The 72,089-nt window shown below is 31.3% G+C and overlaps 4 protein-coding genes across 6 annotated transcripts in view; 3 read left to right on the top strand and 1 right to left on the bottom strand.

The window, feature by feature from the left end:
* The window catches only part of LOC125814542 (uncharacterized), a 15,292-nt gene extending 3,907 nt beyond the window's left edge, over window positions 1–11,385 (top strand). The window contains exons 3-7 of one of the 2 annotated variants that reach the window (XM_049493995.1): window positions 1–296; window positions 1,979–2,092; window positions 3,752–3,906; window positions 8,799–8,908; window positions 11,010–11,385. The exon at window positions 1–296 is cut by the window's left edge and continues 1,059 nt beyond it. In XM_049493995.1, the coding sequence (XP_049349952.1) occupies window positions 1–296; window positions 1,979–2,092; window positions 3,752–3,906; window positions 8,799–8,847 (614 nt within the window). In that variant the 3' untranslated portion in view covers window positions 8,848–8,908; window positions 11,010–11,385. Of the gene's footprint in view, window positions 297–1,978; window positions 2,093–3,751; window positions 3,907–8,798; window positions 8,909–9,045; window positions 9,176–11,009 lie in introns of those variants that run through there. The other variant, XM_049493994.1, reaches the window with a different exon arrangement.
* A 15,848-nt stretch (window positions 11,386–27,233) lies between these two features.
* LOC125814600 (L-aspartate oxidase, chloroplastic) lies at window positions 27,234–32,434 on the top strand. Its single transcript, XM_049494064.1, has 7 exons — window positions 27,234–27,394; window positions 27,788–28,142; window positions 29,063–29,305; window positions 29,689–29,745; window positions 29,853–29,933; window positions 30,719–30,780; window positions 31,404–32,434. Exons 1-7 carry the CDS (start codon window positions 27,264–27,266, stop codon window positions 32,410–32,412), a joined length of 1,938 nt encoding a protein of 645 aa, XP_049350021.1. The 5' UTR covers window positions 27,234–27,263; the 3' UTR covers window positions 32,413–32,434.
* Window positions 32,435–43,157: 10,723 nt separating this feature from the next.
* LOC125814546 (indole-3-acetate O-methyltransferase 1-like) lies at window positions 43,158–51,232 on the top strand. Of its 2 annotated transcripts, XM_049494001.1 has the most exons (5): window positions 43,158–43,180; window positions 46,486–46,592; window positions 47,092–47,511; window positions 49,186–49,461; window positions 50,782–51,232. In XM_049494001.1, the coding sequence occupies exons 2-5, from the start codon at window positions 46,533–46,535 to the stop codon at window positions 51,133–51,135; spliced, it is 1,110 nt and encodes a 369-aa protein (XP_049349958.1). In that variant the 5' UTR covers window positions 43,158–43,180; window positions 46,486–46,532; the 3' UTR covers window positions 51,136–51,232. The 2 variants fall into 2 exon arrangements, with proteins under 2 accessions (XP_049349958.1, XP_049349957.1); XM_049494000.1 differs by lacking the exon at window positions 43,158–43,180 and having other exon boundaries at window positions 46,281–46,592; window positions 50,782–51,231.
* Window positions 51,233–54,257: 3,025 nt separating this feature from the next.
* LOC125814603 (65-kDa microtubule-associated protein 1-like) lies at window positions 54,258–59,024 on the bottom strand. The gene is made up of 10 exons (XM_049494067.1): window positions 58,940–59,024; window positions 58,513–58,596; window positions 58,093–58,296; window positions 57,720–57,968; window positions 57,406–57,621; window positions 56,757–56,912; window positions 56,359–56,670; window positions 55,580–55,667; window positions 54,849–54,997; window positions 54,258–54,712 (listed from the first exon to the last, which is right to left on the bottom strand). The coding sequence occupies exons 2-10, from the start codon at window positions 58,573–58,575 to the stop codon at window positions 54,425–54,427; spliced, it is 1,725 nt and encodes a 574-aa protein (XP_049350024.1). The 5' UTR covers window positions 58,576–58,596; window positions 58,940–59,024; the 3' UTR covers window positions 54,258–54,424.
* Window positions 59,025–72,089: the final 13,065 nt, after the last annotated feature.

The raw sequence follows: 72,089 nt of genomic DNA, 5'->3' as shown, positions 1-72,089 counted from the left end.
CCATGGTCAGTAGATCAAATGTAGGTAACAGTTCAAGTAATGAATCTAAAAACGAAGAGCAAGCTGTTGAAAAAATAAATCCGGCTGAAACTGCTGTAGCGACCAATGAGGATGCTGAGTGTAGTAGCTCATCATCTGATCATTTTCAAAATGTTGACTGGATTGGAAACGTTCTTCAAGTTGCAGATGACAAGTATTATTATCAATCTTGCCGCATTAATGGATTCATATATAGTGTTCAGGACTATGCTCTTATCCGTTTTGAGAATGAGAGATTGATTCCTTCAAAGCTTCTGGTAAGACCTCACTTCATTAGAGTTTGACCTCTTTTTCCAAAAATGAATAGATTTTGATTTCCTTGTTTTTTTGGGGATAAGAATTATTTAATTGTTTTCGTAGCAGTGTTTACAATGTTTTGGCTGATTCAAGTTAAAACTACTGAGCCTACTGCCAATGTCTTGGTGTATGGTCAACGATAAGGTTGTTTTTCCAATGAAATATTGAGCATTAGTTGTACTGACATTAGCATTTATTGGAATTATAATCACTTTGAATTGTTTGTGAACTAAGTTCAATACTGAGATCATTTCCTGTTGCATTCTGATATCACCCATTCAGCTTTGTCATTGACTTTTACAGGTTTGGCATTTGCTTGCCAGTTAACATGTAACATGTTTCACCTCCAAGTCCTTGCATTACACCTGTTGAAATTCAAGATATTTTTTACTAATTCCATTCCAATTATCGCGACTCTTCTTTTTGGGACGTTTCTGACACCATTCCACTAATTTATACTATTTTATAATTTTTTAACAACATTTAAGAATTCAAGTTTATTTAACTATTCAAGTTTTACTTATTGATCTGATATTTGTTGTAAAGAGCTCAAAAAAGTAAGAAAGAAGGCATTCGAGAGGCTGACCGCTATTGTCAAACAATCTTTTTAAACATCATGTTATTATTTTCTTCTATTATTACTAATATTATTGCATATAAGTCATGCAATCTTTTTATTTGGGATAACCAATAATTCCCTGGGAATTCGTGCATACGGTTCGAAATTAGGTGGGGTAATGGCCCCACCTCTCCACTTAAATACCAGACTTTTGTCTGAGACAAGACTCAAGCCCGTGATGTGTGTCTAACCAGCACATCCCAAGTTGCACTGTTACCACTGGACATAGCCCTGGGGGGAAGATCCCTGACATCTTAAAGGCCGTGTCCAGTCATATGTCATATATAATGGAAGGAAGGAGTATAAAGATATAAACATTTTAGTCTGTCATTGGGTATGTGAAAATTTGTGCTTTTCTTTCCTTAAGATTTAGTATTTACTTTTTTTGAAATAGAAAAAAAAAAAAAAAAAAAAAAAAAAAGTAAATACTAAATCTTAAGGAAAGATTTGCGATGTTTCTTCTAATGCTATTTTCCAGTGTTATCAAAGGCGCGCTTTAAGCGCGCTTAAGCCCTAAAGCGAGGCTCAAAACGTGTTGAGCGCTTCGCCTCGCTTTATGTGCGCTTCAGTGCCGTCATCAAAGTTCTAAGACAAACTTTTCCTTGTCAATGAGCCTCTTATGAAGAAGTGACACTAAACAATTGATATTTCACTTTATCATTAAAAAAATTCAATTTCCTTGGTCATATATTTGTCATTCGTGTTTATAGTTATTAGTTTTGGACTAAACATACACATTTTATTTTTTTCTCCCTTTGCGCCTTTTTTTATTAAAGCCCACGCTTTATTTGCACTTTGCGCTTAAAGCCCCCACGGACCTTAGAACTTTTTTGCGCTTTTCGCTTTTAATAACACTGCTATTTTCTGAATAGTTGTGAAAATTTTTTCTAGTAGTGGTTACGAGCATAGCAAATATCACTGGCTATACATAATTATGTCCTTGGTAGTTTTGCTACCACATCTAACTATCTTGATATGTATCCACGTGATTCATCTGGAGAAGCCTCAACTTCTTACCTGCAGGCCATGTGGGAGGACAAAAAAGCGGGAACAAAGTGGGTTACTATCAATCAATGTTACTTTGCACGTGAATTACCACAGTCTGTAGGCCGCCCATGCTTGGAGAACAATAATGAGGTAAACAACTAATTAATTTTGCGTTCTGTCTTTTGGTTTATTTGCTATGACTAGGGATAGAATTCATGATTGTATGGTCTTTTCTTGTCATCATCATGCATTTTGGAATAAATTTAACAACTATGCCTTAGTCCCCAAAAAATTGGGTCGGCTACATGAATCCTTATTGACCATGTTTCTCCATTTAAAATCATCTCAAGCCATCATATCAAACCATGTTTTCTGCTGATTCCTTCCCCACTTATGGCTCTACATTGCCCTTTTTTAATTAATATATATTGTCTTGTTGAATTTGTGTTCTGAAAGTTTGGTGTGTAATTTACCTGGTGAAATTTTGTAAAAATTTTTCCCAGGGGAATTTAGGAGTGAATATTTATCTGCATAATTCACTGTGTAGAAATCCCGATTCGATGCATATTTCTCTTATGCAGTTTAATTTGAAAGGGTATGATATCCTACATAACCTCATCGGTTCATCCTGCCCGGAAAACACCTTGGAGAAAAGGGTTGTTTAATCTTGGCTTAAACTGATGGAACTTGGGATAAGTGATGAATTAGGGAAATAGTTTTGTTCTGAGACTGTTGAAGTCTGAAAAAGTGCAGAACATTAAGAGTTGTTTAGAACTAAGAAGGTGAGAATAGGGAGAGGAGCAGAGAGAGGCAGACTGGAAGCGCATTAAAATATCTGAAATATTCTTCTTCCAAGTAATTTGGAATAACATAAGCCTTTACTAGAGGAAATTACTTAGCAATCAAGTAGGATGGCAGCTCGAAGGATAAGCTGTCCAGCAACTTCCAAAAGATCTCCAACATTTGTCAACCAAACTTGCTGCCCATGTTTCAGTACAATAAAATAAAGCATGGATTGACCAAAACACTGACCAACCAAGTTTATTGGAAAAATCTGGCAGATTGTTCCAGCCTAAGGAATAGCAGATGCTTCAAAGGAAACTCTTCTCAAATCCACCTCCTGAATATAGATACTAACTCACAAACATTTGTTGCTGCCTGCTGGAGTAACCATCTTACTGTAAAACAATTTTGTTTATTTTTCTTTTTGAATTTTATTATATCCCCCTAGGAAGCATTTAGAAGGTCTCACTATTCAAGAACTAGCTCTTTTTTGCTGCAGCTTGTATCTTCCAGCATCTACTGGATGCATTTTTAATGAAATCTCAGTTTAGCTGTTCAATTTTGCTTTTTACTGATTAGCCTAGAGGCAAACACATGCATGAGTAAACTTGGAAGGAAAATATTACGAGCATTTTAGTGGTGTAGAGTCCACCTAAAAGACAATTATGAAATTATTGAGGTCTATCATATAGCCTGTACTCTGATTGAGAGCCCATCAGAGCCCTTTTTAGGTTGTTTGTTCTTGAATGCATCTCTAGTGATGCTTCGAGGCATTTTTGTCCTACAAGAATCCATTCAACTTATTTATATTATACTACTTGAACAAGATATTGAATCGTAACAGGGGGTTGCATGCGACTACAATTAATTCATTAAAGCTACAATATCTTGCAGAAAATGTATGAAATATGGCTTACCAACCTGGTTCTTTGTCTATTCTGCTACCGATATGATATTTAGCATGCAATTAGATGATTGATGTTCCATGCTGTAGAATCTTATGTATCACTGCTGGTCCTTTTACAGGTTTACTTGTCTACTTATAGTAGCATAGTTATGGCTGGCTTGATACAAGGTCCGTGTGAAGTACATCCTCCACGAAAGTTTGCCGAGGAAAGTGAGAGGAGAGCTCGCCTAGCAAAGGGGTCTAATGATGTATCACGACCTCTTTACATATGCAAGTAAGTTGAACATTTCACATTGGCACTAATCCTTCTAGCAATGAAGCAATTTCTAAATAGTGCATGTCTGCTTGATACAATTGCATTTTCTTCTTTTGATAACTTACACTAGTATTAGTACCTGCACGATATAAAAAAGAAGCTAATTGTAGCATATTGGTATTCATATCTTATTTATAATATCACATCAAGTTTGATTTTTTAATATTTAAATTGTCTTTTTTGCTATAACCATTTTATTTTTTCTTTATAAGTCAATTTCTGATATTCTTATACATGAAAAGTAAATTGAAGGTTGTCAAAGTGATTCTTTAACTGACCTAGAAAAGAACAGACGACAAAGTCCTTATGAGGGTTCTGTTAAGATGTTTGGATGCTAGAGGCGTACCTATAGCTTTCATTAGGGCGTTTAAGGACATGTTTGGGAGAGCCAAGACCCGAGTGAGGACATTGGAAGGAGACTTGGAGCACTTCCCATTCATGATGGTGTTGCACCAGGGATCAACTCTTAGCTCATTTATTTTTGTCTTGGTGATAACACACATCCAAGGGGAGGTGCCATGATGCATGCTATTGCATATGATATAATATTGATTGATGAGACACGGAACAAAATCAATGATATGTTGGAGGTTTGGAGACTCTAGAGTCTAAAGGGTTTAGGTTGAGTCGAGCTAGGACTAAGTACTTGGAGGGTGAGTTGGGTTGTATAACTCATGAGGCAGATATGGAAGTGAGAATGGACACACAAGTCAACTCCTAGAGAGGAAGAGATTGGTGATGATGGTACAAATTGTACTGGAGCGGGTTGTAGGGGTAAGGTTGCGTACACACCTCCCTTGGTACATTGTTGTAACTAATGTAACATAAATTATTTCTGATGATTTACTTGCTCCCATCTATATTAATATTCTTTGAAAAAACCACTATATCAATACTCAAGTTTTTCCAAGTTCTCTCTCTTATCAATATTTTCTCTTTACACTAAAAATGAAATTTTCAAATAAATGTGACTACACTCCATTTTAAAAAATTCAAATCAAATTCAATAAATAAGCACACTCAATAATTTTTTAAACTACATTTCATGTTATTCCACTGCTTGTCCAAAGCATGCCATGCTATTTATTTATAATTTATCACTTGTGACTCGATTAAATGCCATTGGGCATACATATATTAAGCAACAATACACCTATTGTAATCCCTCTAAAGGTTGTTAGCAGAAAAAATAGAATTTACATTTTTTCAAACTCTTAAATGTAAAATAACTCTGCCTCGTCACTTTGTGGAACTTACCTTCAAGTGACCTATTGTAATCCCTCTAAAGGTTGTTATTAGAAAAAAAAATAGAATTTACATTTTTTCAAACTCTTAAATGAAAAATAACTCTGCCTCGTACAACAAAGTCGGTCTAACCACCACTTTGTGGAACTTACCTTTAAGTGTAAGTGGTACCTTTTTATCACAAGACTTTGGAGGCAAGTCTCTACTTCATCAACGCTGCACTAATATGATGTGTGACATCATTGCTACCTTGGATTAAAGACATGAGATACTTGAAACTCTCTCTCTTGGGATAGCTTGAGTGTTGAGCCTCACTTACACGCCTGCTTTGTGCATTGCATCATTAAATTTGCACTCCAAATATTCCATTTTGGATCTGCTTAATCTGAAACCCTTTAGATTCTAGGGTCTGTCTTTACAATTCCAACCTAGTATTAACTCTATTGCGTGCCATATCAATTAGTATTGTCATCTGTAAATAGCATACAACATAACATCTCATCTTGAATACACTGCGTCAATTCATCCATCACCAAGGCAAATAAGAACTTGCTAAGGGTTGATTCCTGGTGTAACCCCATCTTAACTGAGATGTGCTTCGAGTCTTCTTTCACTGTTCTAACTCGAGTCTTTCTCCATCATAGATGTCCTTCATCACTCTAATGTATGCCATTGATACCCCTCTAGCCTCTAGGCATCTCTAGAGGACTTCCCCCGGGACTATATCGTAGGCCTTTTGAAGGTCAACGAACACCATATGTAAGTTCCTCTTCCTTCCCTGCATTTATCCATTAGTCTCCTCACAAGATGAATGGCTTTTGTAGTTGATTGCCCCAGATGAAATCGAACTTGTTCTTGAAAACGGACACTCTTTTCACCCTCATCTGCACCACCCTCTCCCAAACTTTTCTAATGTGGCTTAACAACTTGATACATCTATAGTTGTTGTGATTTTGGATATCACCCTGTTCTTGTACAATTGAACCGTTGTACTCCACCTCCATTCTTTGGGCATTTTTATCGTCATAAAAATGACATTAAGCAACTTGATTACCACTCTATTCGTGCCCTCTCCATATTTGCCATGTTTGTGCTCTTCTAGAACTCCACCGAAATCTCTTCTGGACCCTTACTCTTTCCCTATTCATCCTACAAATAGCATGCTCAACCTTCTCAACCTTAAACACTTATAATACCCAAGATCCTGATGCCTATTACACAACTCCAAATCACTAACACAATGTCCCTTTCCCTTTTTCGTTTAAGAGTTTATTGAAGCAAGCTTGTTAATAGGTATATCTTCCACCAACAACTTTCCTTTCTTATTCTTAATGCACTTCACTTGATCTAGGTCTCAGGTCCTTCTCTCTCTTACCTTCGCTAGCCTATATAATTTTTTATCTCCTCCTCGTCCCCTGGTTCAACATACAAGCATTCAAATATTGCCGTCTTTGCTGCTGTAACCGCTAACTTAGCCTCCTTTTTCGCCGTCTTATACTTTTCCTTGGTCATCCTCTTTTCCCCCTCGTCCTTGCACTCTATCAACTTTGCATAAGCAACCTTCTTTGCTTCCACTTTGCGTTGGGCTCCTACATTCCACCATGTGGTTCTCCTTCTTCGAAAAGCATGAATTAGCTATCACCAACTCAAAAGCTCTAACAAAGTCCAAGATGAGGCTCCACCTTCGTCACTAGCCCCAAAACCAAAGCCTCCATGCACATCGTCAAAACCACTAGACGTTTCCCTAATGTGGCCATTGAAATCTCCGCTAGTGAGTATCTTCTTGGTGCATGATATACCCCTCACAACCTCGCCCAAATCCTCCCAAAAGTGGTTCTTGACCTCCTCGTCCGAGCCCACTTGCGGCGCATAAGCACTAAAAATGTTTAATGTAAGCCCTCCAACGACTAGCTTAATCGTTATCATCCTGTCATTGCTCCTTCTAACCTCCCCCACTTGCTCTCTGAGGACCCCATCAACTAAAATACGTACTCCATTAATATCTCTCAAGCCTCCAGAGTACCACAACTTAAACCCATTTACATCCCGAGTCTTGGTACCTACCCATCTGATCTCCTAGACACAAGCAATATTAATATTCCTTTTCTTGAGAATCTTCACTAGCTCTATGTATTTCCCCGTCAAAGACGCTATGTTCCAAGATCCTACTCTCAGTGTAGGATAACCCTTAAGTTTTAACCCCTTGCCATTCCTGCTACTCGCCCCTGGCCCCGACCAAAGACATGATCCTAATCGACCATCGTTCACCAAAGCTACTAAAGATGTAAACTAAACATGAATCTACTAAACAACTAAATCAAGCCTAAAGTCTTTAACTAGTAGATAGGCACGATAGCAAGCACTAACTACAACTATAGTATAAATCAGGAGTAAAGCAAAGAAGAATGTAAAGAACAGAGCAGTCAATGACAAACACAGACAAATATGGTCGAATAAAAGAGCACTACGGAAAGTAAAAGGTTCAACAGTAGGGTGTGTCCAATGAAAATATAACAAGAGTCGAGATGGAACCTGTTTTCGCATCAAATCTTGTAGAAAATGAGAAATCTGGTTTCTTTTTTTGTCGCCGGCTTTCAATGAAATTCACAGTGGGTTGCTGTATGGTTCTGTTCCTGTCAGATCTGGCCTTAATCAGAGGGATTTTCTGGTCAGGCCACTCTTTTCGGCGAAGAATGGTAGCAGCGGCCGGGTGGATCTCACCGGAGAAGATGAGAAAGCAGGAGGGGAGAGGCGGGGGGGGGGGGGGAGTGTGTGTATTCACTTACCTGCCACCGATGGGGCTTGGTCGTTGGAGTACTAGTTTGCCGGCGTTGGCTTTCGAGAGTAGACCGTGAGAGTCAAGAAAACAGAGCGTTGGGTATGAGAGGATATATATATAGAGAGAGAGAGCGCGTTGGGTGTAAATGCAAACAATTAATTAATTATTAATTAATAGTCAATTTGTTAATAAGTTGAGGTCTGACTTTTTCTTGTTATGCCACATGACTTAATGTGGAGGCTTTTTCCTCTCCATTTAATTATAGAAGGATCATAATTTTATTGTCGAAAATGGTTATATGAAATATTGTCACAATTTAGGGTTTCAATAACCGATTCAGTGAATTTAGGAGGCTACCGAAGAAATTTAGTGAAATAATTACCTAATTCCTATTTTCTTGGTGGTTAGATATTAATTGTATCTTCGAAGCTGATCAGGGGTGATGCAACAGCAAACTCTTAGATTGCTTGAGTTAACTTTGTAGATATAAGTCTACTTCATAAATGTGGTTGCTCTAGTTGCAACAGCACTCCACTTTCAACCACAAGGTTGGGAGTTCGGGTCACCAAGGGTGCAAAGTGTAAAAAGGGTCACTGTTGACTTCTGGGCAGGAGGTTTACTGGGTGGGATTTAGCATATCGAAAGAAAGGAAGATATGAAAATCTTCGGAGTTTATAATAAATAATTGATTATATGCAGCAGTTATTTTAAATAAATTAATAAGATGCAGACCATGAGATCAATCTATAAGCACGGCACTTTCGAAATCCCCTAGTTTCATATCTCTTGTTTGAAATGTCTGTGACTTTGTCAACTTTTTATGCAGATGGATTTATGATGAGTCAAAAGGGCTATTTCGTGATGTCTCTTGTTGATAGGGGTCAGCCGATAATTATCTTTCTATTGCAACTGCTATTGGCTCGTGTCTTTTGTCAGGTAAGTGAGATGTGGCCCATCTGTTTTGAGTTTTAGCTATCTTTCTTTGTTAATAATGGAAAATATCAGGTCTCTTTATTGCCTGTTTTTGCTTCCCTCACTCCCCATCCTTTATTAGTGCTGGTTGTGTGGGCCAGGGAAAGGTGGGTATGCATGCATTAAATCCAAGGAAGTCTATCAGTGTGGCAAAGATGGGAAACCTCTAATAACCCAAAACTATTACCATGTGATAGACGTTATTGTAGATCACTGTATCTTCTTGACCTAACAGATATATGGTCTCCACCTAATTATATAGGTAGTTTGCTTTTCATAGTTATTTATTCAACTTGCTGTATTAAGTAATGATATTATCATATACATCAAAGGGTCGATCTTTTCAGCTGCATCAATCTCATCATGCATGTGATACTTTTTGTTGCTGCTTATTTGTTGTGGGTAAAATAATTTTTTCTTTCCTCATATATACGTAGGGCTCGTTTGGTAGAGTGTATAAGAATAATGCTAAATAGAGTGTATAATGCTTGTATTAGTTATGGAAAGATTAGTTATAGGACCATAGATTTTGGAAGTACTCTTGTAAATATGGTTTCAATACAACCATGTACTAATTTGTTCCTTCTGATTCATATACACAATTACCAGTTTCCAAAAAAAAAACAAAACTGGAAAGCGACTCTTCCCAAATGCAGGTCATCAAGGGAAATGGGAGAGAGTATACTTATCGAGTTGACATGACTCACATTCTAGAATGGACAAGTGAGACAAACCAAGTACCTCCTCCGTTTCAATTTGTTTGTCCTACTTTCCTTTTTAATCCTTTTAAAAAGAATGCCTCTTTCCTTTTTTGGGAACTCTTTAATTTCAACTTCCCAAGTGACATGTTTAAGACTACAAAATTAAAGGGCATTTTAGTACATCTACATTTTCCCTTGTCATAAAAAAAGTACGTCTACATATCTTTAGTTGATGACCACATGCTACAAAAGTCTCCTTAAATGGAGGGAGTACCATCTTTTTGAAGTTTTGATAATCTGAGATGTCCTAATCATTTATCTAATAAATCGGGAGAATCAATAACATGACAAATGGTTGAAGGAGGACAATATATGAGTGATTTAGTAAGGGATACGTTGGTTGGTGATAGTTTTTTAAGGGTTGGGTTGCTGGAGTTCTACAAGCAAAGTGACAATGTTAGTTGATGCGCAACAACTAGAATTACTGTCGAACAAATAGTCACCGAAAATATGCACGGTGACGTAAACTTTGTTACTGATCACTGGTAAATGCACAACGATTAAATCTTCACACCAGCTCTAATATTATGTCAGAGAAGAGAGTTTGAGAGAGAACTCAACTTGATTATCTCAAGCCACTGGGGTTCTAAATAGCCAAGTGTTCTTAGTCCTCTAAGAAAGGAAAAAGAATAAAAAATTTCATAATTACAAGAGTATACTATATTTACAATATCCTAGAATATTCTAATAATAGAGATGTAATCAATTTGTAAAAGTTAAAATCTTTTTCCCAGTATAAGGTAGCTCTCAAAAATTGAGAAAGTGTTCTTATGAGTTTAATGAAAAATCAACTCTTTGTACAACTTAAAGAAGTCGGATAAAATTGGTAGAGTAGTAGGATATTTACATCTATTGGAGGACATTGGTTCCCAGTAAAAATGGTTTATCATTTGCACCTAATTCTTGTGGTTGAAATTTTCGCTGTGAAGTTGTATCTTGCTCCATTTCACTTGCCATGTTAACAAGCTTTATTTCATGTTTGGTTTTTCAAGTTTACATTTACATTGGTCATCTCGTGAAGTCAATCTTCTGGTCGATGATTTGTATTCTGGACTTTAATTGCCTGAAGGTTTGCTTAGATTAAAAAATGTTCAGGTTGCTAAACTTGTTATATTGGGAGTCGTGGAGTAGGTTTTAGGGGGTTGGAGTAGCGGCAAAGGGATGTGAGGGGGGGAAAGCATGAAAGTTTATAGAGTGACCTAAGATTTTAAACTAGAAGCTAAGTTGTTGAAATCACATGTTTCTTACTTTGCTCTTCTAAGGTTACTCATGGTTTTAACTTGCTTTCAATTCTCTAAATGCAGCTTGTTGCAGCACTGGTTGCCCTTGACATTTGTGGAGGAAGTCTCAGATGGTGTGCAATATTTAGCTTTAGGTCCGATCTGTATCATTCTTCCGGTAGTTATTTGTGTCCTGTCCATCCAATTCTTTTCTATTTTTATTAGATGATAGCAATTTCAAAAGGTGAGAAAAGTAGGTTGATGAATTTCATTCATCCAGCAAAGTATGAAATACAAACGTCTTTGCTTTTAACTTTCTATTTTCAAGTGTCACAGCTCTCAACTCAGCTGTGACCCCCTCCCTCCTTCCCCCTGGATTGGTGCAGACGCTGTCAAAACTCAGAAGGTTGTCGTTAGTGGCGTTGATTGGCTATCTATACTAGACTCAAATGTTATACTGCTTCGTTTCTGTTGGTAATTTATTTTGAAGATTTCTCATCAATTTTTATATTCGCTTCTCTTCTAAGTCCCCAGAAGAATGCTACTATTTATACTTGTGACTTATAATCAAGTAGTGGGAGCCTGTTGAATTGAAGGCCAATGACGCCTTCCTAGATTAGAATTGAGAAGCTGATTATGGCTCGTCAAGATGAGGAAGTTTGTGGTGTTCAATGTTATTGAAGGCACTTGTGTTTACCATACCCCAACAGAATACAAAAAGGTGTGATTGTTGGACAAGGGAGTTGCTTGAATGGTAAACACTTTTCACTTTCAACGTGAGTTCGAGTCATTAAGAGAGTAAAAAGATAGGAGCTCATGGGAGCGGGTAAGTTATTAAAAAGAACGGGTGTGATTGTGGGGCTTCATAAAAAAATTGGACACCCTCACTTTCAACTTTAAGGTTGTGAGTTTGAGTCGTTAAGGGAGTGAAAAGATTGGGAGTTCCTAGAGGGGTAATTTTTTTAAAAAGTGTGATTGTTTTCGCTTCGTAAAATAAAAGTTTTAAACAGAACAAGTACAAGTAAATAAAAAAGCAAATAAATAAATGTGAGTGCTAGTCAAAGATATTCTACATTTGATTCTTCACCGTACATAAATCACTTTTTTCTTTAAAAAATAATATAAAAGGTTTGGGATGTAATATTGTGAGGCGTTTTATGTTTTACTTTAAAAATTTGATAGTTTTCTCTTATAGGCTTGAAGTTTTGAACTTGTAGAAGAGCCCGAAGTTGTACTTTTGGAGTAATGGTTTTTTTTTTCCTTTTGGTTTAAAATTGACTTTTAAGTGTTTTGAACTCAATATAACTTATAAGCACTTTTGTGGCTATTTGGGTAAAATTAAAAGAAGTAATTTTAAGCACTTATTTTTAAATAAAAAATAAAAAAAGTCGAAATTTATTACCTATGATTTTTAATTTATAAGATAAAATTTATTAGTCCATCGATTATCTTAAAAGGCTATCACCCAAGCAAAACAAATGAGCCTCCTAGTCAATTATGCCTCATTTATTTTCGTTACGATTCAGACGTCTGAATCTGAAACGTGCATTAAGATTTGGATGTCCAAATCTGAATATACATTTGAATATTAAGATGTGGTCTCTAGAACTGAACACTGAATGATTAAGACTGTTTTGAACGTGTATATAAAATTAAATATTTTATTAATAAATTATTATAAAATTTTCATTTCAACAAAAAATATTACTTTTTGATAAAAAAAAATATTTTAAACGTTTACATTTGATTAAAAAAATTAAATTATACGATATGCAAATAAAATTTATTGTAACATAAATAATTTTAAGATTTTAACATATACATCTTCTCATAAAAAAAATTATGCAACTAATTAAATCTTGTTCCGATTCAATTGGTTAGATATAAGATAATTTAATAATTGACTAAGAATTAGTAGGATTAAATTTTAACGTTCAAACATTATAGAACGTGTCAAATAATGAAAATATACAATTATCAAGTATTTCCTTTTCTTTGCATTAGTTGAAGTACAAGTTCTTCACACATATTGCTCATTATCTGTGAACTTGCAGCTATCCAACTAGGTTCATTTGTTTCTTCAAAATAGAAATTTTAGGTGCAATAGAAAAAAATGTTGTAACCGGAGTGTGTGAATCCTCATAGATATCAGGTGCCCATATATATAGAGTCAAAAAATATATGGAGTCCAAAGGGTATGTGATTTTCTTCGGGGTTCGAGAGATGGAATAGATAAGGCCCCACAAGTTAAAAATTTGTCGCTGAGAATTCACACAAAAGGGAACGAGAAATTCTCAACAAAAGAATGCTCTATGAAATGAATGTGAAAGTAATTTTCCATGTGACGACTTTTCATGTAACTCCACTCTCGACTTGGATTATACATCCAAAAAGGTCCACTCTCGGTCATTTCATACGTTGCTTAGAAAGACGTGGTTATCTGAAGTGAATTCGCTCTTTTGTAGTAGATGTTGAACCTACTGTGTCTTATTGACTAAGAAAGGGGGAGACACAACAACTATATGGACCCCTTTCTTTCAGTTGTTTCTAACGCTTTCCCAGGCCAAGTCAATTTTTTTTATTATTATTTACAGATACAAATATTCTTTATCATTCTAATCTTGATATAATTCCAAAATGTCTATTCTTTGACTCTCCTATAGTTTATAATATATTCTTTCCATCTTGAATAGATATTCTAACAACAAACTACCTAGCTTATCCAGATGGCAACTCCATATCGTGAAGTGCAATACTTCTTTGTGTTCCTCTTCTTCCTCGTTAAATATTAATTGAGGTGACTCGTATTGCTTAAAAAGATCATCATTTATACGCATCTTCCTAATAAAATTATGAACTACAAAACATGCAACAATATCTATCTGAACATCAACTGGAAAAATAGAGGCATCTTGTCCAATATAGAAAATCTTGTTTTCAGAACTCCATAAGCACGTTCTATAACATTTCTGGGTTGTGCATCACCATGCTCAAATTTTTTCCTTATTAATAGTCCGCCTATGATGATAATCTCCTAACCAATATCGAACGTTACAATATGGTGCTAGAAATCCTTGAGTATTTTGATATGCCACATCACATAGATAATACTTAACTGTCATTAAAATAATGTTCAAATTATCACATTACAAAGTTAAATATTATTTCCTTATAGTTTAAGTTGTATCACAATTACTAAAAGGGGAAATGAAAAGCCATTATGTGGATTGGATTCAATTTCCATTAGAATTCTAGCATAATGTTACCCTTCCCATTCAACATAAACATAAGTGAAGTGCATACCATATTAAAATCACACTTGCTAAGTGTTTCTAAAGGATAAATCGACGAATGATGTGAACTCCTAGAGTTTTAAGTGCAATTATGAACATAAATGAGCGTTCCTAAAGAGTAAATTAACGAATTGCCCTTGAACGATCCACTCAAACTCCATAACTATACATAAATTTAGAGAAAAAAGGGAAAATTTATTGATTGCTGACAGATTCCGTTAATAAAAGGAAAATAGAATTAGATGGAAAGTTAGTTACAATTATTTTAGTAATCACGTGCATAACATGTGCCTAACTAATTGGTCAACTCATCATATGCTTTTAATTAGTCAACTAATCAATCAACTAATTCTACATTACAAAATAAGCAACAAGGAAATTAAGCACATATCAAAACTCCACCCTTAAAATAATTCTTGTCATCAGGTCAATAAGCGTCATTTCTTTAATAATATTGTAAGTGACGTATTCCCGTTCGAAAAAGAATGTAGTGAAACAGATTCGGGACCGTATCAAAGCAATGATATCTGGAAGGATTGAATTAGGAAAACTCCTAAGTAAACTTTAAGAAATTCATTCAAAAACTGATTTTTAGGTTCATTATTCAACTATTGGACCAAAACCTAGGTTGTAGACTTTTCTTTCTTCTTATAAAGTCTCTTGTCAAGAATAAACTCTGGAAGCAAAATGACATGTCTTGAATTCGTCTGAACACAAGGAAGAACCACAAAAGCAACATTGGAGTTGGAACCAATCTTCTTTTTGAATTGAGATATGTGAAATATGAGATGAATCTTAGAATATAAGCCACCGATCCATGATCTGAAAGAGACCAAAACATTTTGCAGATAAATTCTGAAATGAGTGATCCTTTATAGAGAGTTGCCTATTAGACTACAATTTTTACGAAAACCCAATCACCCACTTGTTAGCTTCTCTCAGTTCTATGCTTGTCAGCTTGAACTTTCATCCTGTTCTGAACTTTACTTATCTGAAACTTCAAACATTTGATGGTAGCTTCCCTAGCATGCATACTTTTGTCCACTACATCCGATTGAGAATCAAATGGTAATTTTCTAAAAATATCTTATCTACCTTCAAATTCTTTCTAATCACTCTTAAATTTTTACTAAATTGTTCCATAGATGAAATATAAAATATAATAAATATAACATATGAACAGATACAACAAAATATAACTAAACAAAGACAATATTCAAGATGATAAAAAGATCAAAAATGAAGAAAAAAACTTCATATTTTTTAGACTACAGAAGCAAAAAATAATCTAATTATAGTATGTTATGATATCTCTTATCTTTCTCCGACTCTAATTCACATGTATCTGGAGATTAAAATACAACAACACCAATAATAATATATCTTGTGTAATCTCAAAAGAGGGTTTGATCATATCAACGAGTTTGATGATCAAAGCGTCTCAACAAAATTAGTTGTGTAAAATAAAATTTTAATATAAGAATATACATAGTTCAACAATAAGTATATAACTTGAAAAAAGTTCTTTTAAGTTAAAAAATATTAGTCATTTGTTGCAATATAATACCTTGATTTTGGTTCTCAAAAATATTAATAGTATATTAACTTTAAATAGTTTAATTTAAATTTTAAAATACCAGACAAAGTCCTATAGTTATTTTACTAATAACTTAAAAATTGGAAAGACAAGTTACTACAATACTGATGTCAAAACCATAAACAAAGAAATAATGAATATTTTTAAATATTAATTGTATCCTAAAACAAAATTTTAATTAGAGATCTTAAGTATATAAGTGATTTCAAAGAGTCTCAATAAAATTAGTGGTCTAACATAAATTTCTAATAAAAGATCTGACGAGAGGGAGTTGCTCGGATGGAAAGCATCCCTCACTTTCAATCCGAAGGTTGCAAGTTCGAGTCACAAGGGAGCAAAAGGGGTGGGAGCTTCTAGGGAGGGTAAAAAAAAAATTTAAAAAATAAATAATAAAAGACCTCAAATATATATATAGTTCAATAAAAATAATATAGTTAGTACAATATTACATAGGGTTTTATCATACAAAGTCTCAATAAAATTAGTGGCCTAAAACAAAATTTTAATAAAACACCCCAAGTATATCCGCAGTTCAACAATGATAATATATCTTTGTAATCTCACAAGAAGGTTTGATGATCAAAGTGTCTCACAAAATTAATGGACTAAGATAAAATTCAACATTCTAGTAACAGACCTCAAATATGTGTACATAATTATTATTATTTTTTTCACTCAAAAACATTATAAACATCAATACACCAAATTTTTTACTTCAACAAGAATTCTTGACAAACATCTATACATCCCAAAAGAATTGTTAACATAAAAAAGTACTTGTAAAGATTATGAAACTTATCCATTCAAGAGGATAAAACTTGGTGTTTGATTGAGAAAAGAGAGGAAATTGTAGTAGTGAGAGCAATGTCGTGCAAAAAGCCAGAGAGAACATAAGTAATTATTTTATAGCATATTAAATAAGTCTGAATGTTGTTAAGACTCTCCTAAGAATCCTAATTCATTTAGGTCTTTTTGATCCATTAAGAGGCTTTTAAAAAAAAGAAATAAATGAATATAATGAGTTGAATTTGAATGATTCAGATTTAGATATAAAAATAAAACACACTTAGTGGACTAAATCTAAATGATTAAGATTGAGATCTCCATTAAGTCCATATACATGAGGTTTTAATTAAAATGTGGAAGAGTTGTGGCTCTCATCTGGATGTACTATTCTATTTTGTAATTTGTGTTTTTCTAACAATATGAGATTTAAAGAATCCAAGTTAGATGAGATTAAGAGCCCGTTTGAATTGACTTAAAAAAGTAATTTTTAATTAAGTCAAAAAAGTCAAACTGAAATGACTTTTAAGTCAAAAAATAAAAAGTAGGGGGAGACCTACTTTTGGTTTTTGACTTATTTTAAGTCATGTTTTATCTTGCCAAACAGTTCGTAACTTATTTTAAGTCATTTTTGACTTATTTTAAGTTATTTTTTATATTTGCCAAACACTTTCAGAAGTAAAAAACTGACTTAAAAATAGGTTTGACCAACTTTTAAGCCAATTCAAACGGGCTCTAAGAGTACATTTGGATTGACTTATTTTAGGTCCTTTTAAGTTAAAATAGCTTTTAAACAATTTTATAGTGTTTGAATAAAATAAAAAAAGTACTTTGTTTGGTAACCCATAAAAAAAGTACTTATAAGCACTTGTTTTTAAGTCAAAATAACTAAAATAATTCTAAATAATGACTTTTGACTTTTAAGTCACAAGTCAAAGTTCAATTCAAACATGCTCTTAAGTATTGTCAAGCTAATTCCTGTTCATCTCATCTAGTGCATTCTTTGGGGAGTGTGAAGAATATGGTACTCCGCCCGTTATAAAATAAGAGTTGTTTCACCAACAAAAAAATTATTACAAAATAAGTGTTACTTTAAGAAATTCTAAATTAAGAAATAATAATGATTTTCCACTATACCTTTATACTCCCTCTAGTAAGTGAGTTATTGGGATTTGACACAAAATATTTACGAATAAAAATTCAAAGATACTTTTCACTATACCCGTTTGATTATTCCAAAATTATTTTCACAGGAAATGTAAGATAGTTAAAAACCTCATTAAAAGGAAGGGTAAATATATATATAAAAGTCCTAACTATTTTTTTGAGCTTTGAAAAATTCACTTATTTTGAATTATGAAAAAAATTTATATAATTAACTTAATATGGACTAGAAGGAGTATTAAAGAACTATTTCTTTTTAATAGTGCTCAATTCTCAAAAAAATATCTAATAAATAAGAGTTAGACCTAACTCACACCCCAAAAGCTAGTTCAAAGGGATGAGGATTGCCCAAACCTTATAAGGAGTCCACCCATCTCATTAACCATCGATGTGGGACTTTTGTCATTCTTTAACAAGAGTAAACTTTATTTTGTATTTATTATTTTTCTGGATGAGCGTAAAATGAGCTAAAGCGATATTTTATTTTGAGACTGAAAAAGTATTTAAGCTATGATAAGTGGGTAATTTACATACTTATCTGGTCCTTAAGCTTTCATTATCAATTAAGAAAAGGTGACAATTATGGCCTTGTAGCAAAAAAAGATAAGAGATTTATGATTTAAAGGTGTTTGGAGTAAAAAACGGAGCTAAAAGAAGCTGGAATTAAGCAAACAGTTCGTTGCCAGAAATTGGTTAGTAAACTATAACTTACGCTTGTGAATTCATTGGTGATTGTGAGTATTCTAGTTAATCCTTGATTAGCGTTTTTGAATATTGAAACTCTGCATTCTTTAATTTATAATTTAATTGTTGCACTTTTCATAGGTAGAGTTGTGGAATCCTAAACAAGGAGTAACATTGAGATAGTTGTGTAGATAGATACTCTAGACTATAATTCTTAAGGTACTGCTAGTTCTTTCATTTTGTATGAAGGTCTGCATTAGAATAGCATGTATTCATTAATTATTTGCTTGGAAAAAAGTACTTGAGAATAGGAAAAGAACTTGGAATGTGTTTCATTCAATGAATTTGAGGTCTAACGGTGATAATCTACTTGTGACTAAGTTAATAGTCATTAATGCATCACCTAAGTGCTGTGTTGTGAATACTTGGGATAATATCTCCTACATGGATCGGAAGGACTCTAATTGTACATAAGAAAAGTTAGTTATTGTACCTCAAGATAGTTATTACTTGATTAGAGTTTTATAAAAGCAATTAGATTACTGTTACGATCCGGAACAGAAATCCACAACCTTAGTTTAGAAATAATGATCATTCGTTCAACATTCACATTTCCAGTAATCACGTAAGGTATCAAGGATGAAGTGATTACATGACTGCGATAATTATCGCTTAGCTGACTACTGCATTTTTCGAAAGTTTTTCCCTTTATCTAAAAAAATAGTTGAGGGATGAATTCCAATATTTCATACAGGAAATAGAAGAATACCTTCATGAAGCATGGCCGAGGTTTAAGAAAAAAATTGCTATAATATTTGAATCACAGAATACCAAATGAGTTGTTGGAATATTTATACAAATCTCTTGATGCTCTAAATAAACTTATCACCAACTTTATTCTTTGGACCACATCAATCAACAGCTCTATAAAAGGCACATTTAAAAAACTTGTTGGGTCCATTGAAGTGTTGAATATGGCATGTATAACATAAAACATGTGTTTGTTGTTGATTATGTATTAAACCCTCTCAATTTTTGCCATTTGTTAAAATTACAAAACACCTTTGGACCATCAAACCATTTTATTTATGAAATGCTCATTGGGCTATGTTCATCATATGTATAGAAATTGATCATATAAGACTGGGAGATCTCTGTACTAGGCTTTATTTGTCGGTAGAATCTTTTTACTCATTATTTTGTCAACTAAACCCTTATACATATTAGAACACAATATTTTTAAATTCTTCTGACCATTGACCAAACTTATTTGACACTAATGTGTTGAGTTGGAAAAATACATATTTACACGTGTTTGAAAGAGAGTTAAAACAATAATATTTTACATCTAAAAAACCAATTTAACAAAATTACAAAAAAAAAAAACATCTTCTTTAACTCTCCCCCCCCCCCCCCGCACCACCTCCACGCACCAACAACTCTCTCTCCTTTGCCCCTCACCTACCCCCCCCCCCCCCCCCCCCCCTCCCCAACTTTCTTCTTTCTCTGACCCACTTTTTTCTTCATCGAATTTACCTATCACATCCACTCTCCTCTTCCTCTTCCTCTTCCTCCTCCTCTTCTTCTTTCTCATTAACAGGGGCGGCTCTAATAAATCGGAGGCCTAAAGCCAAATTTGAATGGAGGCCTTAAATTTAAATATATATTTTTATGAAGTTTATTATAGTCAATTATTTAATCTTTCTTGAGACATAGTATTCGTAATTTGTCGAACTTCTATTACTTCTTTGCTCTTTTATGAATTTTTTTTTATTTTCTACAAGTAATACTCGATATTTTAAAAAAAAATTTACTTATAACCTATTATTTTATTTATTTTGGGGCCTAAGGCAATTGCTTTTTTTTCAAAGCTGTAGAGCCGCCCCTGCTCATTAATTTTCTAAACAAACCAGTCACCCCAACTTTCTAAAGTTTTCAGTTTTTAGGTTTTATAAATATTGAGATCATTATTTTGTTAGTTGGTTTCAAAGAGGAGATGTTGATAATGTGAATGGTGAGTATTGAAAAAATTTACAAGTCCATTAATGAGTTTGAAAAAGCTTGAAGAATAACAAATAGGTCATGTGAATTTGTAAAATTAATTAAAAATTGTGATTGAGGTTCATTGGTTTTGTGTTGGTGAATTTGTAGTTGATTTTAGGGATAATTGTACAGAATGATAAATTTATAATCTAAAATAAATGGAGTAACTACTGTTTAATTTAATTGCGCCCCGTAGCAAACGTTTGTCAGTCACCTCTCTCCCTCCAAATTCTCGCTCGCCACTCTCCCTTTCTCGCTCGCTCCCTCTGTGTTCGACTCTCTCGCTTTATACAATAGAATTGTATAAATTGTGTTTCTGTTTGTATAAAGCGAGAGAAAATTGTATATACACATGCAAATACATATATATTCGTCCTATACACTTATAATTATACAGTAAAAATATTCCCCTGCCCAGTTCTCTTTTGCCTTTCTCTCTTTCTCGTTTTATACAAACACAGATTATACAATATAATGTAAAATTTATGTTTGTATAATGTATAATTTATGTTTGTATAAAGCGAAAGAAAATTGTATATACACATGCAAATACATATATTTTTGTCTTATACACTTATAATTATACAATACAAATATTCCCCTGCCCAGTTCTCTTTTGCCTTTCTCTCTTTCTCGTTTTATACAAACACAGATTATACAAATATAATGTATAATTTATGTTTGTATAAAGCGAAAGAGAGAACGATTTTTGATATACAAATATTTTTATTAATGATTTATACAAATGAGAGGCTAACAACAATTTATACAAATTGTCTGCCAGCGAAATTATACAAATCAGAAGAGGAGCCACCGAATTATACAATTGCTTTTTTTTGTATATATGTATAGCGAAATAGACATAGCTTTCAATTGTATATGTATAGCGAATTATACATATATATGTTTGCTATGGAACGCAATTATGCAAACTTTGTTATAACATACAAATATGATTTTTTTGTTTGTTATATGTGAAAGTTGCTCTTGATTTTATAAGTTAAATGGGGGAATTGTTTTTTTAAATCTATTTGGTATGAATTTGGTGCTCAATTTGTGACCAAATTGGAAGAAGATGGCTATTTGAAAATTTTAAAAAATTGCAAAATTGATCTATTTAATTTTTCTTAACACTTAATCACTTTACGTGTCATTAAAAATGACGTAAAATTTCACATGCAAATTGATGGGTGTAACTATTTAGTTGACAAAAGTGATAAATACGAGGGTTCAATAGACAAAAGAAGCCAAGTAAAAACAAATGGCTAAATAAAAGTCAGTTTGTCTATTGAACTCCACAACTAAGTTTATTGTTCACAAGATATTAATAAAACAAGATTTTTAATGTCAAATTATTTTTAAATATAAATAATGAACCATTTAAAAAAAATAATATCATATAAAATAAAATAAAGAAGGTAATAAATCCAGCTTTTCTCAAGGAAGGTTTGAGCCCTTACTCTTGACAACATCTTACCCTACTGTTTATTATAATTTAGATAATTGAGAGTTCAGAATTTAATTAATATATATAAATAAACTAGGTAAATTATCTGTGTTTTGCACGGAATTGAATTATTTTATTAAGCTTACATACGATCATTCAGTAATATTTATATTTTCGATACATACACTACATTGTCAAGACCATTTTATAATCTTAAGGCAAAGCGTTCTTCTGAAATCTTACAGTGCTATATTTTTTTAATTTTCGTTTTTGTTATACAAAAATTATGAGTCATAGAGAGATTTTAAGTATAAGAAAGAAGTCTAAGAAAATCTCCATGGAAATAGTTGGTCAGAAGTAATGAAATTTTCTATATTTCAAGAAGACATTAAAGAAGAGACCAAAAAATCTCGAACAACAACACTCCCAAGTAAAGTGGAACATCACGTCCATACAAGAACATAATTAACTAAATTTAAATGGAGTACCTTCGGCTCCTTTTTTATGAACCTCCATCATTCTTTTTTTTAAAATTATATTATGTCGTATTATATATATGTTAAAAATGACCCTAAAATTATTAGTATCATAAATGTTTTTCCTCATTATCTCTGAATAGTCATTACTATTGCCAAGATTGAGAAGTGAAGAAATAGGGAAAAAACTTTTACTTGGAGAGTCTTGGAAGGAACTGATAATAAACCAAGCTTTTTTTCGAGCCTTTGTATCTGTGTTTTTCTTCATTATCTATTGAAAATAATTCAGTAATTTTCTCCAACAAAGACGATAATATGTATACCTCAATCCATATAAAATGTTTGTATGTAAGAAAAAACAATCAAATTAATATACTAATTGTGGCAAGCAAGAGAGCAATATGTTTGGTTCTTTTTAACAAACATCATCATTGGTTCCATATTAGTTATCACATATTTATTGTTGTATGCTATCAAATATAACACAACCCACAAGCACTTTTCCCAAAAAATATATGAAGAAGCCTGTAGAAAGGGACATATGAGAAGATAAATTTTCAATCATCCTCATTGGAATTTTTAACAGAGTTCGAAAAAAGGCACCAAAATAGCAAAATTTTTTTGCAAGAGATACATGAATCACTATGACTTACGGTAAATGTTAAGCTTCATGAAATAGGAGGAACAAAACTTTGAGAAATGGAACACACTTCATAAGAAGCTTAATTAATATATTTATGAATTCGACTCCCCTATAGCAAAAAAAAAAAAAACTACAAATAATAGTGGCAGAAATAAAAGTTATGTTTACTAAAGAACCAAATGTAATGAATTCAACCATTTCAGCAGCGTTATGAGTTGTGGACTGAGAGGTGCAAGAGCAGTATTGCCGCATTGCAATTAAAATTAATTTTCTTTGTTTATATGAAGAAACATGTAGATAAGAACAAAAAAGAATATCAATTTTCAATTATCATTGCTAAAAAATTTAACAGAGTAAAACAAAGAGGGGAAAATTGTATGAAATAACAAACTATTAATTCAAATTAAATGTTATAGCCATAGTTTATTTTATTTGTAATTCGCAGCAAACATCCCATTTTTTGTCATTTAGTTCGGTATACAATTAGTCATTTTCGGTATACAATTACTCATTTGATATACAAATGTATAAAATGTGTTTGTGTTTGTATAAAGCGAAAGAAAAGTGTGTATACAAATACATATCCTATTATACAAATTACAATGTATAAATGAATTTATACAAAATTGAACAATTTGTATAGAATTGGATGGAGAAAATGACCAAAATGATCCTTGATGTATAGGGTTTGAACTTTCTTGGTCCTTTTTATATATTACCTTATTGAAATAGTCCTTAATGTTTATAAAAATATGATCATTTTGGTTTTTTAACCCTAAAACTAACTAAGCAAGTGAATTTTTTGTTAAACTTAACTGTGGGTTCCACAAATTGCCACATGGCAAACCCATTCTCCATCAATCTTTCTTTCTTTTGCTGCATTTTTCAATTGGTTTATTCTTCTCTCCATTACCTTCTTCTTCAATCTCTTTTAAACCAAATTTACAAAAAAAAAAAATTGACACACAAAAATCTCTTCAAATTTCAAATTATAGTTTAAGATTATATTTTCCACCTTTATCCATCCTATTTTCACCCTTTAATGTTAACATCAGAGCAAAAAATAAATACATAAAAAGATTTAGTCTTAAAAAGGGCAAAAAAAAAAAATCTATATTCTTCGCATAGATTTTTTCGACAAAAAGGAATAGTTAGTTTAAAACTTGAAAAATGGTTGGCTTATGGAGATCTCTTACGAGAAGGAATGGATTGCTTTTTTTAAATCTAATTTACTTATGACATATTTGTTTTAATAGACTTGTTCCTTTTCTTCGTATGTATAAAAATCGGAGTTGCTGGAAACTATTGTTTTAGATAAAAATTAAGAAATAAGTGTAATATGTATTTTTTTTTTATAAGACAGGTGGGTCATGGACGGACTGAAAATGGAGAATCTCCTCTAATGGTGAAAGAAAGAAGATTGAGGGAGAAAGAATCTGTGAGGTGTCAATTTTTATGAGACCCACCGTTATGTTTAACAGAATTTTTCACATGTATAATTAGTTTTAGGGCTAAAGACCAAAATGAGCATATTTTTCTATACATTAAGGACTTTTTCAATAAGGTGATATATATAAAGGACCAAAAATGTTCAACCCCTATACATCAAGGATCATTTTGATCATTTTCTCAAATTGGATGTATCTAGCGAATTATACAAATCAAAAACTCCATAGTAAACATAAAATTTGCTATGAAGCGCAATTATGTTAAACTATAGATATAACATACAAATATGATTTTTATGTTTGCTATACGTGAAAGTTGCTCAAAAAAAAAATCACCAAGATAGCAAAAAGAAATTGTCATAGTAACATGAATCACTATGACTTATAGTAAAGATTAAGCTCCATGAAATAGGAGGAAGAAAACTTTGAGGAATGAACAAACTTCATAAGAAGCTTAATTAATGAATTTGAATTTGACTACCTTGTAGCGGAAAAAAATCTACAAATAATAGTGATAGGAAATCCCTCTATTTATAGACAATAAATTATAGTGTGAACAAATGCTTATTGTGCCTTGTCAAAAAGGTCACAAATCATTGGAAAAGTTACCACCCTTCGAAAATGTCACAACGTTTCATAAAAGTCACATTTTTTCATAAAAGTTGCAACTCTTCATAAAATTCATAACTTTTCAGAAAAGTCACACGAAAGGGGAAGTCTAGTTTTGAAAATAAATAAATTGAAAGGGAATTTTGATTTGTGGTAATGCCACATAGAAGGACATAGAGTTCTTTTATATATATATATATGATTATGCATATATTTATAAAAATAGATTATGCATAGCTTTATTCTAATATTTATTGTATTTAAACTTTTATAATATTAGACTATTTTTTTTTGTAGAAATAAAAGTTAAGCAGATAGTGCGACAATGAAATACGAAACTAGCTTGAAACGCAAGCATGCGGGTGGGCTAGAGGGAAGTCAAAAAAGAAACACTCCACCGTGTTTTATTATTATTATTTTTTGAAAAGAACAAATTTGGATTCTTTTTGGAAAAAAAGAAGAAGTTAAGGCTGAAATTTGGATTCTACCCCAACCGTTCATATTTAATAAAATAATAATTACTATAACGTATTTATCATTTTATTTCTATTAATTGATAGAATTTCAAAATTAATTTACTCATTAAAAATGTTCTATCTTTTAAAAAAAAATATTAATCTTCTAAATAAATTGAGGATATAATTGATAAAAAATATTGTCTTTTCTTAATTTGTAAAAAATGACAAATACTCTCCCGTCCAACAATAACTGTCCACTATACTAAAAATAGTTATCCAACAATATTTGTTGAGTTTTGAAAATCAAGAGATAATGTACCTTTTTTTAATCTATTTTACCTTTGCTATTAAATATTATTTATCATCTAGCACAGTTTGTAAGACATTAAATAATATTATCCTTATTATTTATTACTATTTTATAATAACTATGTCAAATCAATAGTAAACAATCGAACAAAATGAAATAAATTAAAAAAAATTAAATTGAACAAGTAAAAAGGGACGTGTCCGGAGGACTATTTTGGTCCAATTTGTTTGCGGAGGAAACGCAAGTGGGATCGTCTGCCCTTACTTTTCCTCTAACGCCACACATTGGAAAAGTGCATATATTCACTATATTATTGTTCATACAATTCTCTCTCCGCACTCTGCACTTTGCTTTCTTTCCCAACTTATCTTTGTTGAAGCGCCATTTTTGCTGCGTTAAGGTAATTGTTTTCTTCCTCGTTCTTTTTTTGTAAGCAGTGGAGTTGTGTTTGTGAGTTGAATTTAGGGTTCTCTCTTATCCTGTAGCACACATGCAACTCAATTCTGCTTTATCTTCCATTTTTCTGCTATTTTCTTTGCCTGCCTGATAATCCTAGCCCAAAAACAGATTAAAAAAGTTTTCTCTAAGAAAATAGATTTGAAGGTAATGACCCAAAAATGTTTGATCTTATATCTAAATTATATTTTGATTGTCATTTGTTTTTTTTCAATTCGAATAATGTTATTTTATTGATTTTAGTTTTGAAAACTTTTTCAATTGAGTATAACAACTTAGCCAATGGAGGAGGGTAGTGTATAAAGAAACTGTTTTAGAAAGATCACTATTTAAGTTATTCTATAATCAATATAAACATTTAAAAATAGAATTAAGACTTCACAGGGTTGAATATGCTAATTAAAATATTATTTTCTAGTTGTGCTTCTGTTATCACTTTTTTGCTCCAAAAATAGGTTTAAACCACAAATATCATAGTGATTATCATGCTTTAAAAGACATTTAAGTTTAAGAGAATGCCATTTCATTTGTAATAATTTTATTAGCTTGAGCTTGAAAAACTCAAAGAATTGAAGAACATCTTACAAAGCCAAAGTTCGAAGAAGATCGGTTCACATTGAAGTGAATTAGACAAAATTAAGTAGGAAGTAATTTCAAAATTTATTGCCTACCCTCTCAACCATAGTTACATCAATCATATTTTAAAAAAGTGGCATAAACTTTGGAAATATGCGTGTAATGATTGGTAGAAGTTATCTAAATGCCAATGGCCAATATTTTGTTGTTTAGCTCAATTCCTTGCCCGGTTAGGATGTTGTTAGAGGTAATCAAGGTGATCTTTACATGTTTAGTTTCACAAATACTCTAAACCTCGAGTGCTCACCTGATACCAATTCCTTTGACCTGGATTGTCAGTAGTAAGATCATATGGCAACTGGTATAGCTTCAGGAAGCGGACAATTATATTTGAGGGAGCCTGTCTATCGGAGGAATAGATATGGAAAAGCTCAGTGTCATTCCACTGTGATCCTGAGCGGCATGCAAAACCAAATCCATTGGTATGTATTAGGATGATGCTTCTTCACCTATCTCTCTATTTTTCCCTGGTATATTATCTTATTTGTAGTACCCCTTCTCCTCTCTTCTCGGCAAACAATAATTTATTTTGGAGTTCTTAAGATGTTATTAACTTGTAATGGTGATATTCATTCACGTGTTGTCTGTAGGACTATTTATCCTCAAATAAGAACTTACTGAAAAGGAATCTTTGTTTACGTGTTTAGGGGTTAACCAGTAATATATTTTTCATGAGGTGACAGAATCCTAGAAGTTTCGTTTTTCGAGTCATTTCCTGATTCCTCAGAAAAGAGAAAGGTTATTATGTTCATTTTCTGGAAAAGGTTATTATGTCTATTTTCTGGTTGTGACCATGTGCTAATTAAATTTTTCAGGTCTTCTTGGATTTCCAAACTATTACAAGTTAATAGAAGTAACTATTCACAATGTCAAGTGAAAACAAACCGGAAGTCTCACAGAGGAACAATCAAATCATGCCAGAGAGAAGGCTCAACTAGGTATTTTGATTTTGCTGTGATTGGTAGTGGCATTGCTGGCCTTCGATATGCTCTTGAGGTTGCCAAACATGGAACTGTGGCTGTGATAACCAAGGCCGAGCCTCATGAGAGTAACACCAACTATGCTCAAGGTGGTGTAAGTGCCGTGCTCTGCCCTAAGGATTCAGTGGAGAGCCACATGCAAGACACAATTGTGGCAGGTGCTTACCTCTGTGATGAGGAGACTGTTAGAGTAAGTCCACAGAATATTATAGTCTCTTCAGTTCCGTAAAGCAGTTGCCAGTTTTTCAGCTTTTTTTCTCTTTGGAAACTATTTCCCTTTTCTCTTCCAATTTTAGTCCCAGACTACTTGGTTGGATGAATAGGAAAGTTTTCGATCTATCTTTCAGGTTGAAACCAAAGGAACTTTCTGTTTAGGCGGCATTTGCTGCAGGATGTAGAACTGCCAAAAATTGGAAAAGAGTAAGAGCAATGGAGGCAGTTAGGCTTGTTTTCAATTTGAAGCTGAAGTGCCAGAAAGCATATTACAAGAAAGGCTCTATGCCTATTCCTAACGTCTGATGTAAGTGCTTAAAAGTTGAAGCTGAAGAAAGTGTCGGAGAGCTGTGAAACCAATGGTTGGTAATATAGAAGATTTCCATCGGAGAATGTAGTAGACCTATTCTTCATGGTTCAGATTGTTGACTTCTGTATTTGAACATTTGGAGGAGAGAGTGTGAAGGTGACATGCAAGAAGGAAGAAATAAGAATAAAACTGGAAGTGAACTTGTGTTGTCTTTCGGTTTGATAGTGGGATTTCATTTAGTTTGTACCATATTTTTTTTTTTTTAATGAGTACACACAAAGGTATCATTAGCACTTCCCTAAATCAGCATCAATTTTTTAAGGGACACCAATTAGTTTTCTCTATGCTATCTTTGTTTATCTTCTGTTTAAATATATACAAGTTTTATGTTGTGTTTGAATGGTGGGACATCACAACTGATATCTTCTTCTCAGTCGGGAAAAAACTTGGTTCATATAGTTGTGCTTCTTATGCAATCAATGTTCTAAATGAAACTTACAAAATGACTGATTTATTACTCCAACATATCGTTTTTAGTTTATTCTTTTAAATTCTTCATTCTTTTAAAGTGCATCTCCATTCTCCAGGTTGTGTGTACTGAAGGACCTGAGAGAATTAGAGAACTGATTGCTATGGGTGCTTCGTTCGATCATGGGGAGGATGGCAATCTACATCTAGCCAGGGAAGGGGGCCACTCCCATCGCCGAATTGTCCATGCTGCTGATATGACAGGCAGAGAGATAGGAAGGGCCCTATTAGAGGCAGTTGTTAAGGATCCTAATATATATGTGTTTCAACACCATTTTGCTATAGATTTGTTGACCACCCAGGTAAGTTTATTCCTTGATAGCAACTGTTTGCATTGGTTATTATGGAGAAAAAATTTCTGCTTTAGCATCAATTTGATCCAAAATGAAGGGTTGTTGCTTTAATCTAATTTAAAAACTGGGCATTAGTCTTTTGCTTATGTTGTTTGTACAAATATTGCTTATGCAAATTTTTAGCACTTGCTTATATTTGGTCACAACTTAAGGAATGTACCCTAGTAGATATGATTAAACAAGCAGTGCAATGCAAGTGAACGACAATTGAACATGATGATAGTTGTGTAAAGTTGGCAATTGAAATGTTCAATAAGGATTTTTTTGAGAAAGGATGAACTGTTTGATAAGTCATAAATATTTGCTAATGTTAATTTGTATGCCAAATGCAGGATGGTTCTGACATAGTTTGTCACGGCATTGATACTATAAACACGGAAACACAGGAGGTACGTACAGTTGCTTTCACTCATGTTCACCTCCATGATTTGAACGTTTCGTCAAAATGTTATAAATTGATTTCTTAGGCTTCTGTGCTCTTACTTTGAGTTTGTAGGTCATAAGATTCATTTCAAAAGTGACTTTGCTGGCATCAGGTGGAGCTGGACATATCTATCCAAGTACTACTAATCCGCCGGTATGGGATTCAATATCTTCTCCTCTAAAATGTTGTTAGTTATAGTATGTCACTCCTTATAATCAGTAAGATTATTCAGAGTCCTAAACAGTAATATGGAAGGAGAAGGTGTGGAAGGGAATCCCTTCCTTGGTGCAAGGTGGCTAATACTTACTTTTTTACCATATGACTAGCATGCTTTTTCTACCCACAAAGGGTTGGGGTAAGGTCTGCGTATATCTTACCCTCCCCAGACTCCACTCGTGGGATTCACTGGGTAAGTCGTTGTTGACTAGCATGCTTTTGCAGTTCATTGTTGGTGATAGGCTTGATCTCAAAGTATCTTTTGTAATTCATAAGGATCTTATCAATTGACATTGATGCAAATATCATTCCACAGAGTATTAATTTTTCTACCCTATAGCAATTGCATATTAAGCTAATATGCAATCAAAAGTAAGAGCTCGCTGCCCTAAATGCCAAAAAAGAGAGGAAAAGATAAGACGAGAAAACAGATGATCTTTTGCTTGGAAGTGTAGATTCTTATCTTGTATATAATGAAGATAATAAATTCTTATTCTATACACCAATAATTTCTGTACAATAGAAGCAAAGACACGTTGTTCAAAGTTGTACTAACCTGAGTTTTCTGCCCGTTATCTTTTTTTAAAAAAAAAAAATTGGTGTGGGGCCAGTTTTGTTTTTGTATTTGATCATTTGTGCCTTTATTAATGAATGGAAAAGTTTAACTTTGTTGAATATGGACATGTTCAAAGTTCTAATTCATTTTGATATGATGGCTGTAGGTTGCCACTGGAGATGGAATGGCTATGGCTCATCGAGCTCAAGCTGTAATTTCCAACATGGAGTAAGTAATCCTCAGTGTTGCATTCCTGTTATAGCATATTTCTGCCTCTGCTTTAGTGAACTGTGTTGTAAATCTGCCAATCTAGATTTCATCCATCTTTTGCCTTCTTGATTTTTGCATCTTGTTCTGCATTCATTCAGAATTTGCACTTTTGACTAATTATACAAGGGTGTGTTCGAAATGTTGTGCGGGATGACATTGGATATGCAACTTGAACTTTTCAGGATAAAGGCATCAAATTTTCTTCATTGGGGGATTAATTGATGTAGAAAAGATTTCTAGACTAGCAGTTGGTTCTCTAATTGATGGTCCTCCTTTGATCATTTTTTGGATGGTAGACAAGTCTTTGTTTGCGAGGTTGATGGATTATCTCCAAAGGTTGCGTTGGGGGATTTAATTGATGTAGAAAGGGATATGCAAATTAATTTTTTCGGGAAGAAGGGTATCAAATTCTTCATTGGGGGATTAATTGATGTAAAAAAGATTTCTAGACTAGCGGCTGTCTAATTGATGGTCCTCCTTTGATCATCTTTTGGATGGTAGACAGGTCTTTGTTTGCGAAGTTGATGAACTGTTCTCGAAGATTGCATTAATAATTACAATTCTCTGACTTGTGTTGCCAGGTTTGTGCAATTCCACCCGACTGCCTTGGCTGATGAAGGCCTTCCCATCAGACCATCAAATGCCAGAGAGAATGCTTTTCTGATAACTGAAGCTGTCAGAGGTGATGGAGGCATCCTTTACAACTTAGATATGGAGAGATTTATGCCATCGTATGATGAAAGAGCAGAGCTTGCCCCGAGAGATGTGGTAGCAAGAAGTATTGATGACCAGCTCAAAAAGCGTGGTGAAGAGTATGTTCTTCTTGATATCAGTCACAAGCCCACAGAGAAGATTCTTTCTCATTTTCCTAATATAGCTGCTGAGTGTCTCCGCTATGGGTTAGACATAACACAGCAGCCAATTCCAGTGGTTCCCGCAGCTCACTACATGTGTGGTGGAGTCCGTGCTGGGCTTGAAGGTGAGACTAATGTACGAGGTCTTTATGTGGCAGGTGAAGTTGCATGTACTGGTTTGCATGGTGCAAACCGACTTGCTAGCAACTCCTTGGCTGAAGCACTAGTGTTTGCACGAAGAGCTGTACAGCCTTCAATTGATCACATGAACATATCTAAAATTGATCACAGTGCTTCAAGTTGGTGGGCGCGGCCTGTAGCCCCCTTGTTACTAGGAGATACAGTACTTAACAAAGTCATTCATCGGACAAGGGAAGTGAGGAAAGAACTGCAGTCAATCATGTGGGAATACGTTGGCATTGTAAGGTCTACCTCACGACTAACCCTTGCAGAAACCAGAATCATAGAGTTGGAGTTGAAATGGGAAAGATACCTATTTCAGCATGGCTGGGAACCGACTATGGTTGGTTTAGAGGCTTGCGAGATGAGGAATCTCTTCTGTTGTGCCAAGCTGGTTGTTAGCAGTGCTCTTTCCCGACATGAGAGTCGTGGGCTTCATTATACCATTGACTTTCCTCACGTCGAGGAAAGCAAGAGGTTGCCAACAGTAATTTTTCCTTCTCAGCTAAATAGCTCATGGAGCTCGCGGCAATTACACAGGCAGCAGATATGTTAGATATGTCATTGTGATTCTTCCTGCCATTACTTTTGGAGCAGGGTGAAGTCATTCTTTGATGAAGTATTATTACTAATTATATGGTTATACTAAATTATACAAGCCAGAATAGAGGAACTTGGGCACACTCAAGTTCAATTTCAGGCCTTTTTGTTAAATAATTGTGCATTGTTAACTTGTAATCTATAATTTAGAAGTTATGAAAAATCACCAGTTATCTTTGTCATCTCCATTGACAAAAAAATTGCACACTTTTTCCATTTGAATTGATGTTTAATTTTTGCTATTTAATTATTGAACTTATGACTAGTGGGGGAATAAGTTTCGTAGAAATTGAAGTCTTAGATCTGACATAATTTGTCAAATATTATGATATAGAAATATAAACTTATGTCCTATGAAAAAAGTTATTTTTATTAAGAGAGGGGAAAATGGCAAATTTACAAAACAATCTTCTAACTTGCTCTTACTTTTCATTTTACCACTTTATCTCAATCTTGTTCTATTTTAATCCTTCAATTTCGTTTTTTATGTATCATTTAAACATAAAATACTAATTTTATGATTTTTTTTATTTTTTATTTATAGTCTTCAATTGCAATTTTGTGTTTTAAAAACTGACATCCGCTTGTTAGTGTTTGAAAAAAAATTCAAAAATTGAAGAACGAACATCAATTGTTTTTTGTAATAGTAATTTATGTTTAATAGTTTTTTGCATGTGAAAAATAATCGACGAAAGTGCGTCGATTTTTTTTCTTAAAAAAACATTGGCAATCGACAGAGTCTGTCGAATTTTAGCATTTTCAATAGTGTTATTAGGAATGAACAAGACTTTTTTTTTTACTTATATTGAATGAGTTATTTTTACCCATATAAAGTTGAATTAAAAATTAGAAAGCCAGTATTTGAGTTAAATTCAGAGAGTCGAGATGATATGAAAAATACACGGCGTTGACTCAAATGCTCGCTTTCTAATTATTAATTCAACTCAATACGGATAAAAAGAATCCATCTTCAATAAAAAAAATTTAAAAGGATTATGTTCATTGCTAATAACACAATTAAAAAAGCTAAAACTTTGACTGCTTCTGTCAAATTGTGAATGGTTTTTTTTTATAAAAAAAAATTGACGCACTTTCATCGGTTATTTTCCGCACAAATATACAGAGAAGCTCTAAAAAAAATATTGTTTTTTAAAAAAACTCGATGTTCGTCTGTCAATTTTTATTTTTACGAAAATTAACAAATGGGCATCGATTTTGAAATACAAAACTGCAAGTGAAGAGTATAAATAAAAATAATGAAACATAGAAAATACTCTCTCTATTTAAAAAAGAATGACTTACTTTCCTTTTTAGTTTGTTTAAAAAATAATGACTCATTTTCTTGAGATAAACACTTAGAAAGTCACTCAACTTAGGGTAGTTTACTTAGAAAGTCACTCAACTTTGTTGTATAACCCAAAAGTCACTCAACTTAAGATAATTTACTTAAAAAGTCACTCTATTATTGACATTTTACCTAAAAAGTCACTCAACCAATTTAAATAACTTTTTACTAAATTTTATTGAAACAATTTTTTTCTTAAAAGCTAAATTGTTAATTAAAAATAATAAAATACCCATTTAAGCATTTTGTTGACCCACCTCACTTAACCCCACCAATCCAAACAGGTTCTTAGAGCCCATTTGGATTAGGTTAAAAAAATAGCTTTTAAGTAAAACAATAAAAAATGGGGGAGACTTATTTTTGGTTTTTGACTTAAATCCCTTTTAAGTCAAAAAATAAAAAGTGGAAAAGACTTACTTTTAGTTTTTGACTTATTCTTTTAAGTCATTTTTTACTTTGCCTAACACTTTCTAATTTATTTTAAGTTATTTTTAAATATTTGTCAAACATTTACAGAAATAAAAGACTGACTTAAAATTAAATTTGATCAACTTTAATCCAATCCAAACACCCTCTAAGTCTCAAAGTTTGATAACATGGAGAAATGCAAATCTCTTAACAAAGAAAGCCTAGAAAGTAATACATGTCTAACAATAAAATTTTCATTTATCCGTGACCCAAGTATATGTAGCAATCCATTCTAAAAATCTTTTCATTACCTTTTATGGAAAAAAGATCCCAAAAAAAAGATTGTATAGTACGAAATAACAAAATGAAAAACACAATCCATAAAATATTATCAAAGAATATTATTTAAAGAGTTGGAGTAGAAATTTTTAGGGGAGCAACACGATAATAACTTTTAAAAACCTTAAGGATAAAGTAGCTAGGAGAATTTTCACAAATAGCTATTATAAGAAATTTAATTATGCTTCGTAACTATAGTTTGTATATTTACGGAATGTAGCTACAATTTAACTGTCTCGTTTGTATAATTTGCGGGTACGTTTGTTTAATTGAACTATTTTTTTTATAAACTCGAAATAACGATTTTATACGAACACAAATATCTGGACTTTAAACAATTATACAAAATTACATTATACAAAAGTTATACAAATTCTGAATTATACAAACTCGAAATCCCAGCCTATGTAATTATCACTGAATGTTGGTCGCGAGTGGTAATCAACTAAAAGTCTAAAACTATATATAACTATGATGACTAATTAACTAGTATATATTTGCTTAACCATATAATTTTTCCTAGATAAAATCATACAAATTAAATACCAATGCAACTACAATTATTTTTATTATTATCTTTAATTAATTAATGATCAAAGTTGAAACATTTTCTCTTCTTTTTTTTTTCCCTAATAAAAGAAGAGTTCATGATGCTTTAATTTAGCCATTGAGAAGCTTCTATTAGAGACCTCAGCATGAGGTCCTCCAAATGAATGAATGCTATATAAGTCTTCATTCTTCAATTTAAAGTAATCTTTTTTTGTTGAACATGTGCCTACAAAATAGGTCAAATAGAGAAAAATCTAATAGTCTTCCAAATGAATGAATGCTATACAAGTCTTCATTCTTCAATTTAAAGTAATGTTTTTTGTTGAACATGTGCCTACAAAATAGGTCAAATAGAGAAAAATCTAATAGTCTACGTAGAATAAGAATGGCTAACTAAATTTAATAATTGTAGCATATGCAAGACTACAAGACATGGCCCAGAATTTCATTTTGCCTGATAAATCCAAGACATAAACCATGAATGCCTTTGCCAAGCTCTATGAGCCAAGTATTTTGTGCCTAGGTGTGTAAGTTTTGATGAAATAGATAAATTGAATCGAAAAAAAATATTATTGATTTTATTAGTATACTCAAACGGTTTTGTATGTTTATATTAGCCTATCGGTTGGATTTTTTTTTGGGAGTTATTTAATAGTTGTATCGATAGACCAATCAGGTTATTATGTCAAATTTATAGTTTTGTCAAATTGAATTATTTAAAAGTGGCTTTAGAATTAGAAGTATATGAACTAGGTTTTGTAATTCTAAAGACACCTCTAAATATTCAAATTGTCAAAAGGTAAATTTTCAATAATACATTGGAGTTTGTTATATAATTAAAAAGATTTATAGTTCATAAGTTGTTTGAGATTTTCCCCAATTAATAATTGTATTGTTATTTATCTGGATAAAGGCAAGTGAAATCCATCATATTATTACGTAGGGTGTAAATAGGACGTTTTGGTCGGTTATTTTAATTTTATTTTTATAGCATCCCACTTTTATAGTATTTTATAATGCATAACTAAAATTAGATTTTTAAAAATCATGTCAATCATATCAGTTTCTCTTCGGTATCGATACAGTTTGGTTAATCTTCAATGTTTTTAACTTTTAAAATGCCACCTCAAAATATACTATTATCAAAATATTTCTTTTTGCAAGTATGTTCTTGAAGAAGAACTTCATTATAATTTTTCACCAAGAAGTCAAGAATGTAAAACCTTGTAGCCGTATTGTTTGATCTTAAATATTTAATATGGGTGCTTGCATAGGTTTGACCGTATTGTTTGATATAGTATCTATTATAGTATCTTTTAATTTTAAACATAATTAAGTAAATGCTAATTAAGAGCAAAGACCTAAAGTCGTCCAGTCACCATAGGCCTATAACTTAGATTATATTTATATTTGAAAAATATTATAAAATATATTTATATATTAAATTTAACATATCGTTAATATAAAAAATATATTTACGGTTATTCGGTTCGGTTCGAAAATTTTTCAGATTTTTTTTATAAATTTAAAAGACCTACCCTATTGTTCGGGACAGTTATATACTAATTAAATAAAAGTCTACAATTTTATTGGAATAATTATATAAATCGGTTCAGTTCGGTTAGAATCGGTAGATTTTGAACATTCTTTTGATCCCCCTAATATTGTGTACCATACATATAGAAGCACCTTAGTTTTTTTTATAGCACTTCAATTAGACTGAAAGTAAAATTAAGGAAGGGGCTTAGTCTAAATTAATGCTAAAATGGTTTTACATTAGTTTTTTTGTTGAGATAACACATATTAATATGGATGTTGAAGACAATTAAATTTGCTTAGAGGTTAACATTTTTAAAAAACATGTGCATATTAACAAATGGAAACAAGAAAGGAAAGGAAAAAAATCCAAAGTAGGTTAGTTATTGGCCCTCAATAACAAATATCTAATTGGTTTAATTATTGATATAGCGTGTTTATATATCGATAATATACAAAATTCTAATATGGATGATTTAAATAATTATTATAATGATAAAGTTACAAAAAATATTACATTAAAAATAATTGAATTTTATCCATTGTAATGTTAAGTCACCAAATCACTAATTTATCATATTAAAACAACTAAACTTTACTTATTATAACAAAGTTTTGTATGTTTCCAAATGAAAAAAATAAAGTTGATAATGAAACTTCTATTATTTAGAACCACATATAGCAGCCACATTGTATACATGTCTCTCATTGAAGAAGATTTTATTTTTCTTTTTTGCAGCTTTTGAATGAAAAAAGATTAAAGACTCTTGTAGGTATTAGTATTATTATGCTTCTTGTTGGAAAAAAAGGTGAATATATTTGGATATAAATACATATACATGATACAAAAATAAGAAGAGACACATATATACAAGTTGCAAGGGACATAATCATTTTTTCCTTCTTCATCATTTCTCATAAGTTAGGCCAACAGAGAGATCCTGTTCATATTCCAAGTCTTAGTTCAATGCATTTGGCCTTTGACAATCAGTTTGGTCTACTTGTTCAACTGAACTCAATATTTTAACGGTTAATATATATAGGGTAGAGCTAATAAAGGTTGAGGGGTTCATTTGAATCCTCTTCGAAAAGGATTACTTTCTCCATTTCAATTCATGTGATACATTTCAGTTTCGAGATTCAAACGAATCTATTTTTATCATAAATTTTTTATATATCTTTTAAATATCTTGGATTGTCAATTATTGTGACTTATAGTACTTTTATGTAGTTTACAAATATATAAATTTTATTTCAAAAAATTGAAGATTTTATGTGCAAATTTCCGATCAAACTTAAACTGTTTGACTCTAGAAAATTGAAATGTGTCACATTAATTGGGATAGAGGGAGTACATCATTTATACTTGATCAAAATTATTTTTTACGTATATACAACAAATGTTGAACCCTTTTAAACCTTTTCGTGTGTTTACTTTTTATATTTTGAAACCCCATAATGAATATTTTAGCTCTGTGTGTCGCCATCGGATATATATATATATATATATATATATATATATATATATATATATATTTAAAGGTTGATTCCTCTAATTGAAAATATGTGTCAATTCCAAGTCTCTAATAATCTCTAAAAAAAAATTAAAGAAATATTGAAAATACTCTTAAATTTGACGAGAACTATTAATTTCATTCCCGAACTATATTAACAGCTTTAAAAACAATCCTCTATTATTATTATTAATCCTCCTTTTGGTCGGATGGACCATGAAATTAAAGATTGACTTTTAACTTTTTCTTGCCCTTGTCGTTATGAATAATGCTTGATTGAGAAAACACTATTGGACAAAGTTTCATTTGCTAGACAAAAAAGGAATAATGTTTTGAAAATTATTGAGATGTGGAAGTTGATGGACCTCTTATTTTTCTTTGTAAGAGATCAAGTATTATACTTATACATTGATTTGTCTATACTTTTCCCCTTTTATTGTCTTATCTTGACAATGAAATTTGCATGCATATTGTCGATCCAACATTTTCTTGTACTACTACTTTCTACAATTCCAAGGGTCTTTATATCTTTTATTTTCACTCTATATGTATTTATTTGTCTTCTCCAACGTATATATATCCGTATAACAATAATATATTTAATTAGTGAAATTTTATAGATGGAGTTTGAAAAGATAGAGTATATACAAATCATACCTTTACCTCGTGAAGGTAATAAGGAGACTATTTTTGAAGGACTCTTAGCTCGAGTACTACAACATACTAAATAGGTATGAAAAAGGAAAAATAGGAGTGGAGAAATGAATTAACTACTCATAAAGACGTAATCTTAATCACATATTAATGTGTTAACCTAAACACAATAAACAACAAGTGATGTTGAAATAAAAAAACAAAACACTATAAAAATACGACTAAACCCTTCAAAAGTCAAGATAACGCTCGATATCTACTGATATTTTACCGTATACTTGAACCAAATAAAATATTACAAGAAGTTAAAAACAACAACAATGTACATTTATGATGTCATGCAATTATGGGGTAAATAAATTTGGTTCTCACTTGATGATCATATTCATCATCAGCTAGGATAATTTCCTTTGTTGTTGTTTTTCCCAGAAAAAGTAGGACTGCCCAGAAATGTCAGTGGGCCAAACCATCCGGTACATTACTCTTTTCGTCTCAATTTATAAAAGTTAGTTTAATTTGACACTTAATTTGAAAAAGAAAGATTTTTTTTTTAAACTTGTGGTCTAAAATAGGTCATATATATGTGTGTGTGGCTAGAAGTCATTTCATTAAAAGTAAAATGGACATATAAAAGCTTCTTCAAAGCTCGATTTTAAAATTTGATATGCCGTAACATGTATCGCTTTGAGTGAATAATATATCAAAAGACTTGAAACATCGAGAGAAGCACATATCTAAAATTTGAAAATGTTTAGAGAAAATTTGAGTTGGTCGGGATGACTAAATGACTCCATATTCAGCCGTTAAAGCTTCTTCAAAGCTCAATTTTGAATTTTAACATGCCACAAATATGAATCTTTTCTATTGAATTATATATCAATAGAGATCATATATATCTAAAAATTTGAAAATTTTAAAGGAGACTTGAGTTGGTCGAGATTGAAAAAAAAATAAAAAAATAAAAAATAATAATAATAAAAATAAAATAAAAAATATATATATATATATGGATGTATTTACATCATATATAATAGATGTGAGTATTTTTATATATATTTATACATTATATATAAATGTTAGATATTATTTATATAATATCGATATGTTACATATACATGTGACCATTTTAATGAATATTTTTTTATCACCTTTACAGTTATGTAAGAAGCTCTGATACTAAATGTGCAAATAAATGTCTTAATACACAACCCTCAAACTTGAGAGAAATAAATTTTATCTAACACCGAACTACTTGAACGTATCATATAATTTTTAAAAATACATGAAAAAAACTTTTATAAATAAAAAGTAAAATGTCACATAACTATTCTTTTTAACTTATTTTCTAGCTCTCACACATTATAAAGACTGTGCTCTACATGCCACTTAACAACGCAAAGGATTTTAGATAGAAAATATTATAGTTTAGGGGGTAACAATAACACTCCATAGTTTAAGTATTAAATTAACACAACATGGATAGTTTAAATATATTTTTTTGAGGTATTAAATTTGAAGTAAGAGTATTTATCGATTGGTTCAATCCGTATTTATATATTATTATTTTGTTTGATCGATTATCTATTTATAAATATATTGAATCAACAATCAAATCAATAAGATAATTATTATCGATTTTTGAATAATTGAATAATTATGTTTGATTTTCGATTTAACTGATAAGCTTCTTTTTTAAAAAATAAATAAAAAATCCTTGTTCTTGTTTTCATTGTTCATATATATAGTCTTCATGGAATATTTATTGTTAAAACAAACATCATAACTAATAAATATGAGGTCAAAGAATAACTAAGATGATGTTATGATATTTTACTCCATTTGATACGTTGAGGATGTTCTAACATGACCCGTTCTACATTTCAAGTATATCTTAAATTTTTTCGATAAATATGAGGTAAAAGAATAACTAAGATGATGTTATGATATTTTACTCCATTTGATACATGAGGATGTTTTGACATGACCCATCCTACATCTCAAGCATATTCTGAATTGTTTCGATAAATATGAGGTCAAAGAATAATTACTACGATGTTATGATATTTTACTTCATTTGATATGTTGTGGATGTTTTGACATGACCCGTCCTACATTTCAAGCATATCCTTAATTTTTTTGATAAATAGGTTGGAGGTCAACGAATAACTAAGATGATGTTCATATATTTTACTCCATTTGAGACGTTGAGGATTTTTTTTAATTTTCCACCTGGTGTCCGGAGCCTACATTGGAGCTCCGACTAAATCCGGATCGCGCACTGCAGGGCCCATTCGGGGGTGGTGCTCCCAACAAGATTTTTCTCCATACCTAGGGCTCAAACCCGAGACCTCTGGTTAAGGATGAAGCACTCCCACCAGTGCACCACAATCCATGTTGATAACGTTGAGGATGTTCTAACATGACTCGTCCTACATATCAAGCATATCCTGAATTTTTTGATAATGAAGTTTAGCAGTATTTTTATTAAAAAAATTAATTAGCATGTGTTTGTTTAATTTAGTTTTCATGTGATTTAATGTTAAAAAAATTATTTACTGAAATGTGTTTTTTTCTCAATTGAGCCTACTATAAGTGGTGTTTGCTGGAGACTTCCACTTCTTATGATGGAGAATGAAATTTGAATGCGAGACATAATAAAAATTTTGATCACCTCAATATGAGATTGTTCCGAAAAATTATTGATCTAACTACAATTTGACTTTAAAAATGATGAAGATACACAATTTGACTTAAACATTTTTATAGCATGTAATGAAATTACGAAGGAAAACTTTTATTGATAGTCACATGAACTACACATATATTTAAATGAAAGTTGTTAACTTTCAACTACTTGTAAGATATTTTCTATCCAAAAAAAAAAAAGAAAGAATAAAATTTAAGTTTGGGATGTGATTTAAACTCTCAAACTTTCTATGTCTAAAAATGGAGAGAAAAATAAGGAAAAGATTTTTTATTGATCTTATAATTCATTATGAATCATCCATATTAATGTGAAATGTTCTGGCCAAATTAAATTATATTCCTTAATTTAGCTCTTGCAACATGGTCTATATATCTAGTATAAGTAAATGACCAAATTTTACATTTATATTATTAAAACAAAATGTGTAATGATCTGGCAAAATTAAATTTTACTCCTTAATTAAGCTCTTGCAACATGGTCTATATATCTAGTATAAGTAAATGACCAAATTTTACATTTATATTGTTAAAACAAAAATGAAAGATATTTGGATTGTTTATCTTATTCACTATGCATCATTCATAATAGTTTGTAATGATCTGGCTAAATTAAATTATATTCCTTATTAAGCTCTTGGGTCTATAAATCTAGTATAAGTAAATGACCAAATTTTACATTTATAATATTAAAACAAAATGTGTAATGATCTGGCCAAATTAAATTATATTCCTTAATTAAGCTCTTGCAACATGGTCTATATATCTAGTATAAGTAAATGACCAAATTTTACATTTATATTATTAAAACAAAATATGTAATGATCTGGACAAATTAAATTATATTCCTTAATTAAGCTCTTGCAACATGGTCTATATATCTAGTATAAGTAAATGACCAAATTTTACATTTATATTATTAACAAAAATGAAAGACACTTGGATTATTAATCAAATATGACTAATTATAACTAGCCAAATTTTATTTATGTATAAATAAAGGTGTGTTATCATTCATTTATACACATTCTACAATTTGTTTTTTTTCTTCTTGAAATAAGGTCTAGTGCATATTTACTTTAATCTATTTCTAATGGAAGTTCAAACAAAAAGTGAAGAAACTACTATGATGGCGCTTGTATCGGAAGAAGGAGTCATTTTCTCAACAATTAACATGTAAGTTAATACTCTCTTTGGTAAAATCATCCTTGAAATTAAATTGTATTACTATGTGTGCATCGTTATTTTTGTGTAACCATCTTGTGTCTGATGATCATGTCTCACATTGAATCGGGATAAGATCTCATGACTCGGTCAATCTTCCTCTTTTTTGAGATGTATTACTATGTGTACATCGTTATTTTTGTATTATTTTTGTATAAACATCTTATGTGTGATGAGAATATTGTCTCACATTGAATCAGGATAAGATCTCATGACTCAGTCAATCTTCCCCTTTTTGAGGTAGTTTTTTTCAAAGTGACTTTGGCTTAATTTTTTTTTTTTTATAGTATTTGAGTCAGGTCCATTTGTTTTTTTTTTCTTTTGAAATGAGTTTAGCTCAAAATAAGGTCTAGTGCACATTTACTTTGATCTAGTATTGATGGAAGTCCAAACAGAAAGTGAAAAAACTACTATGATGGCAGAAGGAGGAGTTAATTCTCAACAATCAACAAGTAAGAATATACTTCTCTTGCATAAAATAATCCTTGAAAATTAAATTATATTGCTTCGTATGCATCATTGTTTTTAGTTAACCATCTTGTATGTGATGAGAATGTCCCACATTGAATCGAGATAATTAGGATCTCATGACTATACCAGTTTTTCTCATTTTTAAGATAATTTTTCTTGAAAGTGAGTTTGGCTTGAAATTTAATTTTTATAGTATTAGAGTTAGATTCATTAGTCCAAACGGTGTATGGTGTGTGTGTGGGGGGGGGGGGGGAGGGGGTGAGAATGTCCCACATCGATATGGGACAAGATCTCATGACTAAGGCAATCAATTAACCTCCTTTTTGAACTAGTTGTAAGTGAGTTAGGTTTAAAGTGTAATTTTTTTTTATAGTATATTCAAAGTCAGGTTCATTAGTCTAGACGGTGTATGGTAGGGGGATGAGAATGTCCCACGTCAGATTGGAAAAAGATCTCAACACTCCTTATATGACTTAGACAATTCTTCTCCATTTGAGCTAACTTTTACATCTAATCCTTTTTAGAGTATGAATTAGCACTTAGCTATGGTCAAGACCTAATTTGACAGTATGTAAAATTCATTATACATAATCTTAATTAATCTATTATAAAGGGAAGTGGTCCCTATTATAAAATTTCATTCCAAGGGTTAGAGGTTACATAGATCAATTTGGTTCGATTTTTCACCTTATCAAACCAAATCAATAAAAATCAACTTTTTCTGTGTCAATTTTTCCCCTCTAGTAAAGTCTCCACAACACAAAACATATAATTAATATTTAGTATTTCTTTTGACCTAATAAGATACAACAAGATCCTTTAGCCACCTAGAGTTAGACCCTATAGTTGGGAACAAAATGGACCATGACTTCTGGAAAGATGACACTTAATTAGGTGAAACACTATTAATTATCACTTAATTTTCAGTTAATCTTAGTTCCTCTAGTAGACAAAATGTCAACTTCCAAATTAGATACGACAAACATACATAAATTAGAAAATTAAACCGTATTTGGAATATCAAATCATGGTTTAGGTATGTATTAATTACAAATATTACTAGTTCATGATTTGCCATTATCTAAAGGAACTAAAAAATTATACTTAACTAGCAACAAACACATATAATCTATGCTTTTTAGGATTTTTTAATAATTATATACCTTAATCATTTAGTGTATATATACTATGCATTTTGGCAAGAGGCGGACCCACCCCTCTAGGTGAGGTGCACATGCATCCGGTAACTTTGAAAAAATATGTATATCTATTTTAAGAAATTGACAAAAATTAGGATATAATTAATAGTGCACCCATGAAAAGCATAGAAGTGTCATTGTTCTATTGGTACAAGCTAGAGGATCCACTCGTGAGACCTGAGTTTGAATCAAACTAGAGTGTTTATTTTTACTATTTTTATTTTAAATTTATCTTAGAGCTCATATTTGAGCTAAGGTAATATTGGTGCATCCAAAGTCTTCTGATTCGCCTCATTTGGTAGTTGTTTATAGACAAAAAATATATATATATATATATTTGTTCTTATTGTTTGTGTTAGGTTTACCCTAATCGACATATATTCTAGTCTGATATTTGGACCCACAGATTTTATTGTTGCTTTATATGATTTTCAAAAGGGCTTTATTTATTTTATAATATAGTATTATTATATAACTTTTCATTTCTCTAATGATTATGTTAACGGATAAACGGTTATAGTCAAATGTGATTAGAGGGTTGCTGTAGCTAATTGATTTTCCTAATTACCTTCATTGTCTGATTATGGCATGCACGTTAGAATTAATAGAGGCGAATCCAGGATTTGAATACTTTGGGTGCACCAATATTATCTTAACTCAATTATGATCTAAACTTATAACAAAAATAGTGAAATAAAAAATGTAGTTGAATTCAAACTCAGGTCTTGCAAATGAATCTTCTAGCTTGTACCAGCAACACAATAACACTGATCTTATGCTTTCCATAAGTACATTGTTAATTATATCCTATTTTTTGTCAGTTTTTCAAGATAAATATACATATATAAACTTTTTTTTTCAAAGTTAACGGGTGGACGTGCACTCCACCTAAAGGGTGAGTCCGCCTCTGTTAGAATATATATACACACTAGCCACTATATGCTTCCAAATTATCCAATAGGATGCCTTAGGGTAGTATTTATATAAATAATCTTAGAAGAAGGAATCAAATAAGTTTGTAAAATAATTGGGATCTAGCTTTCAATGTGAGAGGAGAATAATAGGAGGTGAATCCAAAATTTTAATTTTATAGGTTTTGAATTTTATAATGACAATATCAAGTGTTAGTAATTGGATTCTAAACTTGGGGATCATTTGGTAGCTGATTAGGGTTATGAAGATATTAATAATGTAGGGATTTGTTATGAGTGAATCTATGTATTAATATTTTATGCATGTATTAGTTATTCAACCGCCTGTCCTACATAAAATAATACTTAGATTCCCTCATAACTTATTAGAGTACATGTATTAGTTATGCGGGTTTCTAAAATTGTTAACGAAAACGTCATAGTAATTTTAAACAAAAATTACTTAGTGCAGCCGAACCTGTATCCTAATTTCTAGTTCCGCCCCTAAAAAATAACAATATCTAGGTGAAGCGCATCCATTAACTTCAAATTGAAATTTGAATTTTCACTCATACATTTAGATTTTTAAATTCAGTCTGAATTCGCCTTTAACTGAAATTAAACAGGTATAGTATAGATTTAAAATAAGTGGTGGAAATGAGATTTAGGAGTTTATTGTTAAGATATAGCATAATAATCGAATAAATGAACGGACAAAAAGTTGAATGATCATTTCCTACTCCCTTTAGATCTCTTTGACTCTTTAATTAACAGAATTTTTGGTTAGAGATTCAATATAATTATGTAATTACGGCGTCAATCTTGGGCCTTGTTTGGTTTTATTTTTATTTACATGTGAAGCCCATATCCTCTTTATATGCTCTCTACCCACCCCCCTTAATTCAAATAATAAATTTATTCATCATCTTTAAATTTTTATTTTTTAACTTTTATGTTTTAGATTCTGTCAAAAGCACATATCTTTTGATGAGTATGTATCCTAACCACTAGAAAAATGATAAAATCCTTCTTTAGCTTTTCTAAACTCTATATATAACCTACTTGCATTTGTCATTTTTATAATTCTCAAACATATACTTAACCATAGTATTATTATTACTTCCTCTTGTTGTAGTACTAATAAAAATATATTTGTATGCAATATGGCTACATTAGGTGATAACAAAGACAATGTTGTGGTGTCCAATTTGAAGCTTGAAAGAATGCTTAGCATGAAAGGAGGCAAAGGTGAAGCTAGCTATGTCAACAATTCTCAAGCCCAGGTTCATCCATCCATCGATCTCTTACACTCCTTAATTTTAATATTGTTTCAATTTATGTAGCACTGTTCACATTTCTAGAGTCAAAACTTTCTAATTTTGACCCTAGTTTCGACATGATACATTTGAAAACAAAGTTGTGATCATTTGCCATATAAAAATGTTTATAATCTAGTAGTATGCAAGCTTCACTCTCTTTATCACCGTTTTGCCCTCCGGCTGGACCTTGAGGGTGGAACTGACATTTTTGGGAAGAAAGTGATCCCGTGAGTTTTCTCCATTCAGAAATAACACAAAAATGGTAAAGAACATTATTTTGCGATTCTAGCATACAAGAATTTTTTGCTCTCAGACTAGACCTTGAATGTGGAACTGATATTTTTGGGAAGAAAGTGACGGTCGTTTTCTCCATTCAGAAATAACACAAAAATGATAAAAGAACATTATTTTGGGATTCTTACTAACAAGAATTGAATTGAATTTTGTCGCGTATATTTTACAGGGACAACATGCTCGATCAATGCTGCATTTATTGAAAGAAACCCTTGACGGAGTCCAACTGATTAGTTCATCCGATAACGACATTCCTTTCGTGATAGTCGATTTAGGATGTTCTTGTGGCAGCAACACTGTTTACATAATCGACGTGATTGTTGAACACATGAGGAAGAGATTCGACACAACAGATCAACAGATACCAGAATTTTCCGTCTTTTTCTGTGACCTTCCGTCCAATGATTTCAACACACTGTTTCAATTGTTGCCTCCGTTGGCTAATAATGGGATGGAGGAATGTTTAGCTTCCAATAGCCACCGCTCGTATTTTGCTGCCGGAGTTCCAGGTTCATTTTACCGGCGTCTATTTCCGGCGAGATCCATTGACGTTTTCTACTCTGCTTTTTCTTTGCACTGGCTTTCTCAGGTTAGTTTTTCTGCTTCAGCATGGACATTTTCGAAAAAAAAAACAAAAAAAAAGTTTTTTATTTCCACTTTAATTTTATCATCGTATAACTTTTTCGAAATTATGAAACTCACTTTAGTATGCCTTTAATAATAGTTTTGTGTATTTCAACTTTTTAGTGTAAGTTCAATTTTTGCCTCACAGTGTGGTTTATGATATCGAGATAGTGGTATATTCACATCTCATTAGCAGAATAGGGGAATATGAAAAAAAGAATAGTAATAAAGATAGATCTCTTCTAAATTTGAAATTCTTTCTTTTGTGTTCTTTAATGATCAAATTTCTTAATTAAATATTTGACGGTATATAAAATATTCACATGGTAACTAACTGCAAGTAAATCTCCTGACAAGTATTGATTGTTAAGTCTGGTAAAAAAGGTAACTAACTTGATAGTGTATAAGTGTACATAATTTAAATTAGTTTGTATTTTGGTAAAACTCTCATAGGAAAAAAAAACATAATAAATAATTTCTTATTTTGTGTGTGTGTATATGTGTATTATTAAAACTAATATTTGAGACAACATATAATATTTTCCTAAACAGAATTCAAAAGTAGTATGTCATTAAAGTCATGGTCAGTTATAAAAATAATATAGAATATATAAGTAGTTACGTAGCATGGAGAAATAGATAGAGAAATGCGGAAATAATGGTGATTTTTGCTAATCCCGAGGATGATTTACCGTTAAAGGAAAACAAATTAATGAATTTTATATGGTTTTTAAGTTTGAAAATGCATCAACATCTTAACTACTTTATTTTCTTTGATAAGGTCACAAAAAAAAAATCAAAATTATGTCCCCTAGTTTTGTCAAAACCACTACCTGTTTAAGAGGATGTTTAGTGGACTTAATTTTATGTATTTTTTGTTCTTAAGCACTTTTTAATTTTTAAAAGTGTCTGGTTTTAGGCTTAGAAAGTACTCCTCTGTTTACTTTTAATTGTCATATTGCGTTTTTCAAATGTTTTTCAAAATTAAATTAATTACATTAATTTGATATTTTAAACAAAAAAAATTAGACATTCAAAAACTATACGAAAAGTACTACTATAAATTGCAATTTTTTGCATATCAATATGATGAAAAAATACATCATAAAATATTAGTCAAAGTTCTTATAATTTGACTCTGAAAAAAGAAAATCATGCAATTTAAAGTGGACGAAGGTAGTACTATCTTCGTCCATTTTTAATTGTCATAGTTTCCTTTTTTACGGTCAAACGATAATAACTTGACTAACATTTAAGATATATTTTTCATCATATTGATATGCAAAAATTGGAATATATAGTACTCTTCGTATAATTTTTGAATATCTAAATTTTTTGTTTAAAACATCGAATGAATACAATCTAATTTAACTTTGAAAATCAGTCAAAGTGACTTTCGAAAAATGCAACATAACAAGTAAAAGTGGACAGAGAGTTTAAGAAAATGGTCAAAAGTCAAAAGCAAATAGATATTTGCTTTTGACTTTTGACTTTTGACTTTCAATTCTTGATTTTGATCTTCAAATTGTCTCTTGAAATATTGTAACACCTTTCTATAAAATGGGACGAAGAGAATAGTAAGTTATAAGTGTCTTCAAGAAATATCAGATTAATTGAAGTTGTGTTTGAAATTCGATAGGTGCCGGATGTAGTGTTGGATAAGCAAAATGTTGCATACAACAAGGGAAGGATATACATCCATGGTGCAAATGAGAGCACAACAAAGGCCTACAAAAAGCAATTTCAAAGTGATTTGGCTAATTTCCTTTGTGCAAGATCTAAAGAAATGAAGAGGGGTGGTTCCATGTTCTTAGTTTGCTTAGGAAGGACCTCTATAGATCCAACAGACCAAGGTGGGGCTGGACTTCTTTTTGGGACTCATTTTCAAGATGCTTGGGATGATCTTGTCCAAGAGGTAACTAATTAATTGTCTCATTCTTCTTTATCCCACCATATAGGAGATTATAATAGGTAATTTGCATTGATTGTGTAAAAGTTGTTTATATTGTCGTTATATATGTTGCACTAAACCTTTTAACAGTTATTGTTATTCATGTATCGAGACCTCCAAATAGTTAATTATGTTTTAGAGGATTCGATATGAGTACGTTAACATGTTTAAAATTTGATCGAGCATATAACTTATACTTTCTTTATCTCAAGTTATATGACATACTTCCATTTTAGTCAGTCTCATAAAATGACATGTAGTTAACTGCTTATTTTATCCTTATGAGATTATTTGTAGTCACACGACTATAAACTATAGTATCAACAATCTTGTTTTCTTAAATTTCTTATTTAGTCAAACTGCATTATCTAAATGGGAACGAGGGAATAGTACATTTTGTTATTGCCTTCTTGTCTTTTCCTTTTAGTAGAAAAAGTTGGTAGTTTTGGGACAATTTTAGACTAGTCTTGAGAGTCACAATCAGCAACCATTTGATTCTTTAGCAACCACCTTAAGCAATAAAATTCAAGGGTCAACATCCATCTAGACCAAGTGCGTCTTGTTGACAAAACAAACAAAGTAGGATTGTGACTAAGCAAGCATAGGCATATAGTCACTTCAATGAATAGTAGTAAATCATGATTTTTGTTTCCTATCATTGTTTTTTAGGCCACCAATTGGACTAGTTTTAACTTCTTGTAATTCCATCATCTTTTAGCAATATCATAATGATAACCAGTCAAAATATATCACATAAATAACATTTCTTTCCGCTCAATTTATATAATATAGTTTGACTTGATATAGAAGTTAAGAAAGAACTATAAATCATTCCACTAAGGATAAAATAGACATTTTAAAGTCAAATTATTATTAAATATAAAAATGTATTGTTCTTTTTAAGACTGACCAAAAAGGAGAATGGGTTGTATAAACGGAGATAAAGGGAGTAGTAGTAACAAGCAATCTTTATTATACTCTCTTTGTTTCAATTTATATGGTTCACTTTTCTTTTTATCAGTCAAAAACGATTGATATATTTATATATTTAGTAATGATTTGGTTTTAAAATGCTCATTTTACCCCTTAGTGAAGTGACTTATTGTCATACAAATATCTATGACTTATTTTTTACCGCAAATTTAAAAATCTTTCTTTCTTAAATTTTATACCAGGCAAACTACAACACATAAATCGAGACGGATGAAATAATTATGTTACACAACCATATTGAATATGTTATTCATTTCTCAAGGTTTATTGAACATTTGTTTTGAATGACAGGGTCTAATTACAAGTGAAAAGAGGGACAACTTTAACATCCCAGTGTATGCACCAAGTATACAAGATTTCAAGGAAGTGGTTGAAGCCAATGGCTCATTCACTATCAACAACCTTCAAGTTTTCAGGGGAGGGAGTCCTCTAGTTGTCAACCACCCTGACGATGCAGCTGAAGTCGGACGAGCCTTAGCCATCAGCTGCAGAAGTGTTAGTGGCGTCCTTGTGGATGCCCACATTGGTGAACAACTCGGGGACGAGCTGTTCACTAGAGTTGAGCATCGAGCCTCACGCCATGCAAAAGAGCTCATTGAAAAACTTCAGTTTTTTCATATAGTTGCTTCCCTTTCTCTTGTGTAGTTTTGTGTTTGGGTAATATTTAGTTTAAGTACTTGAAATGAAGTTTGTGAAAGTTGAACTTGTGTTTAGGCTTGACAATTACTCCTCAACTCAATATTTCAATATCCAAATGTTGCTTAATTATTTATGACTTATTTTAGATCACATTTTTTCTTTCTTAAACTTCATATCTAATCAAACTACATTACATATATTGAAACAGAAGAAATATATTTATGAACAAAGGGTATAATCGTCTTTCCCTCTTCGACCTCAACCAAAAACAAAAGGTGAAGGAAAAAAGTTTCAATATCCCAAATGTTACTTAAATATTTACGACTTATTTCAAATCACAAATTTCAAACATATATATCATTATTTTTTCTTAAACTCCGTATCAAATCAAACTACATCACATAGCTGAACCAGAGTGAATATTTATGAGCAAAGGGTATAATGGTCTTTCCCTCTTGGACCTCAACCAAAAACAAAAGGTGAAGAAAAAAAGGGTGTGGGGTCAAAAGTGGAGAAGCAAAAAAGAGAAGTCAATTCTAATTTCTATATATGTTTGTTATTCGATCTTGTCTGATTTCCCTTTTTTTAGTATGACATTATTAGTACTGTAGTTTGGTTGTTAAATGATGATTTTGAATTTTTTATGTCCCCTTGGTCCAAGCATAGTAAATAAAGTTATATAGTTAAATCAACTTCATCTCAATTCCTTTATTGGTCGAATATATATAATTTTGTCGGAGTATAGATGTCTATGGATAATTGTGGGGTATATATATACTCTTTGTACCTAACCTTTTTTGTCATGTCTAATTTCTTCTTAGGCAAAACTTTCTTCATCTCTTTTTACATGAGTATCTCCATATGTTTACCCCTAAATTGGTAACCATTAAATTTGTTTCATGGTCCAACGGGTCCAAGGACACGCAAATTAAGATGACCAACAAAATAATGCTAGATTGGTAAATGGAAATAATAATGTATGACAAGTGAGACTATAATGAACAAAAATAAGCAAACAAATCAAAGTAGAAGATTCTTATTCAGGAATATAATGACCCCTATTTACATGATTCAATTGTTATTCATGTGGTTTAGAGTCCTTATGAGTGAATCTTTTCGAGAACGATTGTAGTTTGAACTTATCTTAATCGGTCAATATCTCATATAAGATTTTGCATTTCTAGAGTTAAACGGGCTCATACCATAATCCAATCTCTCAGTGAACAAGATTGGCCTTATTGATCTCCTTTCCTTCTTTGTATGATTTGTTAAGATATATGTCTCACGTGATTAAGTAGAGTTTGATAAATAAAAGAGCTATAATTAAAGAATATTGGTAAAAAAAATTATGAGATAATTTTTAAGGCAATTAAGTAACTTTCCACTTTGATGAAAAGTGGAGAATTAAGCTGTTCTTTATAACTGAGAGGTGTTGATGTACAAAAAAAAAGTGATTGAGAAACGTAACATGAGCCATCATGAATATTGATCAATGCACACATGTCATGTTCGCATGCTATACACCACACATAGTGGACATGTGTCATACATATTTTAGTGGGTACGTTTTTATACTAACGGGTCATGCATAACTAGTGTCATACTTCAAAGATGTTAAGAGGATATTTAAATGCCCATATAATTTAAGTACTAATGTAAGTTATCCGACCAAGTTGAGAGGTTTTTTTTTTATGTATTTTCTCTAACCTCTTTGACAAGTGTCAAACATGCATGGACGCCATGCCTCCTTTTGTACGTGTCGTGCTTGCATCACGCTGCAGAATTGTCTTGTTATTATAAATAATTCATTATGACTTCATTATATTACCCATCGAGAAAATAATATTATAGGTTTATACATCTATTTCTATGTGTAATTAGAGTATAAAGTAGTCTTAAAATGATTTTCCTCTCTTAACTACTAAAAAAATGTAATGGACTTAGGTATGTTTTCTTGATCAAAGTAATGTTATTAATTGTTTGTGAAAATCATTGAGTTTCATTATTCTAATATCATGTTGGGTTTTCAACTAGATTGTTTATGTTTTACATTCTATATGTGATTTGTTAATCATCAAATTAAGTGATCGAATCTTTATGAATAATTAATTTTAATGATGATTATATTTGTATTCAATTATCCATAATTCGTATTCCTGTAAATGAATTTATGGGTAAATTAAAGTTCGTGATTGTAAGACATTCTTGGATCGTTCAAAGATTCATAACGTATTTTTATAATTATTGAACATTGAGTCGATAATTTAGATGTGTCCATATTCAAAGAAGTAAATATTATTGATTGGCACATTGATGATTATCAAATTATGTTCTTTCTAAAATATAATTGTGTTTAATGTTGTATTTTGATGTTTCTCCCAAAAGAGGATACCATCATGCATTTAAGAGTACATAAACTATTTCTAAATCTGATGTATGTTTAAGTTTATAAAAGCATTAATGAATGAGTAGCCATTGTTCTTCATTCGCACTTTGCTTCTATTATGATTTTTAATAGATTCAACTTCTCATATTAATGTGAACGGATCAACTTTGGAGTTTTAAATCTTGACGTTGAAATATTTACTGAGAAGCCAACTGCTATTACTGAACTAGGAGTTATGAGGAAAATCCTATTATAAGTAGTGAAATCGGTCTAATAAATGAAGCCTATTGTTTATGTGAATAAATATTGTAGGTAACCTTAAGACTACTCTTCCCAAAACTGAAAGCTATAAAGAATTTTTTAAGCGTGCGAAAAAATGTTTTAAGTACTAATGGGTACCTTTTACCACCATGAAATATGATGGTTCATCTACCATGCATAAGCATATCATGAAATAACAAATATAACAGCATGACTCAAGATCTTAAGAATGGAAATAGATGTGTATTTTCTTGTGTAATTAATCATAAGCTGATTACGGTCTCTGAGTATGAGCATAGATACACTTCTACTTACACTTGTATAAAATATATTATGTACCTATTGTTTAAAAAAAAAATCTAATTTCCTTACTGGACCTAGATACACTTATAATTTTGGCCATGAATGTTTTAATTTGTTTGTTCCCGTGGCAAAAGCTAACCACATTTGCTAGAAGTGCTTAAACAATGTCGATGCAGAATTCAGACAAATGCAAATGATTCAAAGGAATTTCTAATATTACCACTATAACACAAACAGCTAATCGGTCTCTACGTGATTACTCATCGAAAAATTTATCCTGCTACATGATCCGGGCTACTAATCACAACAAAAGATACTGCACATATGTCTCTAATTCAGTAGTTACTATTGTGTGCTGGGAATATGTTCAGTTCCAGAAATGTGAGAGTCTGCATCATCTTTTGAAGTGGCTACATAGTTTACAGGAGCAACCGTTCTCGAGTGGTCTCTCTTCCCGTCTTTAGTTGTTGACCTGGAACCATTTTGATGTGAGTTAAGAGACAGCCTTCTGTTGCCTGACCCGTTTGCTCCTGGACCCACCACCTTCTTTGTACCAAGGGGTCGAGCAGCGCTTGGTGTTGATCCAAATGGTGTTTCTTGTTCTTTGATCTGCTCATGGAACTTCTTCTGGTCCTGCACACCAATAGAATGCTTGTAATAACGAGCCCCTTATATAGTAAGAAGTATGGATATGAACTTGAACACACGATTAATGAAAAGTATTACGCGTCAAAAGATTGACCACAAGCCTAAAAAACAATGCACTTACCCTCAACCTTCTTTTCTCTTCTTCTCTATCTTGCCTGAGCATCATATATTCATCTAGCATGGCAAGAAGTGGAACACCATCATATGTGAATGTGGTGTCACGATCTTGTTCCCATGCTCTTGTTTTGGCAATCAAGGAATCCACAAGAGCTACATAGCCAACATTGTCAATTAGCATTATAATACCGGGGTAAGGATCATGTCACTGGGCAATTAACAGGGAAATCTTCCGCCAGTAATGATCAACATTACAAATTAAGGGATTACATATTCAGACTCAGCAATTTGTATGAATAATTATGTAAACTTAAATTGTTGAACTTCCTCCGGAGAGCAAAGAATCTCAAAGCTCCTTGAGTGGAAGGGTAAATTTAGTAACCTAAGACACTAGATAGAGTATCAATGGAATCCTTGCAATAGTAATGGCAGTATGAATAACATCCTAGAAACATGTCAAGTAGCACTAAATAGGTACTTATTTAAAGTTATTTGATTCCTTTACTCGTCATATACCAAGAATCAGATGTGTTTATAATAATTTGGTTTATTCATTTTTCAGTTTTTATATTTTAACTAAACAAAGAAACCAAAAAATTAAATCTTATCCGAGACCAACCAAAACCAAAAACCAAACCTAATAAAAAAAAAGAAATTCAATTTGGTTTGGTTTTTCGGTATAGTCCAAATAATGCACACCCCTACATAGGGATATGTATCACCATCTGGCAATACCTGGAATTTTGCCGACCAATATCCGAGCCTTTTCAGCCCTCTTCAAATTTAAGTGTGCACCTCTGCTTGCATTATACCGGTTCTGATCCTGTTTCACCATAAATGATGACTTTTTAATATCATAATTATCGGGAGAGACACCTCCAACATGTTTTGATGAATGGGGAGCATGCAAACCACATTTTAACCAAATTCCAAAATCTTATCGGTATGAATCAGATTACTATAAAAACTTGCTCATTAGTACTTCTAAATTATAAAGATGGTACAGATGAAGCCAGAATTAGAAGCATCTGTTTCTAGGCAGATGATTGTTTATCTTCTACAACTGACTATCATATACCACATATGAGTGCATCAATAAGCCCATTTTCACTATTGCTCCAACAACAACTAAAATTTCTAATAAACTTGTGATTACTATATTCTTTTAGTAATCAACCACACTTTCATGCTGTAGATTTTGTAAAGCGGCTAAGCTAAACTTTCACTACACTTTCAATTTTCTTATCAAAGAATGCTTTACTGGTTTCTTTGATCTCTTTGGAAGATATATTTATGAAAAGCTCAAACCATGAATAGCCAGATTCTTTTTCGAGATAGATCCCCTGTGATTTCAATTACTCCCTCCATTTCTTTTATGTGACTTTGTTTGGGTGGGAAGACAAAAAGAGAAAAGGGGTGGTGTTTCCACTGAAAGTAGCATACTAACAATCAAGATTAATTTATCTCATATTTACATAAAAACAGACAGCATGAAGAAGACGAGATATATTTACCCTGTTGTAGTCTTCAAGCCAGCTCTCTTCTTCACAAGATGCCATCCATTTTTCAACTTTATCCAATATTTCTTTCCTGCTATCAGCCTCCTCTTTTGCTTTCACAATCTGGTTGTCCATGTCCGCAAGTAACTCTGCAGGCTCAGTATTCCCAGAATCAATTAGTGCCATAATTTTGTTTTGAGCAGCCTCGGAGTCAATCTCTATGTGGGCACAAGCGAAAATCTCTTCAAGCACTGCCTGCTTTTTGAAAGCAATCTCCTTCATCCTGCTAGCTTTTAGCTGATCAAGTCTTTCAACTTCCACTTCAGCCTGGACGATAACAAGCTAAAGTCAATTACCGACAAGCTACTATAAATGCTCAAAATAAATTTCAAAACACATATCATCTCCTATACCTGTTCAATCAGATCAAGAGCAAGAGCTCCAGGAATGGACACTTCATCAACTGAAGCAGATATGTTGCAGGTGACATGGTCAAACAAGCTCCGTTCTTCTTCGGTTGTATCCATCAAATTCCATAAATCAATCAGTTGAGTTGCAAGTTCTTGGAGCTGCAAGAGGGGGGAGGGGGGGTTAAAGTTAGAGAGTGTGTTTCAAAGAAATGGAGGACTGGCCAAAACACTTATCATCTAGACACAAGAGAACACTACTCACTACTTAGACACAACCGAAGGCCTTAGTTAAATTCCATCTTGATGTGATTTTCCAAATTATAGTGAAAAGACTACAGAGAAGCAAATTAGCAATTGCAAGCAATTCCAACATCAACAAATGCTATCATGGGCAGGTTAATGAACTATGAGAAGCTAATAATGATTAAACAATTCAGAGGAGAAAGTTTCCTTTCATGTACAGAGGATGGACAAGAGATTCCATATACAGCAAGGTACTTAAGGATCCACGTACAGTCGAACAAAATTTGACATAACTTCTAGGTATTTCAACATATGTCCATTATTGACTGTTCATATACTGTACATCCTAACTTGGTATGAAGTGTTAGGCTAAGTGAAAGGACCAACTTAAAACAACAAGGGCTTTTACCTTCTGCAATCTTTGCTTCTTATCTTCCTCTAGTGCTAAGACAGTTCTAGCCAGACTTGATAGTGTGTCATTGCTTATACTTTTCGATTGTACACCAGTAGAATCGTTCAGGCTTGGGTGAACTTCAGTGACAGTACTAAAGAAGTCAATGCCGAGAACAGCACATAGATCATGTATTGTGCTCACGAAATCAAGGACTTGGTGCAGTCTCTCACTCTGCGATGTTAAACAAGGATGTATGGTGAGTAGCTCATTGGAGGCTGAACTAGTTTAACAGTTGTAAAGGAATAAATCCGACTAAAATATGGCTAAACCTTTTCTTTTTGAAGATCTTGAAGCTGTGCATGAAACTCATCCAGCTTTTTAAGAGACAAATCAGACTCATCTACTTTAGGACTCTCTACTTGCTCACTAGTCCCTGCAATCTCGCTGCCAATCTTCTCGATTTGTGATTGTACATCCAAGAACTTTTTTACTCTTTCGTCTTTCTGTTTCCACAGTTTTTCCAGTGCTGGTGCTATAGCTGCAAGTTGTTCCTTGATTGATCCTGAATTCTTCTCAGGCTGCAAACAATCCCCAAGACAAAAAAAAATCGAATATTAGAAAAGGAAACAGTCTAATGACCTCCAGCTAAGAATTTTAAATAACTCCGCCTATCCATAGCCAATCTGAAATTCAATCACTCACAATTCCATCATATGTTTTCTCTCCAAGGGCTGATAGCAGCCTAGAGAATTCAACTTTGGCATCTGCCAAAGCCTGAAGAAGGTGAGCCCGCGATCTCACTGCTTGGTCAACTTTTCTATTGTAAACATCCAAGCACTCCTGGTCTATCTGAAGAAGCATCTTATCTCTATCTTCATCAGTTTCACCAACCTCATCCCAAATTTGCTGCATTTTCAGAAAAAAACTATTTAGCCATCACTCATTATACTATTACAACTATATTGCTCCAAATCTCCAAAAATGTCGCCGCACTACTGTCTACTGATCAGCATTTTGGAATAATCCTAGCAACATATATTAAGAATACCTCATTGCTCTTACAGATAATACATGATTTATTTGTTAAACAAGAAATTCAACATGAAGAATAATAGAAATTGCCTGCAACTGCTGTAGTAGAAAACTACAACTTGTTTCTCCATTTTGAGCATCCACTCCTCCCATCTTCAGTTACTCCGATCAAACCTGAAACATACATATATATATATATATACAAAACCAGGTCAAATTCAAAACACAAAGCCATATATCGTTTCAAATACAATGAAACTCGCACTACAACATAATAATAATCATTTTCCTGTGTGAATAATTGACGAAATTAAAAAGCAGAAAAAGTGCTACGACAATCGAATCTTCTCCTTATGCCACAAACGAAGTGATTGAACACAACAATTCATTAGTCAGCTTTGACATGTAGTCAAAAAATGCAGTGATGAAATTCCAACATGATCCGTTATATACAGAAATGTAGTTCAAAATAGTACCATACCGCCATAACTAGTCGAAAAAAAGCAGGAATGCTTACAGAGAAAGTAGGGTTTAGTTAGGAGAATGTGGTGGACAGATCTGCTTGACTATCACTACTACTATCAGAATTTGTGTAAAATCAGTGAGCAGAGTGAGTGACCCCTCTAGGACAGTGAAAAGGATATATTGGAAGACGGAAATATAGAGAGTCCAGTGTGGGGCCCTCACTGCCTCTTTCTATATGTAATGACTCAGAGATAATCTTTTGCCACTTCTTATGGATTTATTTACCAACATGACATTGACATTTGATTCGATCGCACTAGGCGAGTTCGGAGCCAAAAAGACAACCAATTGAGTTAACTTCTTTGAGAAATATAGTGCCCGGTGAGTAAATATGTTTAAGATTCTACTTTAGTAATAGAGGTAAAATTAATATATCAATCATTTTTTTTTAATAGGCATGTCAAGTTAAAATTTGACAAATAAAAAGAAAGAGTATATCGATATTAGTTATTTTAATTTGTTGTTGTTTTCATAATTTATGTATCTATTAGTTATGTGGTTTCTGAATTGCAAATCAAGTGTGATATCAATTTTATATATAAATAACTTACTTTCTAATTAGATATCAAACACTACATAACTTATATAAATAAGCTATCTATTTATAAGCTACGAAACGACTCTCATAATATAATTGTGTCTATGAGGTCATTCCGTTAACATGAGAAGATGGAATATCAGAGAATTAAAATTATTTTTTAATATTTTAAATCAAAATAGAATATAAATCTGATCTCAGTCTTAATTCTAATTATTTTATCCAATTTAATATTATTTTATGTCATTTTAGTGTCGATAAGACTATAACTAATCATACATTAGCTGCAAGAGCTAATGATTGAACAACTTAAGATATTAATAATTTACTTCATATTATTATCCTATAATTTAAACTAATGGTCCTATAACTCGACAAAACTATGCCATTATATACTTGTATTATCCCATACGGCTATAGATTTTGATTAGGGGAAAAAATAATTATTTATTATAGTTGGGGCGGAGCTCTAGAAAGTGATGGTGTTGGCTTAAGTAATAATAAAAATATTATTCTCTACATTTTAATTTATACATTTATTTGATTGATTTTCAATTAATTATGAATACATAGAAAGAAAGATTATTTGGGATTTATCGTCTTCGATATGCAAATAATAATGTCAGTAAAATATTTTAAACTTAATATCTTAAATATATCGTGATATTTGTGTGAATAATAAAAGTTTTTTTTATTAAAATAGAATAAAAAAATTAAATTAAATTAAATTGACGTCAAATTAGAAAAAGGCATGAAGTACTAAAAAATGGAATTTAGATTTATTATCGCTTACGAAATAAATAAAAGGAAAAAAACTTTTCAGGTTTCGTAGGTATAAAAATAATTTTTTTTTATGTAAAAATAAAGATTTTAGAGTTGCAATAAACTCCAAGATTGTTGAACTTCATGCAATTACGTAATTAAGGGGAAGAGAAAGGGCATATGAGTAAAAAAAAGCATCATAAAATAATTGAAATCAGTTTGCGTTGATCACGGGCAAAAGTGATGGTGAACACTTCTAGGTGTCATCAAAAATCAATGATCTTAATGACTAAATGCTAACTTTGGAGACCTAGTTGTGTAAAATCAGCATTATAGACTCAGAGGCAAACCACGTGTTCCGTTGAGGGTGTACGTGCTTCCGTTAACTTTAAAAAATTATATAATCTATATATACGCATTGAGATATGACATATACTTCCTCCGTTTCTATTTATATGTCGTTCTTACAAAAAAGAATTATACTTAATACTTCTTTCGTCCACTTTTAATTGTCATGATTTATTTTTTTTAGAGTCAAACGATAAGAATTTTGACTAACATTTTATGATGTGTTTTTTCATCATAATGAATAATGATATGCAAAAAATTATAATTTATAGTATTTTTCGTATAGTTTTTGAATATCTAATTTTTTTGTTTAAAATATCGAATTAATGTAATCTAATTTAACTTTAAAAATCATTCAAATTGACTTTCGAAAAACTCAACATGTCAATTACAAGTGGATGGATGGAGTACTTATCATTTCACAAAATCAATGCATAAATGACATTATTCCTTGAGAATTACTCCCTTTGTCCCTAATTACTTGTCCATTTTTTCTTTTTTAGTTGTTCCTAATTACTTGTCCATTTTGACAAATCAAGAAATTTTTTTATATACCTATTATACCCTCAATTAATTACTTTGAAAAAGGTAGAATTTCTTGAAAATCTTAAGTTTTTAATTCATCTACTTCATAATTAATAGGGGTAAAATGGTAAACTTACTATGTCAATAATTGTTTCTTAATAGGTGTGTCAATTCAAAAGTGGACAATTAATTAGGAACAGATGGAGTATTAGTCTTGAAAGTATGAATTTGACCAACATGGGAAAACTAAATGATTATTCATGTTCATTGATCAATTTAATTAATCAAAATAAATTAATTCATGTTCATTTATTGGAAAATTTGTCTTCAAGAGAACACTAAATAAGGGTACAATTGTAAACTTATTTAATTTCTTAAGGAACGTGAAATTTAAAATGGTGACATATAAATAGGAACGAGTGGAGTATTTTACCAGGCACAAAGACATTGAAACTATTTAGGTACGCTGATTTAAATGATGCACACCTTTGAGGTGTGAGGGGACTGAAATCTAGATTCGAATCCTATTTACTAAGTTCTATATTTTTTCTTGTGGATAATGTTTTATTTTGGTCCTTCATATATTTTACTTGATTGAGATTATCCTTAATGTATAACAAATATGTTTATTTTAATCCTTAATATATTTTACTCTATTGAAATAGTTTTTTATATATAACAAAAGGTATTCATTTTGATCATTTACCCTAAACCTAATAGACTTATAAAAGAGAATCTCCATAAGGAATGCTTCCACCCCAAATGAGGTCCTATACAACACAAATTTACAGTAATTAGGTTCCAAAGCAGATACCGAACCGAATAGGAAACAAAAAAAAAGGTATATGAAGAAAAAGGGAATACATCCTCAGAACCTAGGCAGAAGGGGCAAAACACAATGTAGTGCAGAATTATGCTTCATGTATGGGACTTGCTAGGGTGAATTGAAAACATTCAACCACCTATTATTGCATGTATTTTGTTCTTTCCCATGCCAAGTTAAAAGACTAGTTGGGCTCAACTACTCATGGAGAACATGAAAGGCCATCCATTGTACTTTTGCTATGCGTTATAGGGCTTTTGTGGGACTCGTTTTGAGGTGGTACGCTTATAAAATTTCTTTGAAATTTAAAAGTAAAATATTTTATATGAGATTTACGCCTAACGCTCAATGCTGGAAATTCGATCAATAAATTTTATGAAAATCATGTATTTAATTTTTTTTTATTAACATTATTGACTCTCAATTCTAACAGATGAATAATAAAAGATTTCTATCAAAGATAGAGATTGAAAGTAACTCATATAATAATCTATAGAATTTTATAATTACTAATTAAGAACATTGTGAAAAATGAATATCATTTGAACATTCTTTTGAAAATAACTAGACAATTAAACTTTATATCTTCATTTTCTATTGGCCATGATGTGTTAAATAAGTTATTTTGGCCGCATACCAAAAAAAGTGAAAGAAATAAAATAAAAATGTTAAAAATAAAGGATAATTTTTTAATAAAGTATATATTTTTTTAAAAATATTATTATTTGAAAAATAAACTTAATTGTTCTAAATTAATTTCAAAAGGAAATACAAGAAATTAGTGGAAGTTTAATATTAATAATTACTAGTATAGTGCCCGCGCGTTGCACGGATTTTAAAATTAAAAAAAAAACTAATAAAATCTAATATTCACTCTGTAATGTATGTTTTAAAAAATAATTATACAAATCAATTAACTTATTTATTTGTGCATATTACAGTATCATTTTTATTAATACACAATTTAATATTATGTTTATAGTTATAATTAGCTACATTTATTATTTTTTAATATATTTTGTTGAAATTTTAATAAAGATAATATTACTTTCTTTTTGTTTATTAAAGTAAACAAAAACTTTATGCGTTTTACATGTTTGGTCTACTATTTTTTATTATGTTTAATTGAAATAATATTATATTCTTGTTAGTAACTTTTTAAATCTAATTTTCACATGAAATGATTAAATATTTAATTGTAGGCATGATATTCAAAATTTTAAATTGTGTCTTTCTATTTTTTTAGAACTCATATATTGATTACATGATTTTTTTTAAAAAATCATCTAATTATAGAAATATTTTATTACTAAATAATTTTTAATTTCCAAATCAATTTCGAAAAACGCATTGAATCGAAAATGAATATAAAAAGGTTAATCCTATAAGATTTAGTTGTTATTGCAAGAAAAAGTCATTAAAAAGAGTTGCAAAATCAGCGAGGAAAAAAAGTTGTTGTATATGTATTTTTCACAATTTGCATTCAAATATAATTTGTAGTTACATTGATAGTTATATTTTTCAAATTTATTAATTTTATTGTCTAACAGATATTTTAACAATTGACATATTTTCATTAATAAAGTATAAAATAACATGATTTTTTTTAATATACTTTAAATAAAAATTATATAGTTAAAAAATATTCATAAGTTTTTGTTCTTTCATATTCTATGAATTTTCAATCAAGAAAATCATAAATTAAAATTGAAATACATAACTAAAGAAAAATAATAAATTTCATTATTCCATGACCAACAAAAACATTCATCGTGTTTCTCTTCACACAATCCATATTATTTGTCTCATCCCATGAACAACAAAAACATTCATCGTGTTTCTCTCTATACAATCCAACTATTTTACAATAAATCTCCTACACTAATGAAGAAGTAACATATCTTATTTTGATATTAAAAAAATAAAATGTCATAAATCATGCTTTAAAAGAATTAAAAACACAACTATAACATAAATAAAAAATTAAATAAGGCCAAATAGGATTTAAAAAATAAATAAATATGTATTGCTAATTTTAATAGTAACTATTGTAAAAAAAGAAGAAGAAGATAAATACGAATGGAAGACTCCATCATGCATGGAGCATTGTATTGATTAAATGAGTTTGTCCGCATGAATAAATAGTAATTAGTTAGTAAACATAAAATTTACCAAATTCTTAAAGTATGACATAAAATTATGATTAATAAATGAAAGAAATAGTACCCCTCCTTCAAAATACTTGTCATATTTTATTTTTTTAGAGACAATTCAATTAATATTCAAAGCTAATTCAAGTAGATTAAATCAATATTTTTAAAATTAAATTTTAAATACATGAAAATTATAGAAAAAATAATATACATTATGATTCTTTTCAAACAAACAAATGCAGGTCTCTCTTATTAATAGTAGATTAGAATTGCATAGTTTACATAAAGTTCATTAAAATATGTGAGATAATAAATAAATCAATTTATAAGCAGAAATAATTTTTGAAAAGTTAATTGTCCAATTAATGACTTTTTTTTTTTGTATAATTGTAAAACAAAAAAGTTTATTACTTCAATATCAGATAGAAAAACTCAAAGTACAGAAGCATAAAATACCTAATAAATCTTGTGATGAATATAAATACCTAACATATTTTGTGATGACTATAAAAATTTGGTGCTTTATCTTGTATATACATATATAGTAGTAAAAGTAAAGTAATAGTAATAATTATGTATTAACAATAATACTAACAAAAGACAAAAGATTCAACAAAATCATCCGATATAAATTAGAATATCTTTGACAATTCAATTAGCATCCTACAATTGCATGCAGTTAAGGGAAAATGTCATTGATATGCATTTTTTAAGTCTGAAATTGGTCAAATATCATCAGAGAATAAGAGAAAACCCAATAAACATGAAATTCAATGTCTTTAATCTCATATATGCAGAAATTTATATAAACCACAAATGAAATCATTAACCACATCATTCTTCTTAATCCTTTCCCTAACTTCTTCCGTGCATCGAGACTGCTGACATCCTCCCATGGATCCTCTTTCTTAAGATCTTGTTATGAACTTGGTTGTTAACCTCAACACCAATAACGTGTTTGGTAACATTTCAAACACGACCGATACATTCATGGTAGAACTTGTGAGGCATTATATAATTTATTTTGTGAAATATTTCTCTAATGAAATTTTCCATTTCAGAGAAAACTAAGAAGTTGGCAAGAAAAATGGGAAGTTAGATAAATGTGGGTTTTGTTAGCTTTATATGTTTTAGTTTTTAAAAAACTATCACGTTAATTTTTGAAACCGTTTTAATTTTCTATCTTGTTTTTCAAATTGTAAGTGTATTATTATTTAATATAATTAAAGATAATTATTAATTAATTAATAATTAACTACTTGATATTTTAAAATTTTAAAAACACTATCACCCATAGATGTTTTAAAAAATTAATTTTAATTAAAATTTTTTATCATTTATTAATCAGTTACAAATCCACAGTTATCCAAATTATTATTATTATTATTATTATTATTTTTTTATTATTATTATTATTGAACAATTTACACTTTTATTTTTAAATTATATTTCAAAATTGAAAATTTTAAAATTCAAATAGAAAAAAACAATTTTTGTGGAAACTAACCAATATGCAATTCAAATTCATTCTTATCCAAATTATAATTTACCTTTTATTTTTAAGTTGTATCTTAACGTAGGAAATTTCAAAATTCAAATTTAAAACAATTTTCGTGGAAACTTTAAAAAGAATTAAAAATTAAAAGCATGTACCCATGAATTCAATTCAAAATAGTAAAAAAGTTTCGGTTAATTTAAAAGAATTTTAAATTAGAATTTTAAAATAGTAAGGAAGTTTCAATTCGGTTGAATAGGTAGTTTTTATTTTTTAAATGTATTTCAAAAATAGATAATTGAGTTGCTTAAAATTTAAAACTTAAAATAAATTGCTTATTAGTTAATCAAATCCTATTCTTTAGCAACGTGAAAATGTGGATAGAATTTGCTGACATGTGTTATTTATTATTATTATTTTAAAAAAAAGTCATATTTCTTTTTTAAATTTAATTTTTAAATACTTAAATTTCAAGATTAATTGTAGTGCTGACACGTATGCTATTTTTCTTCTCCTTTTATGTATAAATAGATGTGTACTAACTAATTGTAAAATTTTCTGTTAAACAAGAAATACGTGTCCAATATTTATCAATATTCTCATATTTTTCGCCTCTCACTTAATTTTAAGAGAATGAACACATTTTCTACGCCACTTCAGCTCTAAAACGTATATTATTATACTTAAAATAGATCAAGTGGTAATAAAACCCAATAAAGAAAATGTATGTCCTTAAAATTTGGGTCATAATTCAAGGGCCAAACACATATGCAGACCTTTAAACTTGTTCCTAAATTTCATTTTGGCACTCCAACTCAACTTTGTTTCATTTTATTCCTTTAACTCCAATTTTTATGTTTCATTTTGACACTTCTAAGTGATGTGGCAGAGTGTGTGCATCACATTTCTCTAAGAGAGTGAAAGACAAAAAAAACGTATATTTAAAAAACATAATAAAAGATTAACCCTTCAACTATATTTTTTTTTATGTACCATTTAAACACAAAATACTATTTTTATGATTTCTTTATTTCTATATATGCTCTTCAATTGCAATTTTGCATTTTAAAAATTGCCGTTCATCCATTAGTTATTGGAGACAATTAAATGAAAGGTGTCAATTAAGTCTTGCTTTGGTTTTTGGTGACACTTTGACCAAGAAAGGGTCAAATCCACTTTAAAATGTAATTAAGTAAATCTGGGACCAAATTAACATTTTCAAAACTTTCTAATTTTTTATAAAATACAAAAAAAAAACATTTCATTTTTCAACTTTTATAATTCTATCCAAACCATTTTAGAAAAAAAAAGTAAAAGAAAATAGAATTTTCTCCTTCTTCTCCCAACGTTCTCTCTTCTCTTCTTCTTCTTCCTTAGAAAATCCGAAAATCCGACTATCAAAACAAGTATTCTCCCCCATTATTTTATCTTCCTCCTCATCTCCGGTCGCGACTCTCTCCTCTTTGTGAACTGAAGATTGTGTTCGACTTAAAATGGGTAAGTCATTTTTTTGAAAGATTTTACAATTTTCGAACAATACTAAGTTTTTTTCTTGGGTTAATGAACAATAAATTGTTCTATAGATGTGAAAATTGAATAATGGTGTAATGGTACCTATTATTTATTGTTTTTGAAAGAAAATCAACAAACTCAAAAAACCCTAATTTTGAGGAAATGTATATGTATTGTTAACATTCAGTGAAAATTCATTTTTTGTTGCTTTTGTTGTTCTTTTTGTGACCATTTTGTTCATATGATTTTAGAAATATAATCTTGTCCAGTTGTCCAACATATATTTCATTTGTTGAAAGATGTGTCGTATGTTGCTACATTTTAGTGATATGTTGGTATATATTCCAACAGAGTTATCATATGTTGGAACATATCAACTATGTGTTAGGGCAACAAAATGGTCATCTGTAGTAACAAAAGATTAATTTGTGGCACATGAAGATTCATTTGTGGCAACAGAAGGTACATATGTGGCATCAAAATATCCATCTGTGTCAACATAAGAATAAATTGCTACCCATTATTATTTTATAATCAATTGTAAAATCTCAACCTTTTTTTATTTACCTTGTAGATGAAATGATACAAGAAGCTTTATCCATGACAATAACTCAATCTTTTATTGGTGTTGCTTCCTCTTCTAACATCAAATGCTCTTTTTGTCTATGCAAAAAATGTGAGCAGCAACATGATTATTTTATTAGTCATGTTAAAGAACTCACTGATATTTTTTTAAAAATGACTTATAATATTGATGTCTATACATCCAAGAAGATTTCACAGCCTTTGAAGTGTAGGAGGTTGAAAAATATATTTCCCAATCACTATCCATAATTAGTGAAAGAAAAAAATCAATGACTACTGCTCCAGTATCACTCTCAAACCCAAAAGGCAAGGAGAAGGAGAAGGAGAAGGAGAAGGAGAAGGAGCAAGAGAAGGAGAAGGAGAAGGAAAAGGAGAAGGAGAAGGAGAAGGAGAAGAAGGAGAAGGAGAAGAAGCAGGAGTAGGAGAAGGAGCAAGAGAAGGAGAAGGAGAAGGAGAAAGTGAAAAAGAAAGCGAAAGAGAAAGAGAAAAAGAAAGAGAAGAAAATCGAAGTCGTCAGTTGTGATGTGAAGCAACAATATCCATTTGAAGGTTTTAACATTGACGACGAGGGTCCAACTGAACTAATGTCATCCTTCTCGCAATGAATAAACGAGGATCTTTACAAGCATCATGCAAAAAAATAAAGTCGTTCAACTATTATTAGTATTTCTTCTTGTTGTCCACTAAATATTTATTTATAATAATTACAAAATTGCAGAAGAGACAAGGACGATCACTACTTAGCCAATTGCTCGGATCTGTAGTTCAAACAACTTGATTTTGTATTTGCATTTCCAAAGAAGAATGACTGGTTCTACGTAATGTCTTAACCCAATAAGTGCTGGAGTGCTGAGGTAAATTCATGCCCACTATTATCTTTTGATTAAGACATGAATACATTAAGACTCACAGAGGCCTATACCTAAAAAAGCAAAGTTCATAGATGAAAATGTTGTGGTTACCACCATTGATTAGATTGATGGTTATTGTAACACCGCTAAATATTAACCAAGAGTCACATGTCGATTTACCATTGCTTAATTACTACAATATGTTTTACTCTCATTTTAGGAACTTGAAATGTTGTGATAATTGCTAACTTGCTTAACATACATTGTGATCGTAATTTAAGGGATTGCGATGGGGTGTTTAGGTAATATTCTAATTAGAATTATGTATAACTTTAAAAGGAGATGAGATATATATATATATATATATATATATATATATATATATATAGGTGTATATGTATGCATTTTGGGCAGCACACAAATTTTTGGGCAGCACCTTTGAAGGACAGCTGCCCAAGGGATAAACATCACTTGTTTGACTATATATTTTCACCCATCCTTTAGTAATTTCTTTTTCCTCAAGCCTTAGAGCCTTAGAACCTTAGAAACATATCTAAATATATTGTTCTTCAAAATCACAAGAGAAAACTTGGTTCTTGTGGCTGGAATTCGAGACACACACTTCTTTTTGGTAAGTGACGAAATTTGTTCATGAGCTGGGTAGTGTTTGGTAATTTATGCATATCTCGTCCTCTAAAACTCTGTTTATAATGAATAAATATGATTTGGAAAGCTAATTCATAGACCTACAACGTTTATGTTTATGTAAAACTCTGATTTAGCTGTTATGGAATCGAAATATGGGACGCAACATAGGACAAGTTCTGTCTAGATTTTGAAATTTGAAATCCTGTATGGACAGCTATTAGTATTTTGAATATATCTTTTTATAAAAAATATATTTTATGGTGATTCTTGTTTGTTTGCAACCTTAAGAGGTGTAGCTACATCTTTCACGAAGGCTATAAAGTCTAGTTTTGCCATTTTCCTTTTCAAATCTATGTTGCGACATGAGGTACTAGGCTGGCCAGAATCACTATTTTGGGAGCATAGTTGTGTTTGTACAGGCTACTCTTACTTGTGATTATAATCCTGTTTTACATCAATATTATTGAGCTGCTAGGGATTAAAGAAGTTATTTAATTGTATTTTAAAGGTTGTATATACTCGTGAACCAGTTGAGGACCTTGATACATTGGTTGGTCTACGGTTTGAACTCTTGAAGTTGTGTTGGACTGTTTCTTTGCTAAAGCACTGAGGTTTGTGTATAAACTTGTATTTGTACTATTTTAACTGCTGGTATATCTGAAGGTTGATCTTGGTACCTTGGTTACCTCTTGTCACTTTACATTGTCGTGTTGGTATCCTTTAAGACGTTAAAAACGCTTGTGTAACTCGCCCACTTGTACAGATTGTTTGATCAACTAGCACTCTTGTTGGGACCTTGTCCTTCTTGTGGCTGTGACTTTGTCACTATTGACATGCCTCTTGATCGGATCATTTGTCATCTTGACTCTGGATTTTTAGTTCGTCTTAAATATGGAAGTTGTCCATTTTAAGTACGAATTAGAAAGCCATTTTTTATTATGGTTCTTGGTTCTCTGATTATTGGGCTTTGACCCTTCTTGATACAGGGCGTCGACCCTTCTTGATACTTGTTTGTGCTTGGTGTGAAGACATGATGTACATATATTGGGCGAGCCTTGTTATTGAATCTTTTGAAAAATGGTACTATGAGCGTTCTTGATATTTGGACCTCTAAATATCAAACTTGATACTTTTGATATATTGTTTGCTTGATTTATTTATTATGTTCGATTATGCTGCCCATGACTTGAGAAAGGTAGTTTTGTGAATTTGATGGCTCCGAACCTATCGTTTTTACACCACTAAGCTATATGCTTAGCGATAGTTGTTTCTATCGTAGGGAATGAGCGAGTGGATGCATGAAGCTGGTCATTGGAGAGGGAAATTTTGAGAGCCTTAAGGAAGATCACATTTGCATATAGACATCTATATTTTGTATAAACCTTGGGATTTGTATATGATCTATGTGTTGTATATTTACATGAAATTTTGAGGACTAATTTGATCACATCACCATGGGTTGTAATATAAGTATGGCTCTATGTTTTGTTCTTTTGGGGTGTGTAAGCCCAAGTCTTGTAATATATTAAATTTACCACTAATTTTGAGCGAATGTGTGAAGCATGAACCACCTAGTTTGGTTACTTGGAAGTTGGTAATATTTTTTTTTATGTCATTTTTTGTTCTAGTGTGAGTACAATATATGCATAAAAATCTCGTGAGTTATTGACTTATATTATTTCGGAAGGGTCGCTACAGTTATGTATACCATTGTGAATTACCTTTTTGTTGATAAGTTGTATAAAACAATTGGTGAAGTGTTAATTTTTGCTGATAATATTAATATTAATGATTATTATTATTATTATTTTGTTAGAACAAATGTCAATTATGATGGAAAGGAAGAAATGTGGTGTCTGTGGCAACATATATAACCTCTGTTGTAAAAAATACCATAGAATTATCTGCATGTTCCCCAACAGAAAGGTTACATGTGGCAACATATGTCATAGAAAGAAGATATGTGGTAACATATGTCATAGAAAGGAGATATGTGGCAACATTATGTTGTCATCAATTATTCAGTTTTGCTGATAATATTAATATTAATGATTATTAATATTATTTTTATTTTATTGGAACAAATGTCAATTATGATGGAAAGGAAGAAATGTGGTGTCTGTGGCAACATATATAACCTATGTTGTTAAAAACACCACAGAATCTGCACGTGCCCCAACAGAAAGGGTATATGTGGCAACATATGTCATACTTTGAATTGTCAAAATTCAAAAAAAATTTGAAAAGGTTTAAAACAATCGTCCCTTCATTTTTCCCTCTTTCCTCTCCTTTATAAAAGGTCGTTTCATATTCCAAATTTAATTTATTTTTACAAATTTCCATTTTCTTGTCTCTTCTTTCCTTCCTTTCTCTCGTTCCATTATTCCTTCACAGATCAAGGTTGTTGTTGCGATGTTTCCTACAATATCAGTGCTAATCTGTTGCGATCCTCTTCTACAACAAGACGTTGTTGCCCTCATCATTTCTAGTTTATCGTTTATAGCTTGTCAAGTAAAATTTAATTAGGGTTTTGAGAAATACTTATTGATATTAAAGCGGGACGTTTTTAGTGATTTTATCACTTATTTGTTTGTAGGATTGTTGGATAGTTATTCCTTTTGAAATATTATCTGATTTCAAAAATGTTAATTTGTTGTTCGTTGGTTAGGGTTTAGGGAGGGTTTTGTGGTTTGTTGGTTGATTCATGTGTGGTATTGAATCGTATTTGTTGTTGTGTTTGGTTGTTGTTATTTTTTTAAGAAATATTTGATTTTTGTGGTTGCAGATACAAATATAATGGCTCCTGTGAAAAGAAAAATTGTATTAACAAAAGAAACAACTGACATAAAGATCCAGAAAAGGCCTAGGACTAGAACTTGTAGAAGAAGAATGAAAATTCGAC

Source organism: Solanum verrucosum, unplaced genomic scaffold (genome assembly GCF_900185275.1).
Source record: "Solanum verrucosum unplaced genomic scaffold, falcon-dt-bn FXZP01000268.1, whole genome shotgun sequence".
NCBI lineage: Eukaryota > Viridiplantae > Streptophyta > Magnoliopsida > Solanales > Solanaceae > Solanum > Solanum verrucosum.
Note: the sequence above shows the minus strand (reverse complement) of the source record. Positions and strands in the feature narration are given on the sequence as shown.

Bases quoted from the DNA above. Each gene is read 5' to 3' on its own strand.
- LOC125814600 (XM_049494064.1), top strand. From the start codon at position 27,264: ATGGCAACTGGTATAGCTTCAGGAAGCGGACAATTATATTTGAGGGAG. The intron at 27,395-27,787 runs GTATGTATTAGG...TAAATTTTTCAG, and splicing joins ATGCAAAACCAAATCCATTG to GTCTTCTTGGATTTCCAAAC. The intron at 30,781-31,403 runs GTAAGTAATCCT...TTGTGTTGCCAG, and splicing joins GCTGTAATTTCCAACATGGA to GTTTGTGCAATTCCACCCGA.
- LOC125814546 (XM_049494000.1), top strand. From the start codon at position 46,473: ATGGCTACATTAGGTGATAACAAAGACAATGTTGTGGTGTCCAATTTG. The intron at 46,593-47,091 runs GTTCATCCATCC...TATATTTTACAG, and splicing joins TCAACAATTCTCAAGCCCAG to GGACAACATGCTCGATCAAT. The intron at 47,512-49,185 runs GTTAGTTTTTCT...GAAATTCGATAG, and splicing joins CTTTGCACTGGCTTTCTCAG to GTGCCGGATGTAGTGTTGGA.
- LOC125814603 (XM_049494067.1), bottom strand. From the start codon at position 58,575: ATGGGAGGAGTGGATGCTCAAAATGGAGAAACAAGTTGTAGTTTTCTA. The intron at 56,671-56,756 runs GTATAGGAGATG...GTTATCGTCCAG, and splicing joins CTCTTGATCTGATTGAACAG to GCTGAAGTGGAAGTTGAAAG. The intron at 54,998-55,579 runs GTATTGCCAGAT...TTGGCTATGTAG, and splicing joins ATTGGTCGGCAAAATTCCAG to CTCTTGTGGATTCCTTGATT.